The 65,617-nt window shown below is 45.4% G+C and overlaps 2 protein-coding genes across 3 annotated transcripts; one reads left to right on the forward strand and one right to left on the reverse strand.

Moving 5' to 3' along the window:
* Positions 1-7,843: 7,843 nt before the first annotated feature.
* On the forward strand, positions 7,844-25,847 carry sowahb (sosondowah ankyrin repeat domain family member B; the record flags this gene model as incomplete). Its single annotated transcript, XM_080510310.1, has 5 exons — positions 7,844-9,581; positions 16,780-16,986; positions 18,431-18,864; positions 23,974-24,161; positions 24,282-25,847. The coding sequence occupies 5 exons, from the start codon at positions 7,844-7,846 to the stop codon at positions 24,736-24,738; spliced, it is 3,024 nt and encodes a 1,007-aa protein (XP_080366436.1). The 3' UTR covers positions 24,739-25,847.
* An 18,769-nt stretch (positions 25,848-44,616) lies between these two features.
* Positions 44,617-52,676, reverse strand: LOC308140094 (uncharacterized protein). 2 transcript variants are annotated; one of them, XM_080509762.1, is made up of 8 exons: positions 52,556-52,657; positions 51,733-51,879; positions 50,529-50,648; positions 47,858-48,202; positions 47,657-47,770; positions 45,967-46,461; positions 45,361-45,477; positions 44,617-45,296 (listed from the first exon to the last, which is right to left on the reverse strand). In XM_080509762.1, the coding sequence occupies exons 1-8, from the start codon at positions 52,635-52,637 to the stop codon at positions 44,785-44,787; spliced, it is 1,932 nt and encodes a 643-aa protein (XP_080365888.1). In that variant the 5' UTR covers positions 52,638-52,657; the 3' UTR covers positions 44,617-44,784. The 2 variants fall into 2 exon arrangements, with proteins under 2 accessions (XP_080365888.1, XP_080365889.1); XM_080509763.1 differs by lacking the exon at positions 51,733-51,879 and having other exon boundaries at positions 52,556-52,676.
* Positions 52,677-65,617: the final 12,941 nt, after the last annotated feature.

Consider the following 65,617-nt stretch of genomic DNA (forward strand, 5'->3'; position numbering starts at 1 on the left):
CTGGGTCCCTCTGACCCTCCTGCTCCTCTGGGTCTCTCTGACCCTCCTGCTCCTCGGGTCCCTCTGACCCTCCTGCTCCTCTGGGTCCCTCCGACCCTCCTGCTCCTTGGGTCTCTATTACCCTCCTGCTCCTCGGGTCCCTCTGACCCTCCTGCTCCTCTGGGTCCCTCTGACCCTCCTGCTCTTCTGGGTCCCTCTGACGCTCCTGCTCCTCTGGTCTTTCTGACCCTCCTGCTCCTCTAGGTCCCTCTGACCCCCCTGCTCCACGGGTCCCTCTGACCCTCCTGCTACTCGGGTCTCTATGACCCTCCTGCTCCTCTGGGTCCCTCTGACCCTCCTGCTCCTCTGGGTCTCTCTGACCCTCCTGCTCCTCTGGGTCTCTCTGACCCTCCTGCTCCTCGGGTCCCTCTGACCCTCCTGCTCCTCTGGGTCCCTCCGACCCTCCTGCTCCACGGGTCCCTCTGACCCTCCTGCTCCTCTGGTCTCTCTGACCCTCCTGCTCCTCGGGTCCCTCTGACCCTCCTGCTCCTCTGGTCGGTCTGACCCTCCTGCTCCTCTGGGTCCCTCTGACCCTCCTGCTCCTCTGGGTCTCTCTGACCCCCCTGCTCCACGGGTCCCTCTGACCCTCCTGCTCCACGGGTCCCTCTGACCCTCCTGCTCCTCTGGTCTCTCTGACCCTCCTGCTCCTCGGGTCCCTCTGACCCTCCTGCTCCTCTGGTCTGTCTGACCCTCCTGCTCCTCTGGGTCCCTCTGACCCTCCTGCTCCTCTGGGTCTCTCTGACCCCCCTGCTCCACGGGTCCCTCTGACCCTCCTGCTCCTCGGGTCTCTCTGACCCTCCTGCTCCTCTGGTCCCTCTGACCCTCCTGCTCCTCTGGGTCCCTCTGACCCTCCTGCTCCTCTGGGTCCCTCTGACCCTCCTGCTCCTCTGGGTCTCTCTGACCCTCCTGCTCCTCTGGGTCCCTCTGACCCTCCTGCTCCACGGGTCCCTCTGACCCTCCTGCTCCTCTGGGTCTCTCTGACCCTCCTGCTCCTCTGGGTCCCTCTGACCCTCCTGCTCCTCTGGGTCCCTCTGACCCTCCTGCTCCTCGGGTCCCTCTGACCCTCCTGCTCCTCTGGGTCTCTCTGACCCCCCTGCTCCACGGGTCCCTCTGACCCTCCTGCTCCTCGGGTCTCTATGACCCTCCTGCTCCTCTGGGTCCCTCTGACCCTCCTGCTACTCGGGTCCCTCTGACCCTCCTGCTCCTCTGGTCTCTCTGACCCTCCTGCTCCTCTGGGTCCCTCTGACCCTCCTACTCCTCTGGGTCCCTCTGACCCTCCTGCTCCTCTGGTCTCTCTGACCCTCCTGCTCCTCTGGGTCTCTCTGACCCCCCTGCTCCACGGGTCCCTCTGACCCTCCTGCTCCTCGGGTCTCTATGACCCTCCTGCTCCTCTGGGTCCCTCTGACCCTCCTGCTACTCGGGTCCCTCTGACCCTCCTGCTCCTCTGGGTCCCTCTGACCCTCCTGCTCCTCTGGGTCCCTCTGACCCTCCTGCTCCACGGGTCCCTCTGACCCTCCTGCTCCTCTGGTCTCTCTGACCCTCCTGCTCCACGGGTCCCTCTGACCCTCCTGCTCCTCTGGTCTCTCTGACCCTCCTGCTCCTCTGGGTCCCTCTGACCCTCCTGCTCCTCTGGGTCCCTCTGACCCTCCTGCTCCACGGGTCCCTCTGACCCTCCTGCTCCTCTGGTCTCTCTGACCCTCCTGCTCCTCTGGGTCTCTCTGACGACTATTGTGGCGCACTTAAAAATATGTGACCACGTTGTTTTTTGTTTCAGTTAGAGGTGAAAATAACATTTTAATTTGGAAAGAAAATGCAATCCGACCGTCAACAGCAGCTCCCAGGTGTTCATTTGTCTTCCCTTTGTTGCCACTTTTCAGATTGCACATTCACTGTTATGTCAGCCCCAGTTTGGGACCCGTAACAGATTGTGGGGGCTCGTCCGGGATCAGCACACCATACGTCTATGTGTTGCTGCTGATCCAATGATACTGAACGCCAGGACCTCCAGTACTGTGTGTTCCCAGAGCCAGGGGTAATCCAGTATACAGCAAAGAGGTCAGTGACCAGTGAAGAGGGTACACCAGCCTAAAGAGTTGTAAACTCTTTAGGCTGTAAAACGCTGTAAACCCAAGCGTCCGAGACCAGCAAGATGTCGTCCGGCGAGAGAAAACATGACTCTGGAACATCAAGAAGAAGCTACACCAGCTGACCGCTAGTGAGGCCCACCTCATTGTAACTTCTCTTGGAGATGTCGAAGGACTCGACTCCAGTGAATCGAGTCAAGATGATGAAGAAAGCTGTGTTGAGTATCTTACCAACTATCTGACATGCCACGCGGTCCTGGGCCGGGAGGACCAAGGTCTCAGTAAGTCTGGTAAAGACTAGGGACACTTGAGGGCATCATAGATGGGGCCATAGCAAGTCGTGGACAAGGTTTAGTGTCTCCAGAAGTTGAACCAAGTACAAACAAACAAGCAGTTCACCCTGCTCAGCCACAAAGGGGCACCAGTGACACGGACATTGAGACATTGCTCACCTGTTATGATTGCACTCCAGCCCAGCTGAACCAAACTCTGTCCGCTGCAGCCTCCCCAGACCCAGGAAGACTGCATCCAGCACGACCTAGTACCAGTCATCCCCTCAACCAGCAGATTACTCGATCACCAGTTGTACCCGCTACAGGGGGTCCACTCTTTCCAGCTTCTGAACCCACCCAACAGCTTTACTCCCCTCAACACAGTTTTCCTAGCCACACTGGTGAAAGTTTGATAGCCATGAGAGATTTGTCATCGCTCTCCTGCAAATATTTCAAAATACATGGGGGTATGATAAGTGACACAACATCCGAAGTATGTTACAACAGAATCTGTAAGCAGATGGATGAGGCTCTCAGAGAGAATCACACTCAAAATGAAGTGATTAGAGGAGTGTTACGTGCAATAAAGACTGGGAACTTTCGAGATATGATTAACAATAAAAGACGATCTTACAGTTACAGAGCTTAAACGTTTCCTGCAGTCCCACCTAGGTGAAAAGAGGAGGACAGAGCTCTTCCAAGACTTAATGTGTGCCAAACAGCATGAAGGTGAAACACCTCAGCAGTTCTTGTACAGGATGATAGGACTGAAGCAAACTATCCTGTTTTCAATGAAACAGCCAGATTCAGTTGTCAAGTATGACATGTCCACCTGAATGGTGCATTTTTCTCAACACTATTTGTCAGGGAATAGGGGAGAAGTACGACAGCGTTCGCCGAGATTTAAAAACCCTCTGAGGCAACCCTTATGTCATTGATGAGGCGCTGCTACGCCAAGTAATCAAGACTACATGTGAGGGCACCAATGGGTAATATCAGTACCAGCGCACCCATGGAGCTGGTGTCCATTGACTACATGCACTTAGAAAAGAGCAGAGGTGGTTACGAATACATCCTGGTTGCAGTTGACCATTTTACACGCTTCGCTCAGGCATGGCCAACCAGAGATGAGTTGGCGAAAACTGCTGCAGAGAGACTGTATTGTGATTTCATCCCCAGGTTTGGTTACCCCGGCAGGCTACACCACGATCAAAGACGTGAGTTCCAGAACGATGAAACTGAGACTCAAGGCTTAAGATGCAGAGTGGAATTGATTCAGACGTATAGCCAGAGCGCTCCCACACCTGACAGACAAAGACACTATCCTCAAACCATCCTCACACACACACAGGCATGCACAACCCCCCTTTTCCCCCTGACTCAGTTGTATATAAAGTTGTTTCCCTGTAATCTCATCCTCCGAGGCCAGTTGCTGGCGCCGCCAGTAAAAACAACGTTGATTAAGGGGCTCAAATCTAACAACAACGTAACCGGCCTGGGGTGGCAGTGACCTGGCAGATGGTGTAATTAACAGTGAATACGTAGGCCTGATTGTACAAACAGGAGAAAATCTTACACAGTTGGACTACAAACATGGAAACTTCCAACGTAATGACGACATGCCGTGGCGTGACGTGAACACACACAGTGGTGATAACATTCCAGCAGGAACAAGTAGACATGAGTTTAAACTTAAGAGTTTGAACATCAGAATTAGAATTTGATGTGTACATTGAAATTTAAGACCTTTTACAGAGGTCCAGGAATTCAATGGTTTATAAAATCAACAATAGATTAGTGACTTCTAAACTAAAGTAAACTAACGTGGTGACTAAACTAAACTAAACATTTAGATGAAGCTTGGAAACATCCTCCTCCTATTATGTTTTGGAGGCCGACAAAGGTGCCTCCGGAAATGAAGATCCTTTCATGTGTGCACCCCGCATGGTGTGTTGGGCGTGTAAACTCACGTCCTTCAGTGACAAGAGTAAAGAGTGGTGTACTTGAAATGGGTCTTGGATCATCACCTGCAGCTGTCAGGTGGATCAGCTGGGGTCGGACGTTGGAAGAGACCCATTGACAGTGACTCTGCTGTTAGATGCTGGGTGGCCTCGATCTGAGCCAAGGGACGCCGGGATGATGACTTGGGACCAAAGTAGCCATCCATTCCAGAGGACCTCTGGACCGGATGGCAGCGACTCTGACCTCTTGACACGCTCTGCCTGCTTGGTACTCCAAGCAGACAGAGCGTGTCAACACTCCCTACCACCACTGAAGTGTATCTGTGGTTGGCAAGATTACAGCAGAATGTCAAAGGGGGCCCTCTCTTTTGGTTCTGGGGGCCTCTTTGATCTCCTGGATCTCCTCCTCCTGACAAAATGAACTTTGTGTGCGGAGGGGAGGAGCCAAGCCTTGCGGTCACAGACTGGGAGTCCGGTTCCTCGGGGGATCCGGGTCCCTTCTGACCAGGTGGGTTCAGGTCCTGCATCACCTCTTTGATGCAGGTTTTAATCCACTATGGGATGCCTGCGTCCCAGTGGTTTTGAGTCTGACCTCAGCCTCGGTTGTTTGACTGACCGGTCCTTTGGGAGTGGTGAGATCTTGGTCTGCTTGATCGCTTACCTCTTTGCATTGTCCAACCTCGTGGTCAAGGTTGTAGACATCTAATGGGTCTCCCGTACACAACAGGTGCGAGGAAGGGGACTTCTGTGGCCTACAGGTGCCAGGTTCGTGTTTACAGTCACCTGCGAACTCAGGACGCCTGTGTCACGCCTAGTTCTCACCTGAACGGTGGTGCAGCTCCCACACCATCTGCACATGTTTGTGGAGGTCTTTCATGGTGGGGTTTTTGGTCCTGCAGAAAAGGGCGACATCGAACAGTTCACTGTTGTCAAGCTTGTTGACGAAGAGGGACTTAAAAGTCTGGTCTTTGCCAAATCCTGGTGCATTGCGGCCTTGGAAGTAGGTGGCCCTGAGATGCCTATAAACACTCACTGGGAGGCTTCGCCCCCTTTTGAGTGATTGCAAATGCACCAAAGTTTGCAAGGGCAGGATCATTGTACAGCGAATACTCTTAGCCTACCCTAGGTGCATGAATGAGGGCTAAATAAATGGTCTCTGATGGCAGATGGGAGGGACTCTATGTAAACATGGACGCTCCTGGATGTCGTCTTACAGAGAAGCTTCAGCTTCTCTCGGGATGAAGGATGAGGGAGGTCAAGGAGGCAGCGTTCAACCTCTCCGAGGTAGTTCTTTATACGAATCTCCGGGTTGTTTGGGTCGAACTGCTGTATTGCAGGATTACTATTGCAACAACACATCATCAGTAGGGTAAAACTAACCTGTCGCACGATGGTCTAAGCTACTCAAGTTGGTGGGTCTGAAGACCACGTTCCCTTGGGGGACCAGAATGGTCCGAGTCATCGAAGCTGGACCCCCCAGGTTCTATCTGGCGGGGTCCAGCAGGCAGAGAGCACCATCACAATCTGTTGGGTGACAAAAAAAAGACATGATGGGGAAATAAAGATGAACAAAAGGAGGCTTAAAGAGATATATAGGCCTCGGCATATTCTATATTATGAAGGAAGTGGTATCTTGAGGGGTGAGCTCTGAAGAGGAGCTCCTCCAGGGATTCCCTCAGCCACTGGCCTCCCAACATTCTGGCTTAGGGCTCCTCCGCCTCTGTTAAAGGTGGAGGTGCTGGGCCACCACCCGTTTTACATCTGCCTTCTTTCTGTTGGCTGAGTAAAGTCTGCGTTAGTTTAGCCTTAATTATTTGACAGCACATGATATGGGTGAGACATTTATGTGTTTGAAAACAGCATTATGTTGGAATAAAACACCTCACAGTCAAATGGCCACTTGATATTTACTGTACAATGTCACACATGATCGACCTTACGTTAAGAAATGTATTGATTAACAATTAAATTAGCAGCGGTCTTACCCGATTGGACAATGTTTTTATATTTCACTTTCAGCTGCTGCCAAGAGGCTTCTCCCCGCGGAATTGCACCTAAAAGAAATAAATTAATAAGCTACCATCAAGCAGTATTCCCTTGCAATAATGTTGTGATGACAAAGACGTTTGAACTTACGCATTCACTTGAGCAGCAATCTTCTTCCACGCCGCCTCCCTCTCTTTAGCAGCCGCTGCAACGTTGCATTTTTTAAAAAAAAATATGTTCATATTCGCCATATGATGGGATCAATACTTCCTGCTCCACTGGCGTAAAAAACTCCGCCCTCCACGTCTCAGTTGTCATGGTGACTGGTTGAATCGGGGCTCCATTGATGCGGTCTTTTTAGAGTCGTGGTGCACGCGCTTGACTCCAGGTGAAACTACTCTGAGTTCATCAAACTGATCAAAATCCGGCGTCGTGAAACCGAAAACTCCGCGTTTTCTGTCTCAGTGTAACTCAACTCAGAGCTCGGTGTTAAGCCCATGGCTTCTTAAACCTGCTTCGTGAAACGGACCTCTGGAGTCAAGATGAGCACTGACCTTTAACTTTTCTGCTTTGGGGCCATAAACACTGAGCTCAGTTTTTTCAGGGTGGAGTTGTAAAAAGTTCTGACACTTCCACTCACTAATTTCATATATGTATTTACTCAGCCGGTATAAAGGAGGGTGGTCATTCACTGACACTTAGATATAGAGCTGTGCGTCATCTGTGTAATTATGATAAGAGATGTTGTAATGTTCCTGATCTGAGCCCGTGGGAGCATGTAGATGTTAAATAAAAGGGTCCACAGATTAAACAAAATTACCTAAAAAAATCTTTATTTCAAACAAAACAACTGAACCAAGTGAAATTTAAGGGAACTAATGCCAATTATTCCACTTTAACAAACAAAATAGTTCAAAACTGTAATGAAATAAAGCAAGTGATTCAAAAAAACAACAACAAACTAATATACATATATATCTGAAACAAATCATTTAAAAAAAGTAACCAGAAAAAAAACAAGTTTATATATATAACTTATCTAACTCAAACTAATCTGAATTTAATAACAATAACAACCATAATAATGAGAAGAAGAAGAAGAAGAAGAAGAAGAAGAAGAAGAAGAAGAAGAAGAAGAAGAAGAAGAAGAAGAAGAAGAAGAAGAAGAAGAAGAAGAAGAAGAAGAAGAAGAAGAAGAAGAATGAATTAGATAAAGTTAAACTAATTCACCTTAACAAAATGTAACTACAGATAAACAAAACGAAAAAATAAAATAAAAAAAAATCAAACCAAGCAAACAGAACAAACTGAACAAAAGTTACTTTAAGTGTAGATCATTAAAAACGTTAATATAAAAAGTGGTTTCCGGTGAACATCCGGGTACCTGCGGAATGCGCCGGGGTGAAACACCTGCGCTGGGCGGTGCTTGTTTCAGATCACGGAGCGTCCCGACCTTTGAGCCCAGCGGGGCGGGAGCAGAAACCAGACTGACAGCAGCGGGATGGCGACAGTTCTGACCCAGGACGCGGTGCTCCACTTCCTGCAGATCAGCGGCGGCTCGGTGAAGAACTCCGACCTGCTGCTGCACTTCAGGACCTTCATCCGGGACCACGCGGACCGGGACCGGAACCGGGAGCTCTTCAAGAAGTTCGTCAATTCCGTTGCGACAGTCAAACAGACTGACGGCGTCTCCTACGTGATTCTGCGGAAGAAGTTCCGAGGACATGTACCCGGAGCAGGCACCGGAGGAGGTACCGGAGGAGGTACCGGAGGAGGCAGGAGCACCGAGCCCAGCCGGCCTGACGAGCCGGCCGCAGAGAGGCGCTGGGCGGGAAGAGAAGCGGCGGGACCCGCCCCGCTGGGAGAGGCTCCGAGAAAAACAATCTTACCTGCCGCGGGGATCGTGGTGAACAACAACCAGGTGAAAGAATGTGAACAGCAAGGGAGCCGCGTGCCGAGACCTGAAACCAGGCCTGGGCCAGCAACGACACCTGGACCTGGACATGCAGAGAGACCTGGACCTGAAACCACACCTGAACCTCAAACCAGACCTGGACCTGGATCTGAAAGTAGACCTGCACCTGCAGGTAGACCTGCAGGAGGTCCGGTTCCTGAGCTGAAGACATCCGGTCAAGATGAACCTGCTGCTCCACATCAGGGCACTAAGGGGGGGCAGCAGAGAATTGACCCAGTCCCACTGCTTGGCAGCACCCCAGTACCCCCTGCTGAAACAGGCCAGCATGTCCCAGAATCCTCCAAGGGGAAACCTCAGGGACCCCCTCCTCAGAACCTCCATTACTTCAACCACCAGAACACATCACTCCAGAACTACCAGGACTCTTCTCTCCAGAAGCTTCAGGACTCTTCTCTCCAGAAGCTTCAGGACTCTTCTCTCCAGAACTACCAGGACTCTTCTCTCCAGAACTACCAGGACTCTTCTCTCCAGAAGCTTCAGGACTCTTCTCTCCAGAACTACCAGGACTCTTCTCTCCAGAACTACCAGGACTCTTCTCTCCAGAAGCTTCAGGACTCTTCTCTCCAGAACTACCAGGACTCTTCTCTCCAGAACTACCAGGACTCTTCTCTCCAGAAGCTTCAGGACTCTTCTCTCCAGAACTACCAGGACTCTTCTCTCCAGAACTACCAGGACTCTTCTCTCCAGAAGCTTCAGGACTCTTCTCTCCAGAACTATCGGGACTCCTCCCAACACCTTCCCATCATGCAGCGCCGCCTCAGACACCGGCAGAGCTATAAGACTGCTGTTTCTTATGACGACGTTGAGGAAGACATTGAGGAAGATGAGGTTCAGAGAAGGCACATGAACGCTTGTCCCCATGACACGAAGAGGACCTCCTCTCCTGGTCCGCTTCCGGTCCTCTCCTCTTTATTAAGACCGACCCTCCCAATGATCCAGGTCCAGGACGTGGAGGAGCAGATGCTGACCCCCAAAGGGCCAGGCCGTGGCTCCGGGACAGGTTCGGGATGGAGCAGCCAGTGGGCCGGGCCAGCACAGGAACCCAGGTCTCTCCTGGGTGGGTCTACATCCAGACACAGCCTGCCTCTGGAGGCAGCGCTGCATCATGGGTACCAGCCTCCTGCAGAGGTCCAGCCAGAGCTCCAGCACCACAGCACCAGGGACTGGACCTCGCCCGGGTCCCTGGCCCCGCCCTCGCCCGGGTCCTGGTCTTCACGAGCCCCAGGGCGCAGCAGCAGCGTGGAAGATCTAGAGGCCAGAACAGGTCGGGTTCCGCTGCGCTGTGCTCACACACACACACACACACACACACACACCAAGTATGTTTACGTTCTCTTCTGTTAAAACTTTGAGGAAATATTTCCAAATAGTACAACAAATTCAAGATCAAGGTTTGAACGTCATAGTACTCAAGAGGAAAGCTGTTTATTATTATGTTTAATATTAGCACCGTGACAATAACTTAAAAAGGAACATCATACATTCCACGGCACCACTTCAGGTGTTTCATGAAGTTAACAATGAAATCTTTGCAAAAACCAACACAAGTGTACATTATTGGGGGGGGAAAAGTATAAAATGGTAAACTTCTTGGTAAATATTTACAGAATCTTTGCAGTTCCTCTGGAAACCAGATTTTCCCAAGTCCCCAGAGATAATCTCATTCCTGCGTGAGCTGCCTTTAACAAACTATTATTCACATTGAGATTAATCATGCTAATGACGAGTCAGTCATGTTGCATTGGATATTAAAGCTATTCTTTTACAATAATTAGTGCTCTCAATCGATTAAAAAACTAACTAATTGCACAATTTTCTGTAATTAATTGCGATTAATCACATTTTTTTCTCCTGAAGACTGAAGCTTGTAAATTATATTTTTTCAGGAAAAACCACAGAATTAATGTCGAGTCTACACACAGGGACTATATTTAAATTCAAAGACACCCTTTTAGTTTTTGGTGAAACTGTTTCTCCCCGACATCAGCAAAATAATAAAAACATGAATTAATAAACGTCTAAAGTAAGTCTGGGTTTAGTTAGAGTGCAGGTTCACCACTTTGATCATTTGAATCTTTCTACAAAGAAAGTTGTAAACTTATTACATGAACTAAGTGAAAATACACTGCAATACACACACACACACACACACACAGAATACAGGAGAGCCAGGGAAAGAGAGAAAGAGGAGAAATTCATATTTTACTTGCAAGTCTTTCTTCCAGCTTCAGCAGTATGTTGGCTCCTGGTCAGCCAACCTGGCAACCTGCTGTTTCAGTATTACTTAAATTCGGCTTTTCAAAGTAGAGCTATTGACTTTCACTTTATTATTCAGTTGTCAGGGAACATTAAAGTAAAGTGAAACGTTCTACCTTCATATTATTGTACTAGGTATTGTGCTGCTCTGTCGTCACAGTGCATCCAGAGACGCTGCTCATCCTGTTGCCCCGGTGAGGGAGGGGAAAAAACTCAACTACGTTAAATTATTTTAACAAATTAAACATTTCAAATCAATTAACTATATTAACGCACTATTTTTGATAGCACTAGTAATAATATAAGGAAAACTACAGTCTTTTCGTGGGAAGAAGCTGAATGTATTGTAGATGACGCTGGCAAAACTTCACCAGACTATATCTTTGTTCAGACGTCAGGAAACCTGCAGCAGGTGGTCAATGATGGTCAAGTCAAAAAACAAATCCTTCAGGGGAAGGTAGCTAAATAAGTAAAAATCTCTCTACTTCCACAACTTCAGGACTCGGTATGATGCTTTTTTCTTAAATCTTCTTTTCCTTTAAACTTTTTCGAAGAAATCACAAAAGAAAGAATTACCATGAGGGTAAAGCTCATAAAATGTTCATTAAAAAAAAAAAAAAAAGATGGCGATAGAACATAAATGGTGCATTCTATCTTATGCATTCTGGACTACTAAATTCTACATTGTGACTTGTAGATTTTGCTTCTTAACAGGAATAGAGTTCCTTTTTTCCTTGACATTTTTGCTGATATATCCAATATACTTTCTTGCTTTGTAAAAAAGTTTATTATTTTCTTTTAAGGTAATGGCTTCTTTTCATTGGTTATGGTTTTCACTTGTACCTGTACAGGGATAGATCTTAATTTGTTTCCCCACTAGTGGAGGGGACCAGTGAGCCATGGGTTGCACTAGTCCTGCACCCAGTGATATATACACTGCTCAATAAAGGTGTAGGGCTTTCTTACCTCATATGGATCACTATTTATGGTGTGGTTGGCTATCGATAATGATTAATAATGATCAAAGATAGTTATTAATAATGTTGTTGAAATGTAATCTGATCTGTATCAGAACCTCGGAGCTCCACCTGTCTTAACAGGAAATGATAGTCAATTCAGTTATATCAGTCTCATAAGATATACTAAACAGTTAATCAGGAATTTGAATTAATAGTTAAATTAATTACAATTACCAGAATTAACAGTAAAGCTTGAAGGATTTTGGAGTTCTTGACACAGAAGAGGTCGACATTTCATTCACCTTTGTGCTCATTAATAAAACAGCAAGTATGATTCCAAACATTATATTTATTAACAATGAAAACAAATAAAACACAGATTCTAACTACCTATATACAGCTGGGTGTGTGTGTGTGTGTGTGTGTGTGTGTGTGTGTGTGTGTGTGTGTGTGTGTGTGTGTGTGTGTGTGTGTGTGTGTGTGTGTGTGTGTGTGTGTGTGTGTGTGTGTGTGTGTGTGTGTGTGTGTGTGTGTGTGTGTGTGTGTGTGTGTGTGTGTGGAGAGAGAAAGAGAGAGCGATTTGGAAGAAGTGTGTGTGTGTGAGACGTGTGATGGAACTACAAAACAAGATGGCGGATCACAAGAAACTACATTCAAATGGAGGTTATCAGAGAGCAGGAAGTCTGTCCTGGGTCTCCACCATGTGCTGGAGAACAATGGAACATGGAAGCTAGTCTTTAGCGTTGCTTCCTGTGTGTCTCTGCTAAAGGACCATTTCTAGAATGACTTGATGTGAATGAGACTTGTTTTGTAAAACGTCAGGAGTCGTCAGATGGTGTTCGGTTACGGTGTGATGTTGTCTTTGATGTGATATGTGTAGGATTGTGAGTTAACTAGTTAGTAAAGCAAAGATTAGCATGCAGACCCTGTGTCTGTGGCAGAGCTAACGTTGGTTTACAGGTTGATAACTGCTCCTAATATCATTATCTATAGAACTCAATCACTGTAACAGAATCAACACATCTTCATAAAGTTAAACAGTTCTATCATAGCATCAAGTTTAACTAATCTCAGGTAAAGCCCAGTTGTTCCCACTTCCTTGAAGGAGTTCAGTTGTTGTCCTGCTGGAGGGAAGCTGGTGTCTTCTCCTGTAGTTAGCACCTCCTGCTAACTGTGGTTGCTGGTTCTGCAGGCTGAGGAGAAGAAGATGAAGTTGATGCTTCAGGAGTCCTTCTTTACAGCTCCTGGTTGTTCCTTTTTTCCAGACTGAGGAGCTGGTCACTCAGGTCTGTGATGGTTTTCCTGCTTCCATCCATTGTCCACAGCTTATCCGGGGCGCGAAGGCAGCAGTCTTAAGCAGGGATGCCTGGACTTCCCTGGCCCCTGCTCGGACTGCTGCCTCCACGACCCGGCCCCGGATAAGCAGCAGAAAATGGATGGATGGATGGATGGATGAACTCAGCCTGCCTCAAGAGTCCTGCCCTTGGGTCCTGTCCGTTGCCCGTGACAGAACAGACCAACCACTTGTAGGGATTTCTTACCTCATAAGTATCACTATTTATGTTATGGTTGGCTATCGATAATGATTAATAATTATCAAAGATAGTTATTAATAATGTTGTTGAAATGTAATCTGATGTGTATCAGAACCTCGGAGCTCCACCTGTCTTAACAGGAAATGATAGTCAATCAGTTATATCAGTCTCATAAGATATACTAAACACTTAATCAGGAATTTGAATTAATAGTTAAATTAATTACAATTACCAGAATTAACAGTAAAGGTTGAAGGATTTTGGAGTTCTTGACACAGAAGAGTTGACATTTCATTCACCTTTGTGCTCATTAACAAAACAGCAAGTATGATTCCAAACATTATATTTATTAACAATGAAAACAAATAAACACAGATTCTAACTACCGATATACAGCTTGCTGTGTGTAGGTGTGTGTGTGGAGAGAGAAAGAGAGAGAGGTGGAGGGAGTGTGTGTGTGAGACGTGTGATGGAACTACAAAACAAGATGGCGGATCACAAGAAACTACATTCAAATGGAGGTTATCAGAGAGCAGGAAGTCTGTCCTGGGTCTCCACCATGTGCTGATAGCAATGGAACAATAGAAGCTAGCCGTAGCATCTGCTTCTGTGTGTCTCTGCTAAAGGAAGGAGGAGCTGGTCGCTCAGGTCTGTGATGGTTTTCCTGCTGGTTGAGGAAAACACAAAGAAGTTCTGTGAGGCGTCGTTTCCCTGGTCCGTCCTGGAGAAACTGGTTGGTTTTCCTGGTTGATGGAAGATCAGACTCTGGGTGCTGGTCTCTGGATCAGGGGAAGGTCTGACCCTCGTGGTCGGGTCAGCAGAGGAGTTGAGGAGTGAAGGCCCCTGGTTGCAGGCCTCTGGTGTTAGCTGGATGCTAACGCTGGGTGAGTTGAGCTGCTGGGAAGCAGCTCTTCCTTGATGTTCACCGGAGAAGGCTCGCTGCCAGAGAGAGCGTGAGACTGGCCCTGCAGCCTTTTGTTGCAAGGGTGTGGATTCGAAGATGTCGAATCCTGAGAGCTTCAACCAATCAATGACTGGCTGAATGATGGGGGAAGAGTCTTGTGAGCAGAAAGTGGGGGGATAAAGGTCCTGCAAAAGGTCCCCCCCCCCCCCCCACTGGGTGTTAGAGACAATCACATTCCTGGGTCAGAATTCATATGTCATGACTGTGTATCAGGACATGAAAATTGTCTTTCCCCAGAAATGAACAAACTTTCTGTGGTCCTTAGGATCCCAACAAAGGGAACACTAAAATAACACATCCTAGTCCTGAATGAATGAAATATTCCTATTAAATACTTTGTTCTTTATATAGTTGATTGTGCTGATAACAAAATCACACAAAAACTATCACTGGAAATCAAATATATTGACCCATGGAGGTCTGGATTTGGAGTTACACTCAAAATTAAAGTGGAAAAACACTACAGGCTGATCCAACTTTGATGTAATGTCCTTAAAACAAGTGAAAATGAGGCTCAGTAGTGTGTGTGACCTCCACGTGCCTGTATGACCTCCCGACAACGCCTGGGCATGTTCCTGATGAGGTGGCAGATGGTCTCCTGAGGGATCTCCTCCCAGACCTGGACTAAAGCATCTGCCAACTCCTGGACAGTCTGTGGTGCAACTGGTGGATGGAGCGAATCATGATGTCCCAGATGTGCTCAGTTGGATTCAGGTCTGGGGAACGGGCGGGCCAGTCCTTAGCATCAATGCCTTCAAACAAAGGTTTCTGTACCAAATATTGAGTTCTGTTTGTCTGATGTATCAAATACTTATGTCATGCAATACAATGGAAATTAACTGTTTAAAAATCATCCACTGATTTTCTGCATTTTTGTTTTAGATTCTGTCCCTCAGAGTTGAAGAGTACCTTTGATAGAAATTACAGACCTCTACATGCTTTGTAAGTGGGAAAACGTTAAAAATCAGCAGTGTATCAAATACTTGTTCTCCCCACTTTAAGTGACTGGTGGTCAGGTGGCAGAATCAATTTAGTAGCAGAATCTCCATTATCCCTTTCGAACTGAGCATAGAACTCAACATAGAACTAGAGCTTGTTCAGAAAGCAAGCGTCTGTAACAGTAGGACTACAGTTTTTGTTTTATAGTCACTGATGGCTTGTATGCCCTGCCACATAAGCCGAGGGTCAGAGTTGCTAAGATGCTCCTCGACTTTTGTACTGTAACAACGCTTAGCAGTGTTGAAGCCCCTCCTCAGGTTCGCCCGAGATGTACTGTAGGCCTCTGCACCCCCTGACGCAAAGGCACTGTGACACGTCTTTAGTAGTAAACGCACCTCCGTTCATCCAGGGCTTCTGGTTTGGGTACGTGGTGATTTGCTTTACAGATGACATTATTTATGGTGCTGTTAATATAGTTCAATACAGCAGCAGTGTATGTGTCCAGGTCAGTGTTGGTACCTCCAGAGCCAGGAGAGGCAAACACACTCCAGTCAGTATGATGGAATATGTCCTGAAGTGTAGAATCTGCACCTTCTGGCCACACTTTGATGGTCTTAGTTGAAGGCCTCACACGGTTTATAAGGGGAGTGTATCTGGGGGTGAGAGAGTGATTAATGAGTGAGTAAATGTTCTGAGGCAGTTTAATTTTTATACTGCCTGTTTCTACCTGTTTCAATGGCTACAATATAAATATGCCTTTCAACAGTTTCAACATACTGTATGTTGTGATTTGTTGATCCACTGCTTCATCGTAGTGATACTGGGTACAATGACCAAATGTTTCAGTTGTTTTATCGAGTACTATGTCATAACAACCCCAAAATGTGTGTGCATTTGTAGAAGGTTGGAAATAATAGCAATACATTAAAACTGTAGGATAAAATAAAAAAACAGACATAACTTTAAATTTATTTTCAGTCATTTCATCATTCACTTGCCATTGCACATTCAAGTCGCGAGGTGGCGCAATGTCCTTGTGGTAGGAGAGGACTTGCATGTAAGCAAGCAAGAGGACTGGCTATGCAGTTTAACTAATTCATTAATAAGAGAATTTAGAGTTAAAAAAAAAAAAATACTTTCCCTAGTAACTAGTTACTTTGAAAGTAATGAGTAACTTAAAGTAACTGTTACTTTTGAAAGTAGTAACTGTGACTAAGTTACTAATTTAAAATAACTTGCCCAACACTGCTCGTTACTTGGCGTAATACTAAACCGGAAATCAGTTGCAAGTTGTTTACTCGAGCCAATAACTCACTATAATTTGGTGAAAAAAGATTAATATAAGCAAAATGTAGATGATGACAAGTAGTGATGGACATTATCCACACATTTTATACACTTTGAACAACACAGTCTTTTCTGAAAATTGACCGTCCAAATGACGGCTGGACGACTCGCTGCCTCAAACTATGTTTTAGATGAGATGATGACTTGTCTTGTGTCACCAGGATAATAGAGGATCTGAAAGGTTTGTGTGATCTCCATGTGTCGGTGTTCATATGTCCCATGAGGACCTGGAAGGGGAAACTGACGTTTGAATTTTCCTCGTTTCTTCATGAGATGTGATCCGCACCTCGGTCACAAAACTCTTTGTATTTCATATCATTGAACAGGGGTAAACTTTTCTCGCACAATTGGAAAGGGGAAGTAAAGACCAAACAATCTGGATGAGCTACGAAACATTTAAAAGTTCTCGATTTGCTGTTCATTAAAACTTAATGTGAACCAGTCGTTTTCTCATTTATCCAGGTGGAGTCCAGGAGCCTCTCCTGCAGCCGAGGCACGAGCCTGCAACGCAGCTTGCCAGCGGTCACACCACAGTGCCGTGGCATCGTTCGACCGGCGGTCTGTACGACCATTCTCCAGGCTGCTCGTCTCCGATGTATTGTTCCTCAGACCAGCTCCACCTGGATCAGGACTTCAGAGCCGGAGTGATGCCGTGGCACCTTTCCACAGGTCAGGATGCACATTTTGCTCTTTTACTGAAGACTTTCCGACACATCTGACTCCAGTTTAGTCCGTGACGGCAGACGGACGAGGAAAATATGGCCAAACATGGAGCTCGCCGCTACAGTTAGCAACACATTGGCGAGTCGCAGGCGGGGAACAATTGGCAATCAGTAACACAATGCAGACATTTCCACCTGGAGCGGCACAGCTTCCTGTAGATGATGTGTGGTTTTTTTCACAGAAGCTACGTCAACTTGTGCAGAGATGTAATGAGATCAGAAGATCTGACAGGAATCCAGTCTGGATTTCACTCAATGACGCTAACATCATTCCCTCGCCGCTGTGCTAAAGTCCGGAGCACAAGAGACTAAAAACCAGAAAACAACAAACTGCTCTGTTTCTGAAACACTGCTGGTGGAAACTTCAGTCTTATAATGGAAGAACTAAATAAAAAAAGCCAAGTCATGGCCAGCATTTTAAATTGGAGAGCAAGAGAAAGCACATTATTTGGGAGAATACATTTCAAAACAAAAGAACGTTGACATTATTTCCTCATTCGTTTGTGTAATGGCTATTTGTCCTTGAGTCCCAAACTTTTCAAATGGCCACTGAGGCTGCGTCTCGGGTTGGCTTTTATTCACTGAAACAGATCATCAAAAACTCATTGTTCATACCAGCAAAGTTACTTTCCTTTTGAAGCAAGTATACAGATGCAATTTCTTGTCTGTCACTCCTGGACGTGTCGTCCCGTCTGTCTGTCTTCGAGTGTGGTAAAAACCCTAAGCCCTCGCATCCACCCACCTTGACCCACTTATGTAAATTTCACCTCTTGTGAGTGAATAATAAAGAAGGTAAATAATGTCAGAATTTAACTAAAATAATCAACAAGAAAATAATCAGTAAATGCAGAATAAAACAAATTAACTTTGGCAAAAGAAAGAAATTGGGCTGTAACTAAAATTGAGCCTAAACTAAACAAATCCCAAATGGCTCCAACAGTTTGTTTTCATGGCAGACCAGAATGTTGTGAATAGTAACTTTTTCCAGGCTTGTTTCTGAATCCGTGCCGAGTCTCCATGTTGCCCAGAAGTACTGAAGACCCCCTGCTGATCTTGCTCAGTGTTTCAGTCAGATGCAATATGTGATCACAGTATAATTTCCACCATGTGTCTGTGACTTTGTTGTTTTCAGTCATTTCTCATAGATGTTTGTGCTTCTGGTGTTCAGTCAGTGGTCACCAGGTATAAAATGATTTGCTTTGTCAACAGAGTAGTATTCTTAAGATTACTTAACTCACAATTTTTGTGATTTAATCACAATTCTTCCATGTTGTTATCTTGAATTTGCCGAACATGGAAAGTTCAAAATAACAATATATTGTGCAGCTCTAAACGTATTCTGGGTTGACTTGTGATGACCTGTGTTGTGGTTTATTTGCACCATCTCTCAGGTGATCTGTACGATGACCACGACGAGGCGGAGTCGAGCGAGAGCTCCACCTCGTCTCCTCCGATGCGGCCGGCGGTCGCAAAGCGTCTCAGCAGCAGACTGAGGAACCGGATGTGCCGCAGCCTGGGAGCCGATCTGGACCAGTTCATCCAGGACGAGGCCAGAGGAGGAGGAGGAGGAGAGGAAGGTGGAGGACGAAGAGGGGGCGCTGAAAGTCGTGGAGGGGGGAGCGAAGCCGCCCGGCTGATCCGCCTCCACCGGATCTCCTCGTCTCTCAGTCTCCGATGCCTGTCGTCGTCCTCGCTGTCATCCTGCTCCACGCCGCCTCGCTGCCACAGCCTGGCTGACCTGACGGAGACTGTAGGGAGGAGGAGCCTCCCTGCCACCAGCCCGAGCTCCGCCCCCAACATTGAGCAGGAGAGCCATGGGAGACAGGTGAGTGTCCACCCAGTCTAGACCTTTGTACTGTCATACAGACCTGTGTGGTTCAGTGAGGGGGGAGACCTTCTGATTGGGAGTCTTGGGTTTTTGGCGGCGTAGAGCGGTTGTCTTTCTATCACAAAATTGCCGGTTTTATTCCCATCTCCACCTGCCAAAGTGACCTTGGGCAAAACGCTGAACAGGGGTTGATCTTAACGCCAGTTCCAGACCAGTACCTATTTCTACGGACTAGTACACATTTCCCATGGCCAGTCCATGGGACTTGTGCAAAACTAGAAATTTCCGATCCAACTTGCGGAGATTTCAGATCATGAAGCCTCGTCTGCTTTACTGTTACCTGCAGGCTGCTCTGCTAGGGAAGTAGCATTGCAGCTAACCAACTTTTCATCACACGTCCGCTGTTTTAATGTATTTTACGCTCAAAACACCGCAAAGCAACACATCAACGTGGATGTTTGCAAAGCCGTTGTCCAGCGATGCGGACGCTCTGCCGCCAGACGTCACCGTCGGCTCGCTGAGGACAACGTGGCTGATTGCAGCATCAAAACACCAGCTCTTCCGCCCTGTACCAGCCGATTCACACCTCCGTGAAGCTGCTTCCTACTCCACGCTAAACTCGCTGAAAATACTCCCAATCATTTGTGTTGTGATAGAACTGGAAACATTCTGTTGGTGCTGCATTGATAAAGAATTTCTCCAGGAATTAATAGTGATTCTGAAGTTTTAAAGCTAGAAGTGGTTTATTATGAGATGATTACATCACGCAGACCCTCACATTGTCCAAATGGAACAAAATAGTTTGTATTGTTTCCTTTTCTCATCTTATACTAACCTCAAGTTGTCATTTGGTAGAATACATGCATACATTCGTACATTTCATACTTTCCTATGGAGAGGAGTTTATTACTGCGTCATATAAAATCAACAATAATGATAATAATATTAACGCAAACAGAGCTCTGGTATCAGAATAGTATCAGTATCAGCAGAGATCCACATTTGGGTATCAGGGTGGAATGGGAAGTGAAAAAGCGTGGATCGGTGAACAAGTTCCCGAAGCCGTCCCTCGATCACACACCTGAAATAAGAACATTTCAATGTTCACGAGTTGTGCTTCAATACTTATTTTCAAAATATTTTGGTGACAACAAACTGGATACACATTTTGTCAGTTTGTTTTTTACATTACTGAACTCTGTCATGCATCATTTAGTGTCTTTTTATTGGTGCCGTCTGGTCACTGAATAATATCATTTAATGTTTGATGCTACAATAAATGTTTAGTCTAAAACCAGTCAATAATTCTCTAGTATTCTCTATTACATATACAAATTAAAACTGGAGAACTTCAAGCTGTTGCTGCACGATGTGCAGAAGCCATTGCCGAAGCAAAACTAAGCACAATGTTACCCCCAGCAGCAGGCAGGTGATGAGGGAGACGGGGGGGGGGGGGGGGGGGGGGGGACTACATTCTAAGGGAAGACAACAGCATTTAAAAGAAAATCATTAATTGTTATTTCTCTGTTCCTAATTTTAATATAACATGAAACTGTTTTTGTTTAACAATGTATATTTCACTGGGTGCAGGACTAGTGCAACCCATGACTCACTGCTCCGCTCCACTAGTGGGGGACAAATTAAGATCTACCCCTGTACAGGTACAAGTGAAAACCATCACCAGTGGGCAGTGTTGAGATATATTGCCCTTTATTTATTAGAATGTTTTTCAATATTTAGCCTGTTGAGAGCCTTAATATGTTCAATCTCTTAAAGATTGCATTACTGATAACAGGTAATCTGAAGTGTTTTTCACTTGTTCTTTACAAGGTCTTTGGGTTTTTTTTCCTCTTGGAAAAAGTAAAACCATCCTTTTGTCTAATTAAATAGATTTTATTGTTCCTTTTTTCAAAATTATCTCACCTGTGGTACTCATCATAACTAAATTGTAAAATTTACTGCCAATCCATGTGATCAGTATCGGTGATCGGCAGCAGAAAACCTGATTGGAGTATCCCTAATATGGATAAAAAGTGACTAATACAATAAATATGGTGCGGTTGTAGGTCGTATGTAGTAGTATGGTAGATGTGGCAGCTCCAATCTGAATACTATCAAATGTATTTCAGACCAAGCACAAACTTAAAATATGTATTATTTTTCCTTCAGATTGAAGAGTATAGACAGATATGCCTCCCCTGAAAGTTTCATTGAGATATCTTGATAATTAAAGAAACTCCAAGTGTTTTTAAGTAAAAGGTTATGTTGGTGGAATTCATATATTTCCCAAGCTTATAAATTTCCATTGAATTTCGGGCAAGTGGTCAAAATCCTTAATGTCAAGTCCTGATTGTAGTGACGGTGCCTTGCACTCCATTATCGTGTGTGAAAGTGATGAACAATGTAAAACACTTTGGGGCTGCTCACGCAGCTGAAAGGTGCTATGTAAGTGAAGTCCATGTACCATTTTAATCTAAATGATGTCCATAAAGGCAACTGATTGGTCCAATATGTTGATGACAGTCCAGGGAAACCAAATTGGAATCAGGATCCGTTTTTGTTTCTTTAATACATTTTCTAGTCAAATCTAAAGCTGGTGACCTGAGATGGAGCTTAAAGAGACGACAGAGGATCAGGAGTTTAAGTGGTGTATGTGTAGTGGTGTTCACCATGCTGCATCTAAAGTACACGAGTGGAACCCTGGTCCCCGAGGGCTGCAGCCCTGCACGTTCTCCATGTCTCCCTGCTTCCACACAGCTGATTGCAATGAGCAGCTTGTTATCTCGCTTTGTGCCGAACATGGTGATGAACCATCAGGGCATTCAGGGAGGGAGAACATGGTGATGAACCATCAGGACATTCAGGGAGGGAGAACATGGTGATGAACCATCAGGACATTCAGGGAGGGAGAACATGGTGATGAACCATCAGGGCATTCAGGGAGGGAGAACATGGTGATGAACCATCAGGGCATTCAGGGAGGGAGAACATGGTGATGAACCATCAGGACATTCAGGGAGGGAGAACATGGTGATGAACCATCAGGACATTCAGGGAGGGAGAACATGGTGATGAACCATCAGGACATTCAGGGAGGGAGAACATGGTGATGAACCATCAGGACATTCAGGGAGGGAGAACATGGTGATGAACCATCAGGACATTCAGGGAGGGAGAACATGGTGATGAACCATCAGGACATTCAGGGAGGGAGAACATGGTGATGAACCATCAGGACATTCAGGGAGGGAGAACATGGTGATGAACCATCAGGACATTCAGGGAGGGAGAACATGGTGATGAACCATCAGGACATTCAGGGAGGGAGAACATGGTGATGAACCATCAGGACATTCAGGGAGGGAGAACATGGTGATGAACCATCAGGACATTCAGGGAGGGAGAACATGGTGATGAACCATCAGGACATTCAGGGAGGGAGAACATGGTGATGAACCATCAGGACATTCAGGGAGGGAGAACATGGTGATGAACCATCAGGACATTCAGGGAGGGAGAACATGGTGATGAACCATCAGGACATTCAGGGAGGGAGAACATGGTGATGAACCATCAGGACATTCAGGGAGGGAGAACATGGTGATGAACCATCACGACATTCAGGGAGGGAGAACATGGTGATGAACCATCACGACATTCAGGGAGGGAGAACATGGTGATGAACCATCAGGGCATTCAGGGAGGGAGAACATGGTGATGAACCATCAGGGCATTCAGGGAGGGAGAACATGGTGATGAACCATCAGGACATTCAGGGAGGGAGAACATGGTGATGAACCATCAGGACATTCAGGGAGGGAGAACATGGTGATGAACCATCAGGACATTCAGGGAGGGAGAACATGGTGATGAACCATCAGGACATTCAGGGAGGGAGAACATGGTGATGAACCATCACGACATTCAGGGAGGGAGAACATGGTGATGAACCATCAGGGCATTCAGGGAGGGAGAACATGGTGATGAACCATCAGGGCATTCAGGGAGGGAGAACATGGTGATGAAGCACCAGGACATTCAGGGAGGGAGACATGGAGAACATGCAGAGCTTCGGCCCTCAAGGAACTGAGTTTGACACTCCTGATCTACATGGTTGTAAAAGTAGTAGCAGCTGCATCAGGAACATCTAAACTGAGGCAGGCTTTCCTCCTGAAGAAACAAGTGTTTGCAGAGTTTCTGATCCCTTCATCAGAGAAATGCTTCCCAACTACAAGACTCGTTCGTGGCTTCAGTATGTCAAGAAGTTCAAACTGCCACTAGCAGCTCCATGACACCCAAAAATCAGCTCATCAAACTGAGATTTCTCATGCTACTCCTGTCTGAAGCTCTTTGACAACACACTTTGAAAAGCACTAGATATTCATCCATCCACGACAACTTCTCATGTGGTGTATAAGTGCGTACGAGGCATGCCATTTCGTTCCTTCTTTTGTTCTCTTTAAACTTTAATTCCCAGTGTGTTGTGACGTAACAACGGCTTCACATTCTTTGTGACACCTTCATAAGAATTTCTGTTCTCTTTCATGAAATAAGACAACCAAGTCTTATAAGTAAAACAAATGTTAAAACCCCCATCCCTCAAAGGTAGAACAAAACAAAAATTAGATGAATGCTTTTTGTTCCCACTCATGCTGACTGGTTGCATATTTCTCTGAAATATCTGCAGAACACATTTACACTAAAACTGCTTTTTTCTCTTTATTATTTTTACTTAACTGGCCTTTTGTTGCCCCTTCACAACCTTTTACAGATTTGGTGCTGCCATCAGCACCAAACCAAATGTATGAATCTAATATGTCGTCATTATCGAACTGTCAATCAAATATTCAGAATATTCAAGTCACTGCAGTTTTTTATTTGCACTGTATTTCCTCATTGCTCTACCTTTTAGTGTAAGTGATATATAAGTTAAAGTCCTGTGATAATGTTGGTATGTTCCATTATAGGTTTTGAGAAGTGCTGACCTCAGGAACAAAGTCTCCATGTATCAGAAGGTACATGTGTCTGTGAGTGTGTGGAGGTTGAAGAAACCACATTCCCTGCTAACGCTTCTTACTGAAGCTGATTTCTTCTTGGTCTGGTCAGTCTCTGGTTCCTCTGGAGCCTTTGGAACATGCCTGGCTGGTGAAGGGGGCGGCGGGTGCCTGGCCAGACATCTACTCCCTGTTCAGAGAGGAGCCGTCTCTCCTCAACAGGCAGGATTTCATCTCCGGCTTCACCGTGCTACACTGGATCGCCAAACACGGAGACCACCGAGTCCTCAACACGCTGTGGTAAGGAGCCGCTTCACAACACGACGTCTGAGCACCTCCACACCATCACACCAGGTTCGTCCACTGACGATCTCATCAAAACGAGATCTTGAAGCTGGCGTTCTCCCTCTTTGTTTTCAGGTACGGTGTCGACAAGGCCGGAATGACATTCGACATCAACGCAAGGTCAACAAGCGGCCAGACGCCGCTCCACATCGCCGCCATCCACGGCAACAAAAACATGATGCGGCTACTGGTCACCAAGTTCCAGGCCAACGTGAGACTGCGGGACACGTCGGGGAAGAAGGCATGGCAGTACCTGAGCCGCAGCGCTCCACTTGAGATGTTGCAGCTGCTGGGAGCGCCAGCAAGGGCCGCTGTGACTGGAGCCGGAGCCACCAATGCTGACTCCACCTGGGACCAGCAGCAGTTCCGCCGCCGCCGCCGCCGCCACCACCTGTCCATGGCCTCCTTGGCAGAGAGGCCACTGAAACTGGCCGGGGCCACCAAGGTGAAGAGGTCGTCCTCCATCGCAGCGTTCCTCAAACACAAATCACTACATCGGTTTTACGGACATCACTCAGACTCCCCTCTTTGAGAGGCCGAGAGTTAGACGGATTCAAGGGACCCTGGACCCTCCAGGTGCTTGAGTCACTGGTGTTCCACTGCGGTGCCTCAACACATCTCCTGGAGGATTTACTGATAACAGGGTTATTTGACACCATGAACCCATTGATGTCTCTTCAGGTCTGCTCATGGGCTTTGGAACTGGTCTTTAACAGCAGGGGTTCTCAACCTGCAGTCTGGGCCCTCGGTGAGCTGCACAACAACTCCCAGGTCTGGATCCCAGTTCAGGGGGAGGCCACAGTAGTTCTGGCCCAGTTCGAGAGAGGTCTGGATTACAAGTCACTCAATACTGAGTTTTCAAAGTAAATATCTAACATTGACTAACTCTCAACCACACCTAGTATTTAGCTAATTACCCTGCTTGCTTATATAATTACACAGCTGCAGAGTTTTATTTTTATCGTCCTAAATTTTGGGAATAAAAATGTTCTATTGAGGAGATCCTAAATAATAACCTGATATAATAATAAATAAACCACTGTCACCTTAACATGCTAAAATAACCCCACTTTCCTTCAATCTTGACTAAACCACAAATTTCCATAAGTGTAATAACTTTACGCTGTTAAGGGTTCTCATTTGACGTGCTTGTTGCTCAAGGTCACTTTTCCAGGAAAATGTATTAATGCGTTTGTCGTCTTTGTGTTCTTCTGTCCGGGTCTTCTCTGCTGGCTCGGCAAAAGAGTTAAGTGTGTCAGAACACAGCAGGGTTTCAACAATTGCTATTTGTCATTAAGGAGTTTTCCACCAGACCACAGCAGTTATTTTGATCCCTTTGTTCATGTTTGGAAGCCGACGCCAGCCCCAGGGATAACGTCTTTAAGCTTTGACACGAAAGGCCAAAGACAGACTAAACAGCTGCAAATCAGAACTTGGAAATAGAGCTAAAGTCTTGTCATGTTTTCACCATTAATTTCAGTTGCAATATTGAAAAAAGGTTATTTTAGAAACTACAAGAACCTCCTGAACCAGATGTGTGGAAAAAGTGCTGAACAATGGGGAAAAAATGAACTGAAGAGAAAAGATGAGGTTTCAGACCTCGGGTCTGGATTTAATGTCCAAGAAAACCTGAATACTTTGTCAAATTGTAGTGTGTGTGTGTGTGTGTGTGTGTGTGTGTGTGTGTGTGTGTGTGTGTGTGTGTGTGTGTGTGTGTGTGTGCGCGCGCCAAGGAAAACTGGGGAAAGATGGACTGGATTCTTTATGCTCCATCACTGCAGCTGTTACAGTAACATTCACTTATTAAATCATAAAAACATACAAATCAGTTTCCCATTTGATTCCATGTTGCATGCTGAAATCTCAAACCTGCTCAGTCTTTCAAGAACTTGTTTAAAGAGATGCTGGTTATTTTCAAGTGCCAACATTTTGAGCATGAGTGAATATTTGTTCCTGATTCTGGGTCTTTACTGTCCAACGCTTCTCAAACTTTCAGTCTCATTATTCCAAAGTGAGCTGAAAACAAAAACTGCTGAAGAAAGATTGAATTTGAGGGAGTGTGAATGTCTACAGCTGGAGTTGGATGTCAGTGTGCAGGAATGGAAAGAGACCCGAGATGCAAGGCGTCTCTGACCAGAGACCTGAGCCCTCAAACTGGCCAATATCCAATTAGTTGGAGTTCATGATTGAACGTGAGCTCCACTTCCCACGAAGTGGAGCTCAAGAATCAAGTTTATTTTCCATCAATTTGATTTTAAAAGCTCAGCAATGAAAGTAAGAGGACAACATACACAAACATTCACCTTGAAGATTTCTTGGTCAGTGAGTATAAATACTGTGGGGCAAAAAAGTATTTAGTCAGCCACCAATTGTGCAAGTTCTCCCACTTAAAAAGATGAGGGAGGCCTGTAAGTTTCATCATAGGGATACCTCAACTATGAGAAAAAAAAATCCAGAAAATCACATTGTCTGATTTTTAAAGAATTTATTTGCAAATGATGGTGGAAAATAAGTATTTGGTCAATAACAAAAGTTCATCTCAATACTTTGTTGTAGACCCTTTGTTGGCAATGACAGAGCTCAAATGTTTTCTGTAAGTCTTCACCAGGTTTTCACACACTGTTGCTGGTATTTTGGCCCGTTCCTCCATGCAGATCTCCTCTAGAGCCGTGATGTTTTGGGGCTGTCGCTGGGCAACACGGACTTTCAACTCCCTCCAAAGATGTTCTATGGGGTTGAGACCTGGAGACTGGCTAGGCCACTCCAGGACCTTGAAATGCTTCTTACGAAGCCACTCCTTGGTTGTGTTTGAGATCATTGTCATGCTGAAAGACCCAGCCACGTTTCATCTTCAAGGCCCTTGCTGATGGAAGGATGTCTTCCTTCAAAATCTCACCATACATGGCCCCATTCATTCTTTGGTGAACTTTTACTGATGTGTGAAAATGTTTTCAAAGAAATGACATTTACTGTATGCAATGTTTTACATGCAGAAAATGGTTAAATTGTTTGATTTTTTTTTTAACGTCCATTGAATACTCTAATCTGCGCAGTGCTTGTTATGGAAAAAACTAATTTTAAGCTCCCCTTGCAACAGTGTTTCTAGCGCCACCATCAATGACCTAGTTATGTTTGTTAAAATTTGTTTTGACAAGCACTGGTCACGTGACCAACAAAGCTTCCCTTGATTGGATGTTGGGTGAATGAGACGGGTATCGATTGCATCATCCTGTGGCGCAGATATTCTGGCTGTTTCGCAGCTGAATTAGTTTTTGCGGCTGAATTTTTTTTGCAGTTGAATTTTTTTGCAGCTGAATTTTTACACACATTGAATTTTTACACACTGAATATTTTTAGATGTTGACAAAAAAATCAGAAGCAAAAAAAGGTACGTACGACAGCTTTTAAAATTCAAAGTCTTATTTCGATGGTAAAAAAAATCAGAGTTAGAAATTCAGAATCTGATAGCACAGTTTTGCTTCCATAACTGAGGTTGTGGAACGGCAAAGCGCACCCAGGACCAACTCTGTCTCTGGTCCTGCAGCAGAAAGTACGGTAAAAATGTAGGCAGGGACGACTCGGAGACGCTCCAGCTCCAGAACATGTAAGCAGCCGTTCAAGTTGTTCTCTTGTGATTGAGGTTAAACTTTCTCATTGTGAACAGCAACATCCAGCTCCTGTTGAAGCTCCTGTTCCCAAAAGGAGCATCACTGTCTTTTTTTTTTTTTTTCACAAATATGTTTATTGAAATTTTTCAGTTTAAGAACAAAACATATGAAACACACACACACAAATACAACAAAATTAAATAAAATCCCTTCCCCCACCCTAAAACCCACCCTTCACTCAATTACAACAAAATAATTTTCTACAAATCAAAGTCTTTTACAAGGTGTAGAAAGTACAACCAAATGTCTTTAAAGTCCTCCAGTCTGCCTTCGGCAATATATCAGTTTCTCCAAGGCCAAGTTACTGGACATCATTTTAATCCAGTTTCACTCCAGGTCTTTCTGTGTTCTTCCATTTCAAAGCAATAACATATTTTGTCTGCACCAAACAAAAATTGACAAGTTTCTTGTTTTTTGTATTACATTTAAAGCTCTTTGGAAAAATGTGCAATATACAGAGTTTACCATCAAAGGGCATTTTACATTCAGTTAAATCAGAAATGAGCACAGATTTGCTTCCAAAAGATTTGTAGTTCCTCACACTGCCACATACAATGATCAAGTTTCCCCTTTTCTTTACCACATTTGACACAATCATCAGGTGTATTAGGGTTGAAATGATGTGATGTAGGTTCTAAACAAGCACTTGTACTGCGCTAGTCGGAATCTTGTGTTGATAGTTTGTTTTTGTGTGAATAGACAAGAGTTATTCCATTCCTCAACTGAAATGTCTGTTTCCATATCGGATCTCCAGGCTTGTAAATATGAAAGACTACTTTCTTTTGAGGCTGTACTTAAAATATTATCAAATTTGGAAAGTAAGCCCCGACTGATGATGGCTAACAGCCATATTCTCTATAGTGGACAGGGGGCTGCACAGTTGACTTCAATAAATTAGTAACAAAACTTCTGACCTGAAGATACTTAAGAAAATGTTTCTTAGGCAAGTCGTATTTGTTTGTCAACTGTTCAAAAGACATTAAAACTCCATCATTGTACAAATCCCCTATTTTACACACACCTTTATTCATCCACATTTTAAAGCCCATATCCACACGTGCAGGTTTAAATGCAACATTGCCCCAAATGGGTGACAGTTGAAAGCCTAGACTCCTCCTTCAAAGCAGCATGTGCCTGGTGTCATATCCAAACAGTGTTTCTGACAATTGGGTTTTTTGTATTTTTTAGCAGTTGTTTAGTTTCAGCTGAGTAAATATAGGATTTTAATGGCAATTCTATTGTGTTGTTTTCAATTTGTATCCAAGAAGGAATATCCTCACGTGAAAAATACAAAGTAGCGGCACATAATTGAGCTGCCCAGTAGTACAGCTTCATGTTGGGCACTCCAAGCCCCCCTCTGTCGAAACGTCAATGAGAAAGGCGTAACCTGGGCCGTTTATTATTCCATATGAATTTGGGAAATTTTTTATTTAATGATGAAAACAAAGATGCAGGAACATGTCGGGGAATAGATTGAAAAAGATATAGAAACTTTGGAAGAATCGACATTTTTAGAATATTAATGCGACCTATCATGGAGATTGGCATCGTGTCCCATCTTTCTAGTGATTCTAAAACCTTTTGGACAAGAGGGTCATAATTGATAGAGACTATTTTCTTTATGTCCGGGTTAACCTGGATTCCCAAATAGGTAAAACCTTCGTAGGTGCAATTAAATTGTGTTTGGATAGGGGGGTTGTTTTTGTTCAGAAATAAAAGGGAGCTTTTCTTCTGGTTGACTTTGTATCCAGAAAAACAACCAAAAGTCTGCAAAATATTTCCCACTGCATGAACTGACTTCTCCAAGTCAGTTAGAAATAAAACAATATCATCCGCAAAAAGGGATAATCGATGTTCAGTTTGTCCTATTTTTATCCCAGACAGCTTGGGGGAGTTGCGTATAGCCATAGCAAGCGGTTCAATAGCAAAAAGAAACAACAGCCCTGCAGAGTGGATCTACAAAGTTGTATAGGTGTAGACAACTGACTATTTGTTACAATTTTAGTAATCGGTTCTGTGTATAATAATCGGACCCATTTCAAATATTGTTCTCCCAGACCAAATCTTTTAAGGATCTCAAAAAGGTATCTCCATTCTATTCTGTCAAACGCCTTTTCAGCGTCTAATGACAAAAAGGCGTGGTCAGTGGCAGATTGTTTTTCGCACAATATATTCAAAAGTCGACGAACATTATGAAAGGCTTGGCGGCCCAGAATAAAGCCATTTTGATCATTAGAAATTAATTTTGGAGTGTGTGATTCAACCCTACGAGCCAAGGCCTTGCACAATATTTGAGTGTCACAGGACAGTAGTGATATGGGGCGATATGAACCCATTTCTGTTGGAGTTTTACCTGGTTTCAGAATGACAGACATGGAGGCCATTCTCAAAGATGGTGGTAGGAGACCTCTTTCATAGGACTCATTAAACATTTCAAGCAGGTGAGGCAATAATTTGTCAGAGAATCTCTTGTAAATGTCAATCGGGAGTCCGTCAGGGCCTGGGGCCTTGCCACGGTTCATATGACGAAGTGCCTCTTTAAGTTCTTCTACACTCAGCTTTGCATCAAGGTTGTTTTTTGTCTCTTCAGGTAGGATTGGAAATTGTAGCTGGTCTAGAAACTGATTCTGTGCATTTTAATTTTCAGGATATTCAGATTTATACAAATGTTCATAATATTTGGCAAAAGCATTGTTTACATGTGTTGGATCTACAACATTTTCTCCATCGTCGAGTGTAATTGAGTTAATGGCTCTATCTGATTGTATTTTTTTGAGCCTCCAGGCCAGGAGCTTCCCTACCTTCTCACCCTGATCGTACTAGGACTGTTTCAGCCATAATAAGTTTGTAGCTATTGTGTTAGCGCTGAGTTCATTATATTCAGACTTTAATAATAGAAGTTTCTTATATTTTTCAGTGTCATCCTGATGGTATAAGTGGTCCTGCAATTCTTTTATTTGTTTTTCAAGGTCCTTTAGTTTACTCAAATGTATTTTAGATTTACTTCTCGTATAGCTTATTATTTCCCCCCTTATATAGGCCTTAAATGTCTCCCATTTTATCAAAGCACTGGTTTGGTTTGTGTTGAAAGAGAAATAATCTGTTATTCTTCCTTCTAGAAATTCTTCAAACTCAGCAGATTTCAACTATTTCGCTTGGAATGGAAAGGGGAGTGGATGGGAGCAAACATTGGGCATTAGTAGGGATAAGATAACTGGGGCATGATCAGAGAGTAAAATAGTTTCGTACCAACATTTGTTTTGTAGGTGCTGGAGAAACATGAGAACTCTGCTTTATCAGGGTGAAGATGTCTCCAAACCTCCACCAAATTAAGGTCTGTTAAACCTGGGATCTCTGATATGGCCTCAGAATGTCTGGCGAGCGGGTTGAGCAGTGAGTAAAATCAGGGAGGAGTCAGCTTTGCAGGTGGTCCACATCTTTCTTTCTTTTATTTTCACAAGTGCCCAAAACAACAACTTACAACGTGCTAAACATGCATTGGAGGATTGAGGAGTGTGTCTTCTCCAGCAGCAGAACAGTGAATGATGTACAAAGGCGCCTTAAATACACTTCCCTGAACTGGGTGAAACCATTAAAACTCCATAGGTACTAAAAGTTAACATTAGTGTCTAAAAACCAAGTTAAAATCCTCCAAACCAAAACCCTAACTATAACTTAATGAAACAAAACTCCTATTAACCAATACCTCTAAAACCAAACACCTAAATAGTAAATTAAGTTGTAAACCCTACTAAAACTATGTGCAACCCCCCCACTTGCTCCTCCTCTTGGTTCAGCCCGGAACCTTCTTCAACATGTCCGTCCCAGGGGGAATCTTTTACTGGGACACCAGCCTGAACACAAGACAAGGTAAGTGGAAACTCCTCACACAACACATCTTCAAACATTCACAGCACACATCCACAAGTAAAAGAACAAGATAGTCTTAAATACACATGTTGCACATTGCTCTATTCATTGTTGTGTTTCTCCACAGGTGGCCGGACCTATCCACAACAGACCATTCAATAAATAAGTTAAAACAACAATTGTGTGCAAATTCATTTATATATGTGCAAATATCTTTATCTTAAAGTGCCGTGTGCTTCTTAAAGTGCTGATGAACATTTTAAAGTGCTGATAAAGTGCTGTGAGTGCATCAAAATAAAGGAACGACCTTCCTGTTCGTTACAGGTCTCATGAATTTCCCAATAGTTTTTCTTGCTTGTTGGTGGGAGGGGTCAGAGGTATTTGATCTGTCCATTGTAGGATTAATCACACAGTTAAAATCACCTCCAATGATGTACTGGCCACTATAAGTTGACATAGTTAGAAATAAATGTTGGTAGAAAGCAGGATCATCCCCATTAGGGGCATATAAACAAACCAGATTGACTAAAGTTGAAATGATAGTACCACTAAGTATAATAAACTTCCCAGAAGGATCCAAGTATTTATCTCTTAATTGAAACGGAATTGACTTCTGGATCAGTATAATGACACGTCTAGAATGAGAGGAGACATCACTGTCTTTTAATGACATTGTTAAAAGGCCGCAGTGTTGTGTAGCACCAACGTTTCAATAAACCCAGTTAACAAATCAACCAGTGAGTGCAAAGCGGTGCATGTAAACAACAACGGAGGGGTTACGGTGATGAAATAATGAAATATTGCGGGCAAGTATAGAGGAGCGATTGTCACTACCAATCAGCAAACGCCGTCGCTCCTCCTCACAGACCCGTTACACAGTGCTCGGTACCTTCCTACCATTGTGAAGCAGAATTCACCAAGCGTTGGACTGTTCACCCACTAATAGGGAACGTGAGCTGGATTAGACCGTCGTGAGAAAGGTTAGTTTTACCCTACTGATGATGTGTTGTTGCAATAGTAATGCAGGTTTTCCTCTACCGTACTGGGTACGGTAGAGGAAAACCGTACCCAGTGGTAACGGGTTCTTTCCGTACCATCCACAATTTTTAAGTCAGACTGTACGAAAACCCATCCTTCCCTGCAACACTCCGCGACACAAAGTGTGGTGGAACTGCACCTTATGTTGTGAATAAACTTTGGCCTGAGGCCGTCAGTGGTTGTGGTCAGCTTTATAGACAAGTCATATTTTGAAGTCAACCCTTTAACACACAGGCAGCCAGTGGAGAGGGTGGAGCACAGAGGTAATATGCTCCAACCTGTATGTTGGTGTAATGTGCTCCACCCTCAGTGTGTTGGAGTAATGTGCCCCACCCTCAGCGTGTTGGTGTAATGTGTTCCACCCTCAGCGTGTTGGTGTAATGTGTTCTACCCTCAGCGTGTTGGTGTAATGTGTTCTACCCTCAGCGTGTTGGTGTAATGTGCTCCACCCTCAGCGTGTTGGTGTAATGTGTTCCACCCTCAGCGTGTTGGTGTAATGTGTTCCACCCTCAGCGTGTTGGTGTAATGTGCTCCACCCTCAGCGTGTTGGTGTAATGTGTTCTACCCTCAGCGTGTTGGTGTAATGTGCTCCACCCTCAGCGTGTTGGTGTAATGTGTTCCACCCTCAGCGTGTTGGTGTAGTGTGTTCTACCCTCAGCGTGTTGGTGTAATGTGTTCCACCCTCAGCGTGTTGGTGTAATGTGTTCCACCCTCAGCGTGTTGGTGTAATGTGCTCCACCCTCAGCGTGTTGGTGTAATGTGTTCTACCCTCAGCGTGTTGGTGTAATGTGCTCCACCCTCAGCGTGTTGGTGTAATGTGTTCCACCCTCAGCGTGTTGGTGTAATGTGCTCCACCCTCAGCGTGTTGGTGTAATGTGTTCTACCCTCAGCGTGTTGGTGTAATGTCCTCCACCCTCAGCGTGTTGGTGTAATGTGTTCTACCCTCAGCGTGTTGGTGTAATGTGTTCCACCCTCAGCGTGTTGGTGTAATGTGCTCCACCCTCAGCGTGTTGGTGTAATGTGTTCTACCCTCAGCGTGTTGGTGTAATGTGTTCCACCCTCAGCGTGTTGGTGTAATGTGCTCCACCCTCAGCGTGTTGGTGTAATGTGTTCTACCCTCAGCGTGTTGGTGTAATGTGTTCTACCCTCAGCGTGTTGGTGTAATGTGCTCCACCCTCAGCGTGTTGGTGTAATGTGTTCCACCCTCAGCGTGTTGGTGTAATGTGCTCCACCCTCAGCGTGTTGGTGTAATGTGTTCTACCCTCAGCGTGTTGGTGTAATGTGCTCCACCCTCAGCGTGTTGGTGTAATGTGTTCCACCCTCAGCGTGTTGGTGTAATGTGCTCCACCCTCAGCGTGTTGGTGTAATGTGTTCTACCCTCAGCGTGTTGGTGTAATGTGTTCTACTCTCAGCGTGTTGGTGTAATGTGTTCTACTCTCAGCGTGTTGGTGTAATGTGTTCTACCCTCAGTGTGTTGGTGTAATGTGTTCTACCCTCAGCGTGTTGGTGTAATGTGTTCTACCCTCAGCGTGTTGGTGTAATGTGTTCCACCCTCAGCGTGTTGGTGTAATGTGCTCCACCCTCAGCGTGTTGGTGTAATGTGTTCTACCCTCAGCGTGTTGGTGTAATGTGTTCCACCCTCAGCGTGTTGGTGTAATGTGCTCCACCCTCAGCGTGTTGGTGTAATGTGTTCTACCCTCAGCGTGTTGGTGTAATGTGTTCTACCCTCAGCGTGTTGGTGTAATGTGCTCCACCCTCAGCGTGTTGGTGTAATGTGCTCCACCCTCAGCGTGTTGGTGTAATGTGCTCCACCCTCAGCGTGTTGGTGAAGTGTGTTCTACCCTCAGCGTGTTGGTGTAATGTGTTCCACCCTCAGCGTGTTGGTGTAATGTGCTCCACCCTCAGCGTGTTGGTGTAATGTGCCCCACCCTCAGCGTGTTGGTGTAATGTGCTCCACCCTCAGCGTGTTGGTGTAATGTGCTCCACCCTCAGCGTGTTGGTGTAATGTGCTCCACCCTCAGCGTGTTGGTGTAGTGTGTTCTACTCTCAGCGTGTTGGTGTAATGTGTTCTACCCTCAGCGTGTTGGTGTAATGTGCCCCACCCTCAGCGTGTTGGTGTAATGTGCTCCACCCTCAGCGTGTTGGTGTAATGTGTTCTACCATCAGCGTGTTGGTGTAATGTGCTCCACCCTCAGCGTGTTGGTGTAATGTGTTCTACCCTCAGCGTGTTGGTGTAATGTGTTCTACCCTCAGCGTGTTGGTGTAATGTGTTCTACCCTCAGCGTGTTGGTGTAATGTGTTCCACCCTCAGTGTGTTGGTGTAATGTGCCCCACCCTCAGCGTGTTGGTGTAATGTGTTCTACCCTCAGCGTGTTGGTGTAATGTGCTCCACCCTCAGCGTGTTGGTGTAATGTGTTCTACCCTCAGCGTGTTGGTGTAATGTGTTCTACCCTCAGCGTGTTGGTGTAATGTGCTCCACCCTCAGCGTGTTGGTGTAATGTGTTCTACTCTCAGCGTGTTGGTGTAATGTGTTCTACCCTCAGTGTGTTGGTGTAATGTGCTCCACCCTCAGCGTGTTGGTGTAATGTGCTCCACCCTCAGCGTGTTGGTGTAATGTGCTCCACCCTCAGCGTGTTGGTGTAATGTGTTCTACCCTCAGCGTGTTGGTGTAATGTGTTCTACCCTCAGCGTGTTGGTGTAATGTGTTCCACCCTCAGTGTGTTGGTGTAATGTGCTCCACCCTCAGCGTGTTGGTGTAATGTGTTCTACTCTCAGCGTGTTGGTGTAATGTGTTCTACTCTCAGCGTGTTGGTGTAATGTGTTCTACCCTCAGTGTGTTGGTGTAATGTGTTCTACCCTCAGTGTGTTGGTGTAATGTGCTCCACCCTCAGCGTGTTGGTGTAATGTGTTCTACCCTCAGCGTGTTGGTGTAATGTGCTCCACCCTCAGCGTGTTGGTGTAATGTGTTCTACCCTCAGTGTGTTGGTGTAATGTGCTCCACCCTCAGCGTGTTGGTGTAATGTGCTCCACCCTCAGCGTGTTGGTGTAATGTGTTCTACCCTCAGCGTGTTGGTGTAATGTGTTCTACCCTCAGCGTGTTGGTGTAATGTGCTCCACCCTCAGCGTGTTGGTGTAATGTGTTCTACTCTCAGCGTGTTGGTGTAATGTGTTCTACTCTCAGCGTGTTGGTGTAATGTGTTCTACCCTCAGTGTGTTGGTGTAATGTGTTCTACCCTCAGTGTGTTGGTGTAATGTGCTCCACCCTCAGCGTGTTGGTGTAATGTGTTCTACCCTCAGTGTGTTGGTGTAATGTGCTCCACCCTCAGCGTGTTGGTGTAATGTGCTCCACCCTCAGCGTGTTGGTGTAATGTGTTCTACCCTCAGCGTGTTGGTGTAATGTGTTCTACCCTCAGCGTGTTGGTGTAATGTGCTCCACCCTCAGCGTGTTGGTGTAATGTGTTCTACTCTCAGCGTGTTGGTGTAATGTGTTCTACTCTCAGCGTGTTGGTGTAATGTGTTCTACCCTCAGTGTGTTGGTGTAATGTGCTCCACCCTCAGCGTGTTGGTGTAATGTGCTCCACCCTCAGCGTGTTGGTGTAATGTGTTCTACCCTCAGCGTGTTGGTGTAATGTGTTCTACCCTCAGCGTGTTGGTGTAATGTGCTCCACCCTCAGCGTGTTGGTGTAATGTGTTCTACTCTCAGCGTGTTGGTGTAATGTGTTCTACTCTCAGCGTGTTGGTGTAATGTGTTCTACCCTCAGTGTGTTGGTGTAATGTGTTCTACCCTCAGTGTGTTGGTGTAATGTGCTCCACCCTCAGTGTGTTGGTGTAATGTGTTCTACCCTCAGTGTGTTGGTGTAATGTGCTCCACCCTCAGCGTGTTGGTGTAATGTGTTCTACCCTCAGCGTGTTGGTGTAATGTGCTCCACCCTCAGCGTGTTGGTGTAATGTGTTCTACTCTCAGCGTGTTGGTGTAATGTGTTCTACCCTCAGCGTGTTGGTGTAATGTGTTCTACCCTCAGCGTGTTGGTGTAATGTGCTCCACCCTCAGCGTGTTGGTGTAATGTGTTCTACTCTCAGCGTGTTGGTGTAATGTGTTCTACTCTCAGCGTGTTGGTGTAATGTGTTCTACCCTCAGTGTGTTGGTGTAATGTGTTCTACTCTCAGTGTGTTGGTGTAATGTGCTCCACCCTCAGCGTGTTGGTGTAATGTGTTCTACCCTCAGCGTGTTGGTGTAATGTGTTCTACCCTCAGCGTGTTGGTGTAATGTGCTCCACCCTCAGCGTGTTGGTGTAATGTGTTCTACTCTCAGCGTGTTGGTGTAATGTGTTCTACCCTCAGTGTGTTGGTGTAATGTGCTCCACCCTCAGCGTGTTGGTGTAATGTGTTCTACCCTCAGTGTGTTGGTGTAATGTGCTCCACCCTCAGCGTGTTGGTGTAATGTGTTCTACCCTCAGCGTGTTGGTGTAATGTGCTCCACCCTCAGCGTGTTGGTGTAATGTGTTCTACTCTCAGCGTGTTGGTGTAATGTGTTCTACCCTCAGTGTGTTGGTGTAATGTGCTCCACCCTCAGCGTGTTGGTGTAATGTGTTCTACCCTCAGTGTGTTGGTGTAATGTGCTCCACCCTCAGCGTGTTGGTGTAATGTGTTCTACCCTCAGCGTGTTGGTGTAATGTGCTCCACCCTCAGCGTGTTGGTGTAATGTGTTCTACCCTCAGCGTGTTGGTGTAATGTGCTCCACCCTCAGCGTGTTGGTGTAATGTGTTCTACTCTCAGCGTGTTGGTGTAATGTGTTCTACCCTCAGCGTGTTGGTGTAATGTGTTCTACCCTCAGCGTGTTGGTGTAATGTGCTCCACCCTCAGCGTGTTGGTGTAATGTGTTCTACTCTCAGCGTGTTGGTGTAATGTGTTCTACTCTCAGCGTGTTGGTGTAATGTGTTCTACCCTCAGTGTGTTGGTGTAATGTGTTCTACCCTCAGCGTGTTGGTGTAATGTGTTCTACCCTCAGTGTGTTGGTGTAATGTGTTCTACCCTCAGCGTGTTGGTGTAATGTGTTCTACCCTCAGTGTGTTGGTGTAATGTGTTCTACCCTCAGCGTGTTGGTGTAATGTGTTCTACTCTCAGCGTGTTGGTGTAATGTGTTCTACTCTCAGCGTGTTGGTGTAATGTGTTCTACCCTCAGTGTGTTGGTGTAATGTGTTCTACCCTCAGCGTGTTGGTGTAATGTGTTCTACCCTCAGCGTGTTGGTGTAATGTGCTCCACCCTCAGCGTGTTGGTGTAATGTGTTCTACTCTCAGCGTGTTGGTGTAATGTGTTCTACTCTCAGCGTGTTGGTGTAATGTGTTCTACCCTCAGTGTGTTGGTGTAATGTGTTCTACCCTCAGTGTGTTGGTGTAATGTGCTCCACCCTCAGCGTGTTGGTGTAATGTGTTCTACCCTCAGCGTGTTGGTGTAATGTGCTCCACCCTCAGCGTGTTGGTGTAATGTGTTCTACTCTCAGCGTGTTGGTGTAATGTGTTCTACCCTCAGTGTGTTGGTGTAATGTGCTCCACCCTCAGCGTGTTGGTGTAATGTGTTCTACCCTCAGTGTGTTGGTGTAATGTGCTCCACCATCAGCGTGTTGGTGTAATGTGTTCTACCCTCAGCGTGTTGGTGTAATGTGCTCCACCCTCAGCGTGTTGGTGTAATGTGTTCTACCCTCAGTGTGTTGGTGTAATGTGCTCCACCCTCAGTGTGTTGGTGTAATGTGCTCCACCCTCAGCGTGTTGGTGTAATGTGCTCCACCATATAATTTTTCCCCTCCGCCTCTAAAGGACAGACTTCATAGGATTGGTTCCCTTGTTATTGCGACACCTAGTTTTAAGATGGAAGTCTCCTCCCACTCCCTCTCTTTGTGGATCAGGGACATGCTTTACTTTGTTAAGATGGGGAAGATGCTCCATGCCAGCATGTTAAAGGGTTCTTTTGTCAAGTTAAAGAAAAGGTGGAGGCCTTTCTTCCAACACGTTGATGGATGGAGGTTTGCTGCTCTTCCTGACTGTGTTTATGTTTGTGCATGAAGAGTGGTTTTATTTTTTCTGTGTTCATGTTATATTTGCCCTGACGACCAGGAGGGGGGTGGACTTGGGTTTTCTTTACCTTTTCATCTTTCTCCTGTTTTTTTTCTTTTTTTTGCGGGTGTTTTTTTTTGTTTCTTTGTTTTTGTTTTGGCATAAGTTTTTTGACACAATATTAATTTGAAATTACATTATTTGTAAGTTGTTTGTAAAAATTCAAGAAACAAACTTGAGCAAAAAATAAAACACTGCTGCATTTAAAGCTTTACGTGGTCAAACACCTTGTATCATGCCAACTTCCTCCACCCTGACGCACCAAATAGAGCTCTTCGGTCTGAATAAACAAAAATACTTCCCGTTCACAAACCAGATTCAAAACCTGTTGTGACTGTTCTTGTCAAGCCCAAGCCTCGACAAGTTAGTGTGTCGACCAACATCACCCACACCCTGCCAAGAACTAGTAGAGGTCAGGTTGGGATTATATGTACTTTGTTCAGTTTGAAGATCATGAAGTGAGGAAACAGTTCAGTTATCTGAATCCCTAAATGTGAGTCAACAACTCAAACTGGTTGTTGTTTCTTCAAACAATTCCTTAAGCCTGTTTGCTTTGTGGCTTTGTGTTTGTCCTGCCAAAAGAATGATGCACTCAGACGCTGGCCCTCCTTCCATTGGGGAAAACAACCGTTAGGACAGCGTGTTCAGGTCCACACGCCACGTCCAAATCAACGGGCGCCACTTCACCACCACATCTGACATCAGAACCCTGAAAACAGTCAAAAACTACACTTCAATCAATGGAATATTTAAAACATAGTTAAAATGTATAAAGCTGTTTAAATAAAAAGGTTTTTTTTTAAGCGTACAATTAAAATGGCTAAAACTGTTTAAAAAACATATCATCATCATCATCATCAGTAGGGTCAAACTAACGTGTCTCACGACGGTCTAACCAGCTCACGTTCCTTATTAGTGAACAATCCAACGCTTGGTGAATTCTGCTTCACAATGACAGGAAGAGAAAGCTACAATTGCTGAAATTATTTATTTATTTATTTATTTTACAAAATCTCTTTTAAAATGTAAAACTTCTCAAATGTGTAAAATGGCTGTAAAAGATACACCTTGCGATCTTCATTTGATGGTTAAAATGTTTTGAGGCTTCAGAGAAATGTAGGTAAAAACTGATAGAATTGTGTCTTTTGGTCATGACAGTTTCAGACCACCAGAATGAAACAACTTGTTCTTTACTTTGTGGCTGTTTGAGGGGTAAAGACTCGACTGAAGACTCCGATTTGGTGGAACATTTTTAAGGAAACATAAGTGTGGACGTGATGATTTGTTGGAACAGGCCTGGAGCTTCATCACTGAAAGAACCGGTCAAACCAGCTGAGTGGCACATTTCACTCCCACAAAGACACAAGTATTCACTTACCTCATTGTAAAGACATCAAAGCAGCTGTGTGGAGATATTAATCCTCGGTGGCAATACATTCATAAGGAGTGTAAAAATGTAAAATTATGAAAACATTATCATCAATGGTCATTTTAATTGCAATGCACCAATCAACACTCAATCAAATGACAGATGTGACAGAAATGCCTACAGATGTGACAGACACATATTTCATGTGCTACAGAATGGCCACTCTATTCTGCCCTGCACTCTCCCCACATGCAGACCTGTCGTACACTCTCCTGCCCCATGGAAGCTACTATTTATTTATTATCTTTAGTTTAACAACTGAATTGAGCCCCTTGGGGCAATTATGCCCCATTGGTAGCAGCGCTCAGGGGGGGCTGGTGGGGCCCGAGGGTCTCTGAGCAACTTTGAGGCGAGAGAATTAAGTTACAGTTGAGTTTATCCAGTTCTCTGCATTCTCAGGTCTCTCTGGGCCGACGGCGTGGCTCTCTCTGGGCCGACGGCGTGGCTCTCTCTGGGCCGACGGCGTGGCTCTCTCTGGGCCGACGGCGTGGCTCTCTCTGGGCGGACGGCGTGGCTCTCTCTGGGCCGAGGGCGTGGCTCTCTCTGGGCCGAGGGCGTGGCTCTTTCTGGGTCGAGGGCGTGGCTCTCGCTGGGCCGACGGCGTGGCTCTCTCTGGGTCGAGGGCGTGGCTCTCTCTGGGTCGAGGGCGTGGCTCTCTCTGGGCCGAGGGCGTGGCTCTCTCTGGGCCGAGGGCGTGGCTCTCTCTGGGCCGACGGCGTGGCTCTCTCTGGGCCGAGGGCGTGGCTCTCTCTGGGCCGAGGGCGTGGCTCTTTCTGGGTCGAGGGCGTGGCTCTCGCTGGGCTGACGGCGTGGCTCTCTCTGGGTCGAGGGCGTGGCTCTCGCTGGGCCGACGGCGTGGCTCTCTCTGGGCCGACGGCGTGGCTCTCTCTGGGCCGACGGCGTGGCTCTCTCTGGGCCGACGGCGTGGCTCTCTCTGGGCCGAGGGCGTGGCTCTCGCTGGGCTGACGGCGTGGCTCTCTCTGGGCCGAGGGCGTGGCTCTCTCTGGGCCGAGGGCGTGGCTCTTTCTGGGTCGAGGGCGTGGCTCTCGCTGGGCTGACGGCGTGGCTCTCTCTGGGTCGAGGGCGTGGCTCTCGCTGGGCCGACGGCGTGGCTCTCTCTGGGCCGAGGGCGTGGCTCTCTCTGGGCCGAGGGCGTGGCTCTCTCTGGGCCGAGGGCGTGGCTCTCTCTGGGCCGACGGCGTGGCTCTCTCTGGGCCGAGGGCGTGGCTCTCTCTGGGCCGAGGGCGTGGCTCTTTCTGGGTCGAGGGCGTGGCTCTCGCTGGGCTGACGGCGTGGCTCTCTCTGGGTCGAGGGCGTGGCTCTCGCTGGGCCGACGGCGTGGCTCTCTCTGGGCCGACGGCGTGGCTCTCTCTGGGCCGACGGCGTGGCTCTCTCTGGGCCGAGGGCGTGGCTCTCGCTGGGTCGAGGGCGTGGCTCTCGCTGGGCTGACGGCGTGGCTCTCTCTGGGCCGAGGGCGTGGCTCTCTCTGGGCCGAGGGCGTGGCTCTTTCTGGGTCGAGGGCGTGGCTCTCGCTGGGCTGACGGCGTGGCTCTCTCTGGGTCGAGGGCGTGGCTCTCGCTGGGCCGACGGCGTGGCTCTCTCTGGGCCGAGGGCGTGGCTCTCTCTGGGCCGACGGCGTGGCTCTCTCTGGGCCGAGGGCGTGGCTCTCTCTGGGCCGAGGGCGTGGCTCTCTCTGGGCCGACGGCGTGGCTCTCTCTGGGCCGACGGCGTGGCTCTCTCTGGGCCGAGGGCGTGGCTCTTTCTGGGTCGAGGGCGTGGCTCTCGCTGGGCTGACGGCGTGGCTCTCTCTGGGTCGAGGGCGTGGCTCTCGCTGGGCCGACGGCGTGGCTCTCTCTGGGCCGACGGCGTGGCTCTCTCTGGGCCGACGGCGTGGCTCTCTCTGGGCCGACGGCGTGGCTCTCTCTGGGCCGAGGGCGTGGCTCTCGCTGGGCTGACGGCGTGGCTCTCTCTGGGCCGAGGGCGTGGCTCTCTCTGGGCCGAGGGCGTGGCTCTTTCTGGGTCGAGGGCGTGGCTCTCGCTGGGCTGACGGCGTGGCTCTCTCTGGGTCGAGGGCGTGGCTCTCGCTGGGCCGACGGCGTGGCTCTCTCTGGGCCGAGGGCGTGGCTCTCTCTGGGCCGAGGGCGTGGCTCTCTCTGGGCCGAGGGCGTGGCTCTCTCTGGGCCGACGGCGTGGCTCTCTCTGGGCCGAGGGCGTGGCTCTCTCTGGGCCGAGGGCGTGGCTCTTTCTGGGTCGAGGGCGTGGCTCTCGCTGGGCTGACGGCGTGGCTCTCTCTGGGTCGAGGGCGTGGCTCTCGCTGGGCCGACGGCGTGGCTCTCTCTGGGCCGACGGCGTGGCTCTCTCTGGGCCGACGGCGTGGCTCTCTCTGGGCCGAGGGCGTGGCTCTCGCTGGGTCGAGGGCGTGGCTCTCGCTGGGCTGACGGCGTGGCTCTCTCTGGGCCGAGGGCGTGGCTCTCTCTGGGCCGAGGGCGTGGCTCTTTCTGGGTCGAGGGCGTGGCTCTCGCTGGGCTGACGGCGTGGCTCTCTCTGGGTCGAGGGCGTGGCTCTCGCTGGGCCGACGGCGTGGCTCTCTCTGGGCCGAGGGCGTGGCTCTCTCTGGGCCGACGGCGTGGCTCTCTCTGGGCCGAGGGCGTGGCTCTCTCTGGGCCGAGGGCGTGGCTCTCTCTGGGCCGACGGCGTGGCTCTCTCTGGGCCGACGGCGTGGCTCTCTCTGGGCCGAGGGCGTGGCTCTTTCTGGGTCGAGGGCGTGGCTCTCGCTGGGCTGACGGCGTGGCTCTTTCTGGGTCGAGGGCGTGGCTCTCGCTGGGCCGACGGCGTGGCTCTCGCTGGGCCGACGGCGTGGCTCTCTCTGGGCCGACGGCGGGGCTCTCTCTGGGCCGAGGGCGTGGCTCTCGCTGGGTCGAGGGCGTGGCTCTCGCTGGGCCGAGGGCGTGGCTCTCTCTGGGCCGACGGCGTGGCTCCCTCTGGGCCGAGGGCGTGGCTCTCGCTGGGCCGACGGCGTGGCTCTCTCTGGGCCGACGGCGTGGCGGTTCTGGAGCATTCCCAAGTCTGTGAAGCAGTGTCCAGGCCCGATGACCTCGGGTCCCGGGGTGTCACTGCAGGCCTCCTCACAACAGGTGACCCAGTGGCCATCCACTACTTCATCCATCTGGACTATCCAGGGTTGCACGACACTCATCAGTGAACATGACGGCTTGAGTTGTGTGTCCTGGGCTCACTGCAGCTGTTTCTGCAAGGAGATCCTACACCTTGATGTTCACGGGACTCCAGAGGCACCAGCAGCTTCAAAGAGTTGTTTACAGCATTTTAGCAGCTGCTTTCCTTAATCTAAGAGTATTTGTCTGGTAGAAACCTTCATTGTACTTCTTTCTCCATGAACCTGTGCTTTTTAAATACAAATATTTTAGGTTTTCATACATTGTCCAAGGGATTCAACTATTTCACGCTTTTTGGCAGCAGAGCTCCTTTTCCTTTCCCAGATTGCTAGACAATGGTGATCGGCTCAATAATGTGGAACATCCTTTGGTAGTTTTTCCTGGCAAACTCATTTCCATGGGTGTCAGACTGATTTCAGTGATCCAAAGAGACACAATACCTTCTTTGAGTTTAATTGAAAATCAAATTGAATCCTTAAGACACACACAATTTGCACAAGAATTTGGAATGCAGTGTAAGAGGAAGTTGAAGGAATTCTATTTTCACATACCATGGTCCCAAACTTTGCGTTATCATCTTTGAGATTGGCCGGGATATGAAGCACAACAATGGTATGGCAGCCAAACTCGAAACCCAACAGAAATCCCACTATTATGCATTAACTGTGATGACACGGATCAGAAATTTGACGCTTTTGGTGATGTCATATTGTTTGCCCACATTTCCATCGCACTCTGACATGGACAAAACCTCGGCATGCACCAGGCTCCAACATGCATGGCTGTGTGAAGACTTGTTCAGAGCTGTTTGCAGCTTCAATTTCATTTGGAACATTGTGTGTTCTCACACATGGGAGTACTTTACAGTTGGAAGGCATATCATCACTTCTTATATATATATATATATAGGTGTGGCTGCCCCATTTTCACATGTCTCCGTCTGAAATACAGGAGGTACTGACATCAGTTTGGACCACAGACATCGGAGAAGATCACAACTCAATAAATGATCAAAGAACCACCAAGTCAAAAAAAACAAAATGCAAAAATCTTTTATATTTAATCAATTAATCAAAACTCTTCACTTCGTGTTTTCAGCCACAAATATGGCAAAGCTGATCGCCACGCAGATTTTGGAGGTTTAAACAGGACTTTCTGTCTTGTTGTTTCCATGAGTGGAGATGTAGAAGAAGAAAGTGAGGACGGTTCAGGTGGTCCAGTGAAGATGAGCTGTGGCCTGACAGTCTGGAGGTCTGTGAGAAGAAGGACTGTAGGTTCCCTCACCGACACTAATCCTCCTCGGCCAAGCTGTGGATGGCCTCAACGATCCTTTTCTTCAGTCTCCTCACCTTGTTGGGTGGAGTTTCGTTCAGACATTCCTCCACATACTTGAGGAACCCCGCGTGTGGAGACACCGGTTGGTTTTGACAGAACGTCCTCAGGAGGTCCAGCATCTCGGCGCCAGCTGGGGCCGCCTCTCGGCTCGCTTTCCTGCGACCCGTCACGTGGCTGGAAGATGTGGAGGGGGAGGGGGATACGGAGGGGGAGGAGTGCCGGGAGTCTGAGGGGGGAGACTGGTGGAGCTGCAGGGCGGAGGCCTGGCGGTCCAGCCGTAGGAGGCCGGACTCCTTGGTCTGCTCGTCCTCGTCACACGAGTCACAGAGGAACATCAGCTGCTGGTAGTGTTTCCACTTGGGCAGGTAGAAGTCCTCGGAGCCGCAGGTTCTGTTGGTCCTCACCACCTTGTGCTCACGCTGGAAGATCGTTCGTAGGTTCCTGAACTTTGTCTTGATGTCGTCCACTGAAGAACAAAAAGGAATTTGGCAACGTGTGCGGAGAAGTATGTGAAGAAGTGAGCGAGTTACCTGTGAAAGTCACGGGTTCATTATCGGACAGGAGGCGGCTCAGTGTCTCCAGCAGGCTTAGTCTCAGCTGACGGTTCCTGTAGCTCTCTGACCGGTGGTCCCACAGGCCGCTGTGCTCTAGAACCAGCATCAAACCTCAAGTCAAACATTCGCAGATTGACTCGACTCAAGTCATTCTGCTGGTGAACTCTTCGAAATCATATCCCACAAACTCGTCTCAACAATAGATTTATATTCAAACCTTTCTCTCCAATCTGAGATATGCTGAAATCTTACATGCTGGTGGACAAACCCACTCCATGAGTATTTCTCTACAAATATCATTTTGCAGTCAAATTGAGGCAAACGCCCTGAGCTGTTGTCCCTTTGTTGCTGTGGCTCATCATGATGTTCAAAACTAACTGAGAATAATCCCTTCTAACTTCACCGTGTCTGTTTTTGATTATGTTGAGTCGTTCATTGTGTGTGTGTGTGTGTGTGTGTGTAAAAATATTACATTTCTTGGAAACATGTTTTGCGTCACTCCTTTCACTATAAATGTGATTCAAATCAAATTGCCAAGAGGAAGATAAGATGTGGCTCATATGACTGGTCAGTGTTTCCCACCTGAGAAAAAGGTGATGAGCTGCTGGACTTTGGCTTCACTCCACAGGCAGCGGGAGTCTGAGCTCGGCCTGTCGGCCTGAACCACGCAGGAAGCAGAGAAGATGACAGGCGAGTTGTTGGTTTCCGGCAGGAAGCTGGACGGAGACGGAGGGAGACTGTTGGCGACGGTTTTCAGATGATCTGGCGACCCGGAGAGGAAGATCTGGAATCCGCCACTGGGTTTGAGGTCCGTCTGGCAGGAGCTGTGGATGATGGAAGAGTTGGAGCTGGAGGAAGTCTGGACTCCCTGGTCGGCGGCCTTGTCTTGGTACGGCATCAGGCCGTGCAGCTCGTTGGCGTCGTCCTCTTCACATGACTCGGAGAGGAAGAGCAGCTGTTGGAAATGTTTCCACTTGGACATGTAGGGTTTGTCGGAGGCCCTGCTGGCCCGGACCGCCTTGTATTCCCGGTTAAAAACTGTCCGAAGGTTCTTGAACTTGCACTTCACATCTTCAACTGCAGATAGAAAACAAAGGACTCACTTCACATCAGGCAGATTTCAAAGGAGCGTTAGAACAGCAGAACTGTAGTCTTCTACTCATTTTTAATAATTCAGTCAGTAACTTGTACAACACTGCTGAAGATCACTACTGTAATCGGAACATCACAGTCTGACATGGATACCTTTCACATTTGAACCGATACCCCATAAAAATGTAAACCCAGCTCCACGTCCTCCTATTCTTTTACTTTCCCCTCTGGAAATATTGTGCGTCTCCATGGAAGACAACTAAGATTCAAACACATGAGAAACTGTCATCTGCATCGCAGTTTGAAAAGTGGAACCACTTGAGCACTTTCTCTCCACTATGCTTGCGCCACTGACGCTGTTAGGCTTGTGTGTGTGCAATGCTACGTGCTATGTCCAGCTCAGGACTCGTCCACTCCCTCACAGCCACAAAGATATGTTTAGGTACTGTTTGATTGTACGAAAATTGGTACTTGGTAGTGCCGGCAGATTTTGGTTGATTCCTATGAAGCTGCAGTTCCACCACGTTGTTTGTACCGGGATGGAACAGGACGGGTTTGGGTTGGGTTGGGTTTTTGTGCGGACAAAAGTTGTACATGGTACAGATAAAACCGTTTCCATCACCCCTGTGTTGAGGTCCCTAGCACTGAGGAACAGGTCTCACAAGGAGGAGGACAATGCAGCCGTCTGCTGATTGGTCAGTGACGATCATCACTCTGAACTTGCTTGGAATATGTAACTATTTAATAAAATAAAACCTCCCGTTGTTGTTTACAAACACTGCTTTATGCTCACTGGTTGTTTTGTTAACTGGGTTTATTGAAACATCTTTTAAGGAGGTTCAGATGCTCCTCTCACAGGAGAGGAGTAAAGTGCCGGTGTCTGGTCTCTTCTGCATTTTTGTGTTTTTTTGCTCGACACATACCTGCGTCACTCACAAAGACCAATGTGACTGTGTACCAACTTCAACACCTACTGAGCAACTGTACGTTTTTGAGAAGAATCAACCATTTATCAGTGTTTTCTGTTAACAGTTAACAAGTTCCAAAAAGCAACATCTGTGGGCTTTTTAAGTACATTTGAACTGCAATGAATCCAAATGACTATTATTTTAAGGTACTCATTTCTTTCCTCTCTTTGACCGTCACTGCGTGTTCCCATGGTGTGCAGTGTGATATTTACCCGAGAAGCTCACGTTGTGGTCAGACAACTGGCTCCTCAGAGTCTCCAACAGTCTCAGCCTCAGCTGACGGTTGTTGTGGTTTTCAGATTTCTTGTTCCACAGACAGTCGTGCTCTGTGTACAACAGCATATCGGGAGCAGCCACAGTTACAAAACACTTCAGAACTCGGCACGAGTGACATTGTGAGGTTTTATTTTTACCGGAGTAGAAAGACATGAGAGCACACTCCCGCTCCTCCGTCCAGTAACATTTGACCATGGTGGGGAGGCAGGAGGGCGAGGTGTTGGCGGCAGAAGAAGAAGAGTTGTGGAGGAAGGAGAGGAGCGGCTGGCTGACCTCCCGTGAGCCGCTGGGCGGAGACAAAGAAAGCTGGTCGGGGCTGTCCTCCGGGTCCCAGCAGCACTGCAGGAACAGCAGCTGCTGGTAGTACTTCCACTGGGGAACAAACTCTTCATCGGCGTTCACCTCCTTGCTGGCTTTAACCATTTTGAACTGTCGCTGGAAGGTGGTTCGCAGGTTCTTGAATTTGCTCTTGATGTCCTCCACTAGATGAAACAGTGAGACAGAGCCAGAGCTGCGTTTCAACCACAGTTTCAACCACAGTAACACAGTTGCTTGTTTTTGCAGGAAGAAAACTAAAAACAAAGGCAGGCATTTTCAAAAAATGGACTCTGAATCTACCAAAGGAACAAGCTCTGGGGAATTTTCAGCCTTGTGTTGTGCAGCAGTCACACAAGAAGATGAATCAATGATGGAGACAAACAGAATTATTTCCTTTTCAATTTTCTTGTTCTCTTAGCACCAATTTTAGTTTGATCTATTATTTCTTTTGTAATTTAGTTGAGTTAAACGTGAACACTGACACTTCTACGCTCATGTGGATCACATTAATTTAGTGCAATGTCCAGAACTGCCCACCGGGTGGCGCTAACATCATCAGGAATGTGTCATAAGGCACAGAGATTGTGGTTTCCTAAGTGCTGTGAGCTCTGGCATTAGTGAGTTAATGATTGCTGCTAGAAATGAACAACACGCTGGTCTTCAAAAACACCCTGAGAGATATATTGGGGCAGTTGGACATTTGGGGACTGTGTGAAGTTACGACCTCGCAACGGTGGCCACCACATTTGTTTGGGGGAAAACAAAAACTCTCAGCTCTCTGTGAAAAACTAAATATTCTTAGTTTTATCAGTGTGTCAAAGAGTTGTTGTATTTATGGGTGTTCAGCAAATCCCATTAATGCAAGACCAGGGCCTGATTGTTCAAAACTTGGTTATCCTTTAACCAGCCGTTAGCTTTAACAGCACGTCATCTTTTTGTTCAAAACCCAGTTAACTTTAACTGGGTGTTATCTTGACGTTAAAGTTAACGCACTTCTGGGCTTCAGCTAACTATTAGCAACAGTTGTTAACTCACCATGGCGTTCACTGGCAGCGCTGCAGTCATGATGCCAGCTCAGCAAAATAAGGATAGGATGTATTGTAGACTGAACTTTGATATAAGTTAATGCTGTAATGAAGAGTAGCGTCTCTATGGAGCCCTGGAGTGGCCATAGGAAAAAGTAATAGTTAATTGATTTGAAACGTTTAATTCCTTAAAATAATTTAACATAATTAACATAGTTTTGTTTACTTCCAGGTAAAATATGAATTAATACTCTTTCTCTCTTTCCCTGGCTCTCCTGTATTCTGTGTGTTAGGATGATGTAAGCAGCCGGTGCGGCTGCTGTAGCAGCATCTCTCTTGTAATAAGTTTACACAAATATTCAAACTCTCATGATAACTTATTTTCTCATTCTAATGTGTTATTATTATTTTTCTCTACGTCCACTCCGGGGCGATGTACAGTCCACTTTCTATATCGTTCTCTCAGGTCTAAATTAAGAAAAGATGAGACAACATGATGCCTCGTCTATCATCCAGCTCAGTTTTCATGTTTAAAATCCTGGTAGCAGCTTGGTTTATGTTTGATGGTAGATTTATAGACGAGATCAAAACACTGCGCTGCCGTACACCACAATGTTTAAGACAAAACATGGAAGCACGGAGACTTTAAAGTGGGCGCAGCCTTGGGCGGGGTGTTGTTAACCTCACCGTTAACTTTGACGGTGACATTAACTAACGGGATGACTAACCACTGCGTTAAACAACGCATATTTAACAGTTGGTTAGCCAATGGCGGGTTAAGGATTAAACCGTCAGTTAGGGCTTAACCAGTGGTTAAAATAACCCAGTTTTGAACAACCCATAGTTCCAAAGAAGCCGGAACATCGGAAACGTGGCTGTGAAAAAAAAGGAGTCTGGCTGTGCGGGTCTTCTCGGTCTTGCCACACTTATGTGTGGTCGCAGCACTTTAAACTTTAAACTAAGCCACGACATGAAGTTTGCCATGTGCAGAGTGTACGATGACAACACACGCTGACTCGCAGCCAAAGTGTTGCGATATGTGATCATTAAGTAATAAGTGATGATGACATGTAGGCATTATTCAGAACTCAATCATTTGAGCAAGCAAAGTAACTGAAGACGCAGCTTTACGTGACATTAAACATGGGATGTGACTGTGATCAATAAACGTAACCCGACGGCACCGTGAGTCGTCATCCCACCAGCAGCTTGTTGACTTTGTCCAAACATGTTTCCATACAGGCACACAGGCTTCATCCGTTTTGGGAAATAACGTTGAACATGAATGTTATAAGCTAATAAAGTTGTAGGCTTTAATTTGCTATCAGTGCTTTCCCACTACACATGAACATGGCCTCAGTCTTTTTAAATAGCATTGTTGGCTGGGTGTTGCCATGAGATTATAGCAGCTTCTCCTCTGATGACAGCGACTCAAGCAGAAGTTGAAGAGTTCTTTCAGTCTCACCAGTGAAAGGAACCGGTGGTGGATGAGCCGACAGCAGGATTCTCAGGTGCTCCAGTATTTTCCATCGGAGCTGCCGGTTCTTGTAGCTCTCCGACTTGTGGTTCCACAGACAGCTGTGTTCTAGGACAGAACCAGAAGCTTCGCATAGGGTCAATATGCAAAAAGGCTTACAAGGTTTTATCCAGAATTAAAAGCATAAAGTCTTCATAAATATTGTTTGAAGTCAGTGTGGGATCAATAATGAACATGTTTCTGAAAATATATTTAGAAGATTATGTAGCAAAGTGAGGAACACAGAGCCTTCACAAGCAGATGTTGTACATATGATAATGCTAATTCTACCTTGTAATCTAAACAGTAAAATAGGACATTATTTTGATGCCGTAAATCCAGAAAGTGGCATTTAAGATGAACTAAGCTTTGATACTGCCGAGTTCTAAAAGAGCTGAATGGAGGATTTTATCTATAATTTTGCTGTTGACCTTCCCTCACAAGCTCCTTCTACTGGTATGAGAAGGAAAACCATAAATAATGAAAACATGTAACATCACAAAGGGAGTGCAAAACACATTAGACATGAAATCTATCAACAAATAACATACATACTATCTCAGTACCAGCATGCTGGTTCGTGCACTTATTTAAGAAACACTTCAGACATATTTCGGTAGGAGCTGTGTGTGTCTGGCAAACATGATGGAGAACAAATCCTGGGATCAGGATTAAACTGTTTCTTTTATAGACACTCCATAATGATGCAGCCAAGGTAAGATACTGGAGTGATGATAAATGAAATGTTTTCTCAGGTGGTACCTCCTGTAAAAAGCATGAGGACCAGCAATGGTCATGTAGACATGTAGACATGTACTTTACACACTTTTAGTTGATGTAAATGTATATATGTCATTGTTATTCAAATAGCTGCTATAATTCTCATTGTGGTGTCTGGTAGAACTTCTTCATCAACCTGTCCAGAAGCATTCTGGATCCTTTTTTTTTTTTCTTAACTATTTTTAATTGAAGAATGGGACAGTCATGGCCAAACAATAGACACAGTATTGAGGACGAACATATGAGCCACACAGAACCATCCATGGTCAAGGTGGGCGGTACAAGTAAAATCAGTTTATCTCCAATAACCTCACCGTGGTCTGAGAGGACTCCTGCCCTGCATGTTTCAGACGTCTCCGACACCTCAACACACCTGAATCGAGTGCTTCTGTCTTCCAGCTCCCAGAAAGCCCAATGCTGAGTCCTGAAACATGCAGGACCAGGGTCCTCCTGGGCCACGATGGAGACCGTTGCTGTCGCAGCAAAGACAATGATGCTTTGTGGTGTTCCGGATCATACACTGGTCAGCAACAATAAAAGACACAAAAACTTGCAAAACCGCAATCCATGATAATACCATCTATGAAGACATAGAGAAACATGTTGGGATCAAAGAGTACAGTCATAATGATCTAAGGTCATGTGCTTTATGTTAATACAAAAACTGCTGTCAGATGAAGAAAACGTAGAAATCCACATGAATTTAAATGAATAATCACCATTTAAACATCAAATAATCCCTGGAGTCTTCTACAAGGGTTTCTGACCATTCCAGCTAGTTATAGATTATAAATCACATTAATAGCACTGGCTGTGAGATCATTTAAAAGATATATTTCGATAGCTTTAACACCAGAATCTTTATCCTTGATTTGTTTTGGGAGAATCTCTCATTAATGTTACAATTCCAGTGAACTTTGTTTCATTTATTTCATTTAAACTCCACCTGCAAACTAATTAATTCACCAGGAGAGAAAACAGAGGTTGTACTGTGGTTTTTGTATAATATTTTATATAAAGCTAAAGCAGATTGACATCAGTTGCACGTCCCCATTGCTCCAATCGCTCGTTGCTCGTAGTCATCGTCCAGCAACGGTTGCCTATATTCGTTGCTCCGTCCGACGACGCTTAAACGGAAACTTTTTAAAGAGTTTGATCTGAGGACATTTATGTGACGTTGTCGGTGGGAGACTCACCGGAGAAGAAGGCGATGAGGGCCCTCTCTTTGTCCTCTGTCCAGTGTCGCTCTGCAGCGAAGATCAACGGAGGAGACTCCATGGCGGTTGCTGTTTGCTTCTTCTTCCACTCCGCTGGGAGGACATGTGACCGGAGAGACGGGCGCTGATTGGGCGAATGGCGGTGGACTGGACCAGGACCCCTTGCCTGTTGTAACACACATTGCTCGGTAGAGGACGCTATTGTGCAGCGTGTGCGGGGTGTGTGTGTGTGTGTGTGTGTGTGTGTGTGTGTGTGTGTGTGTGTGTGTGTGTGTGTGTGTGTGTGTGTGTGTGTGTGTGTGTGTGTGTGTGTGTGTGTGTGTGTGTGTGTGTGTGTGTGTGTGTGTACATATAAACAGCACATCATCAGTAGGGTCAAACTAACCTGTCCCACTCTGGTCTAACCAGCTCATGTTCCCTATTAGTGGGTGAACAATCCAACGCTGGTGAATTCTGCTTCACAATGGTAGGAAGAGCGACATCGAAGGATCAAAAAGCGACGTCGCTATGAACGCTTGGCCGCCACGAGCCAGTTCTCCCTGTGGTCACTTTTCTGACACCTCCTGCTTAAAACCCAAAAAGTCAGAAGGATCGTGAGGCCCCGCTTTCACGGTCTGTATTCATACTGAAAATCAAGATCAGGCGAGCTTTTGCCCTTCTGCTCTATATATATAGACATATATACATAGACATTTAGTTTGCCTTCAAGCCCTTCACTGCAGGCATAAGAAAAAGAACTAAATCACAGACTGATGTTGATTATAGTTTGTCCATGAACTTATTAAATAATTCCAAATGGTCTGTCCTCTTCTTCTCATCGCTTCTCCCCGGCTGCAGCGCTTCCAGACTCGCTTCCACATTAAAGCATTTAACCAATCATATTTACGGCTGCTTCAACCAATCAGATTTTGATATGGACGACACTGGGCCTTCTCAAAAAACTCAAATATAGCTGAGTTTACTTGATAGCGGTTTTGTCAACCGACAATGACTAAAGGAGAAGATAAAGACATTTGGTTGCAGATTTATTGTCAAAACAATTTTCAAGACGAACTTTTCCAAGAGATCATTTTACGCACCGCAGCACTCCAAGCGCACGTCCAGTGCAGTTCACTCACGCTCACTACAAACTCCATGGCAGGATTCAGGATTATATTATTTACCATTTTATTATTTTCAAGACCAGGAAAACCTGATGTTTGTCTCGCTCCTTCATGTCCACTGGAGAAAATGTGTTTTCACCTTCATGTCCACTGGAGAAAATGTGTTTTCACCATCATGTCCACTGGAGAAAATGTGTTTTCACCTTCATGTCCACTGGAGAAAATGTGTTTTCACCTTCATGTCCACTGGAGAAAATGTGTTTTCACCATCATGTCCACTGGAGAAAATGTGTTTTCACCTTCATGTCCACTGGAGAAAATGTGTTTTCACCTTCATGTCCACTGGAGAAAATGTGTTTCCACCTTCATGTCCACTGGAGAAAATGTGTTTTCACCTTCATGTCCAGTGGAGAAAATGTCCACTGGAGAAAATGTGTTTTCACCTTCATGTCCACTGGAGAAAATGTGTTTCCACCTTCATGTCCACTGGAGAAAATGTGTTTTCACCATCATGTCCACTGGAGAAAATGTGTTTTCACCTTCATGTCCACTGGAGAAAATGTGTTTCCACCTTCATGTCCACTGGAGAAAATGTGTTTTCATCTTCATGTCCACTGGAGAAAATGTGTTTTCACCTTCATGTCCACTGGAGAAAATGTGTTTTCACCATCATGTCCACTGGAGAAAATGTGTTTTCACCTTCATGTCCACTAGAGAAAATGTGTTTTCACCATCATGTCCACTGGAGAAAATGTGTTTTCACCTTCATGTCCACCGGAGAAAATGTGTTTTCACCTTCATGTCCACTGGAGAAAATGTGTTTTCACCATCAGGTCCACTGGAGAAAATGTGTTTTCACCTTCATGTCCACTGGAGAAAATGTGTTTCCACCTTCATGTCCACTGGAGAAAATGTGTTTTCACCTTCATGTCCAGTGGAGAAAATGTCCACTGGAGAAAATGTGTTTTCACCTTCATGTCCACTGGAGAAAATGTGTTTCCACCTTCATGTCCACTGGAGAAAATGTGTTTTCACCATCATGTCCACTGGAGAAAATGTGTTTTCACCTTCATGTCCACTGGAGAAAATGTGTTTCCACCTTCATGTCCACTGGAGAAAATGTGTTTTCACCTTCATGTCCACTGGAGAAAATGTGTTTTCACCTTCATGTCCACTGGAGAAAATGTGTTTTCACCATCATGTCCACTGGAGAAAATGTGTTTTCACCTTCATGTCCACTAGAGAAAATGTGTTTTCACCATCATGTCCACTGGAGAAAATGTGTTTTCACCTTCATGTCCACTGGAGAAAATGTGTTTTCACCTTCATGTCCACTGGAGAAAATGTGTTTTCACCATCAGGTCCACTGGAGAAAATGTGTTTTCACCTTCATGTCCACTGGAGAAAATGTGTTTTCACCTTCATGTCCACTGGAGAAAATGTGTTTCCACCTTCATGTCCACTGGAGAAAATGTGTTTTCACCATCATGTCCACTGGAGAAAATGTGTTTTCACCTTCATGTCCACTGGAGAAAATGTGTTTCCACCTTCATGTCCACTGGAGAAAATGTGTTTTCACCTTCATGTCCACTGGAGAAAATGTGTTTTCACCTTCATGTCCACTGGAGAAAATGTGTTTTCACCATCATGTCCACTGGAGAAAATGTGTTTTCACCTTCATGTCCACTAGAGAAAATGTGTTTTCACCTTCATGTCCACTGGAGAAAATGTGTTTCCACCTTCATGTCCACTGGAGAAAATGTGTTTTCACCTTCATGTCCACTGGAGAAAATGTGTTTCCACCTTCATGTCCACTGGAGAAAATGTGTTTTCACCTTCATGTCCACTGGAGAAAATGTGTTTTCACCTTCATGTCCACTGGAGAAAATGTGTTTTCACCATCATGTCCACTGGAGAAAATGTGTTTTCACCTTCATGTCCACTGGAGAAAATGTGTTTTCAACATCATGTCCACTGGAGAAAATGTGTTTTCACCTTCATGTCCACTGGAGAAAATGTGTTTTCACCTTCATGTCCACTGGAGAAAATGTGTTTTCACCATCAGGTCCACTGGAGAAAATGTGTTTTCACCTTCATGTCCACTGGAGAAAATGTGTTTCCACCTTCATGTCCACTGGAGAAAATGTGTTTTCACCTTCATGTCCAGTGGAGAAAATGTCCACTGGAGAAAATGTGTTTTCACCTTCATGTCCACTGGAGAAAATGTGTTTCCACCTTCATGTCCACTGGAGAAAATGTGTTTTCACCATCATGTCCACTGGAGAAAATGTGTTTTCACCTTCATGTCCACTGGAGAAAATGTGTTTCCACCTTCATGTCCACTGGAGAAAATGTGTTTTCACCTTCATGTCCACTGGAGAAAATGTGTTTTCACCTTCATGTCCACTGGAGAAAATGTGTTTTCACCATCATGTCCACTGGAGAAAATGTGTTTTCACCTTCATGTCCACTAGAGAAAATGTGTTTTCACCATCATGTCCACTGGAGAAAATGTGTTTTCACCTTCATGTCCACTGGAGAAAATGTGTTTTCACCTTCATGTCCACTGGAGAAAATGTGTTTTCACCATCAGGTCCACTGGAGAAAATGTGTTTTCACCTTCATGTCCACTGGAGAAAATGTGTTTTCACCTTCATGTCCACTGGAGAAAATGTGTTTCCACCTTCATGTCCACTGGAGAAAATGTGTTTTCACCTTCATGTCCAGTGGAGAAAATGTCCACTGGAGAAAATGTGTTTTCACCTTCATGTCCACTGGAGAAAATGTGTTTCCACCTTCATGTCCACTGGAGAAAATGTGTTTTCACCATCATGTCCACTGGAGAAAATGTGTTTCCACCTTCATGTCCACTGGAGAAAATGTGTTTCCACCTTCATGTCCACTGGAGAAAATGTGTTTTCACCTTCATGTCCACTGGAGAAAATGTGTTTTCACCTTCATGTCCACTGGAGAAAATGTGTTTTCACCTTCATGTCCACTGGAGAAAATGTGTTTTCACCATCATGTCCACTGGAGAAAATGTGTTTCCACCTTCATGTCCACTGGAGAAAATGTGTTTTCACCTTCATGTCCACTGGAGAAAATGTGTTTTCACCTTCATGTCCACTGGAGAAAATGTGTTTTCACCATCATGTCCACTGGAGAAAATGTGTTTTCACCTTCATGTCCACTGGAGAAAATGTGTTTTCACCATCATGTCCACTGGAGAAAATGTGTTTTCACCTTCATGTCCACTGGAGAAAATGTGTTTTCACCTTCATGTCCACTGGAGAAAATGTGTTTTCACCATCATGTCCACTGGAGAAAATGTGTTTTCACCATCATGTCCACTGGAGAAAATGTGTTTTCACCTTCATGTCCACTGGAGAAAATGTGTTTTCACCTTCATGTCCACTGGAGAAAATGTGTTTTCACCTTCATGTCCAGTGGAGAAAATGTCCACTGGAGAAAATGTGTTTTCACCTTCATGTCCACTGGAGAAAATGTGTTTTCACCTTCATGTCCAGTGGAGAAAATGTCCACTGGAGAAAATGTGTTTTCACCTTCATGTCCACTGGAGAAAATGTGTTTCCACCTTCATGTCCACTGGAGAAAATGTGTTTTCACCATCATGTCCACTGGAGAAAATGTGTTTCCACCTTCATGTCCACTGGAGAAAATGTGTTTTCACCATCATGTCCACTGGAGAAAATGTGTTTCCACCTTCATGTCCACTGGAGAAAATGTGTTTTCACCTTCATGTCCACTGGAGAAAATGTGTTTTCACCTTCATGTCCACTGGAGAAAATGTGTTTTCACCATCATGTCCACTGGAGAAAATGTGTTTTCACCTTCATGTCCACTGGAGAAAATGTGTTTTCACCATCATGTCCACTGGAGAAAATGTGTTTCCACCTTCATGTCCACTGGAGAAAATGTGTTTTCACCTTCATGTCCACTGGAGAAAATGTGTTTTCACCTTCATGTCCACTGGAGAAAATGTGTTTTCACCATCATGTCCACTGGAGAAAATGTGTTTCCACCTTCATGTCCACTGGAGAAAATGTGTTTTCACCTTCATGTCCACTGGAGAAAATGTGTTTTCACCTTCATGTCCACTGGAGAAAATGTGTTTTCACCATCATGTCCACTGGAGAAAATGTGTTTTCACCTTCATGTCCACTGGAGAAAATGTGTTTTCACCATCATGTCCACTGGAGAAAATGTGTTTTCACCTTCATGTCCACTGGAGAAAATGTGTTTTCACCATCGTGTCCACTGGAGAAAATGTGTTTTCACCATCATGTCCACGGGAGAAAATGTGTTTTCACCTTCATGTCCACTGGAGAAAATGTGTTTTCACCTTCATGTCCACTGGAGAAAATGTGTTTTCACCTTCATGTCCACTGGAGAAAATGTGTTTTCACCTTCATGTCCACTGGAGAAAATGTGTTTTCACCATCATGTCCACTGGAGAAAATGTGTTTTCACCATCATGTCCACTGGAGAAAATGTGTTTTCACCTTCATGTCCACTGGAGAAAATGTGTTTTCACCTTCATGTCCAGTGGAGAAAATGTCCACTGGAGAAAATGTGTTTTCACCTTCATGTCCACTGGAGAAAATGTGTTTTCACCTTCATGTCCAGTGGAGAAAATGTCCACTGGAGAAAATGTGTTTTCACCTTCATGTCCACTGGAGAAAATGTGTTTCCACCTTCATGTCCACTGGAGAAAATGTGTTTTCACCATCATGTCCACTGGAGAAAATGTGTTTCCACCTTCATGTCCACTGGAGAAAATGTGTTTTCACCATCATGTCCACTGGAGAAAATGTGTTTCCACCTTCATGTCCACTGGAGAAAATGTGTTTTCACCTTCATGTCCACTGGAGAAAATGTGTTTTCACCTTCATGTCCACTGGAGAAAATGTGTTTTCACCATCATGTCCACTGGAGAAAATGTGTTTTCACCTTCATGTCCACTGGAGAAAATGTGTTTTCACCATCATGTCCACTGGAGAAAATGTGTTTCCACCTTCATGTCCACTGGAGAAAATGTGTTTTCACCTTCATGTCCACTGGAGAAAATGTGTTTTCACCTTCATGTCCACTGGAGAAAATGTGTTTTCACCATCATGTCCACTGGAGAAAATGTGTTTCCACCTTCATGTCCACTGGAGAAAATGTGTTTTCACCTTCATGTCCACTGGAGAAAATGTGTTTTCACCTTCATGTCCACTGGAGAAAATGTGTTTTCACCATCATGTCCACTGGAGAAAATGTGTTTTCACCTTCATGTCCACTGGAGAAAATGTGTTTTCACCATCATGTCCACTGGAGAAAATGTGTTTTCACCTTCATGTCCACTGGAGAAAATGTGTTTTCACCATCGTGTCCACTGGAGAAAATGTGTTTTCACCATCATGTCCACGGGAGAAAATGTGTTTTCACCTTCATGTCCACTGGAGAAAATGTGTTTTCACCTTCATGTCCACTGGAGAAAATGTGTTTTCACCTTCATGTCCACTGGAGAAAATGTGTTTTCACCTTCATGTCCACTGGAGAAAATGTGTTTTCACCTTCATGTCCAGTGGAGAAAATGTCCACTGGAGAAAATGTGTTTTCACCTTCATGTCCACTGGAGAAAATGTGTTTCCACCTTCATGTCCACTGGAGAAAATGTGTTTTCACCTTCATGTCCACTGGAGAAAATGTGTTTCCACCTTCATGTCCACTGGAGAAAATGTGTTTTCACCTTCATGTCCACTGGAGAAAATGTGTTTTCACCTTCATGTCCACTGGAGAAAATGTGTTTTCACCTTCATGTCCACTGGAGAAAATGTGTTTTCACCATCATGTCCACTGGAGAAAATGTGTTTTCACCTTCATGTCCACTGGAGAAAATGTGTTTTCACCATCATGTCCACTGGAGAAAATGTGTTTTCACCTTCATGTCCACTGGAGAAAATGTGTTTTCACCTTCATGTCCACTGGAGAAAATGTGTTTTCACCTTCATGTCCACTGGAGAAAATGTGTTTTCACCTTCATGTCCACTGGAGAAAATGTGTTTTCACCATCATGTCCACTGGAGAAAATGTGTTTTCACCTTCATGTCCACTGGAGAAAATGTGTTTTCACCATCATGTCCACTGGAGAAAATGTGTTTTCACATTCATGTCCACTGGAGAAAATGTGTTTTCACCATCATGTCCACTGGAGAAAATGTGTTTTCACCTTCATGTCCACTGGAGAAAATGTGTTTTCACCATCATGTCCACTGGAGAAAATGTGTTTTCACCTTCATGTCCACTGGAGAAAATGTGTTTTCACCTTCATGTCCACTGGAGAAAATGTGTTTTCACCTTCATGTCCACTGGAGAAAATGTGTTTTCAGGTGCAAGTATGGTTCCACACTATTTGTCTTACTGAAAGAAGAAGCACAGCGGCGAATGTGGCTGGACTTTTTTTCTTTTCCACAAAGAATGTGTTTGTTTGCGAGCGACACTTCACCAAAGAAGCTTCCAGAACTACGGTACTTTGAAACTGGTGTAAAGTTCTGACACATCTGCTTCTTGATTTTATTTCTGCACTTACACAGCAGGTACAAAGGACAGTGGGCATTCATTGAAACTGATATATAGAGCTGCGTGTCTTCTGCTAATAGATGTTGTGGTGCTCTATGCTCGAGAGTGAGTCTGTCCTATCATTTCCCTCCCTCCCACCTCTGACCCCCACTGCAAGAGCAGAAAGTCTCCGCCTCTGAGTCTGGTTCTTCAGGTTTCTGTCTATTGGAAAGGGGATTTGTTCCTTTACACAGTTAATTATGCTTGCTCATGTGGGTTTGTTGGGTTTTCTCTGTAGACGTGTCTTGAAATGACTGTTGTATTTTGTGTAATATAAATAAAGTTGAATTGAATTGATCTGAGACAGAAGCAACATGTAGATGTTAAATAAAATGTTTGTAGCACTGCATTATGTAATAATGGCACAATATGTGATAATGTAATGAAATTATGTAATGAGTGAAATGAAACCAGCTTGTTAGTATCACTGAGTGCATTTAATTATTCAACCTGCATTTTACAATATGTAACAAGTTATTACAGAATGTGGAAAAGCTTGACAAAATGCACACAAGAATTGTATTACAAAATGCAGTGTTATAATGAGTTGAAAATGTATTAGATTATTACATACTGCACCATTATTACATAATGCGGTTCTGAAAGGTCCCAGGATGTAGCCTTGAGGAACCCAAATGATTTTCATACACTCGGGTTCATAACTACTTATCGACACAAAGCAGACCCTGTGAGAGTGAAAGCAAGTTAATGCAGTGCCAGGAATTCCACACCGTTTTACCTGCCTGTCCAACAGAATGTTGGTCACCTGTGGCGAAAGCAACACTCAGATTCAGTGACACTGAAACATTAGATGTGTCACTGCTCACATACATTCCTGTGGAAAAATTAGGACACCCCATTAAATATTCAGTTCTTTATCAAGAAATGTTCACACTAATCTTGCTTTTATTCATCTCTGGGGAAAAAAAGTGATTTAATTGCAGGCAAACAACAAATTTTAACCTTGTTTAACTCATTAAACAAACAATATAAACAAACAAAAAATGTAGACTAACCTGGAAAAAGTTAGTCTACAGGTAGTGAGCTGCCACTACTGTGGCTGAAATAAGTCAGGCCCCGTTAATGAATCTATGAACATATCCTGGTCCGGAGCACGCTCCACATTTAGCGTCAGTCACCACGGTGATTTCTCCCGGTGAGTAGCAAGTCAGCGTCGTAGTGCAGAAAACCCAGGATTAATCCTTGAAGTTATCCAAATGATAAGGGTAAATCCAGCATGGTAGAACAGGCCATGTTATGGCTGCTTGGTGTACAATTATGTGAAAAAAGCACTCATCAGGCAGATGTCAAGTGAGGTCAACTGTTTTAATTTCCAGCAACCAACAGTTGGTTGGTATACTTCCTGACGAGACATTTAACAACATATTTACAGCGAACCTTCATTTCATCTCATTTCTTCACATGTAGACATTCAGTCCCTCCACATCATTTACATGATTCAGTTTCACCAGGTGCCATAAAAAAAAACATGTTTACAAGCATATCATCATCAATCTGAGGATATCTGTCAAACTGTGTCACACTTCAATCAATCAGATAAGATCACCCCAAAAAAATCCAACGATGAAAGGTAATAAAAAATAGCTGTATTAGATGTTTGTTAGCATGTTTAGAATCCACGTTCCAGATATAATCAATATATGTACAAACAAACAAACCCCAAACAGCTGGAAACGTAACCAAAAGGTGGACTTGTAGGGTTTCGACATCATGTTGAAGAGCCAGACGCTAGTGTGCCTTTCCCCATACACAGCTAGGAATATTAGTAAAAAGAGTCTGCTAATGAAGACTATGGGTCTGATACCTGATATGTCTGTGTCACTGAGATTAAGTGAAGTCCTCTTGAATCACAAGCAAGCCAACCCCACACTTCATGGACATTATATACAAGCCATAATATCGTTCACCTTTACATGTTAAGGTCATTAAGCAAGTAAGTATGTCCACTCTGTGTCAGCTAATGTTCAACATCTTCTCTAAAGCTACAGGAATCTCCGTCTGGTGCTTCAAGTATGAGTCGATTCACAGAACAGCTGTCAGGGGAAAAAATCATATCAGCAAGAGTTTGGATAAGAAAAGCTACACTTGCAATTAACTATGACAGGACCCACATCGGGACCCCAACCAGGACCCCCAACCAGGGCCCCCAACCAGGGCCCCCAACCAGGACCCCCAACCAGGGCCCCCAACCAGGGCCCCCAACCAGGACCCCCAACCAGGACCCCCAACCAGGGCCCCCAATCAGGGCCCCCATGGGGAACCCAGCCCGGATCCCCACTGGGAACCTGTCTCCCACTGCAACATAAAAAGTCAAGTCCACCCTTAGCAATTCAAAGCTGGAAACAGAACTTTATTTAACCCACAGTGTCTACAAAACGTTGTGCACCTTTAAACATGTCTGAATTGGTCAGAAATTATAATCTGATATGCATCTAAGTCACAAATATACAAACAATGAAACCGAGACCTCCACTTCCCATACCGCAGGATCACTACGGAATTCATGTTTGCTCCATCACACAGAGCACCAAGCTATGATGCTCCCACCACCGTACTTCAGCATGGTGATGTGTGACAGGCGAACGACGGAAAGTCGTCGTATCTGGTCTGGGAAACACAACAGGTCTGTTTTTGGATCAATTCTCTTCAGATTGATTGCATCACCGAATCTTTCACGCCTGATCAGCGGCACTAATACAGATATTGGTGTCTTTTAAGAGTTATATTTACGAATCAAGTCATTTAAAATCCCTTTCTAGTTACACTCATGTCAGGTGAGTGTATTGTAAATCACCAATACAATAGTATTGGTGATTTCACCTGGTTTCACAACAGAAAGGAGGTCGTGGTATCAATGAGGCTTCATGTTTGATCATTACGAACTGCAATAAGCTCCTCTTCTTTCCAAGCAGCACTGTTTAACACGGTTTAACATTCCAAGTGCATAACATAATCTGAAGAGCTTTGGTGTTATGAGCTAAAACACACTTGTGACTTCAATGTCCATTAGGTCACGTTTCATGACCATTTCAAGCAGAAACGTTTTTCCTGCCACTGTAAGAATCTGAGGATTTCCCTCCGTCAGCAGCACTTTTTAATAAAGTGACATATATAAAATATAGCAAAACGGAATGAAGGAAGATAAGTCAATTCAAGTTGATAGTGATTAAAAAAAAAAAAAGAAGCTGATTTGAGGTAGTGTGAATGGGACTTGAATCTGATGAGGTGGTTGAGTTGAGATTCTATTTCTTTTTGGTGTAATTAAAAGTCCTGTCGCTGCATAAGTTGGGTTCTTTTATGTTACAACCAATTTACGAATTTATAGAGAAATTAAAGATCTTTAAAAGTATATTAGTATGAGAGTATATATATATATATATATATATATACACAGGACTGTCTCAGAAAATTAGAATATTGTGATAAAGTTCTTTATTTTCTGTAATGCAATTAAAAAAACTAAAATGTCATACATTCTGGATTCATTACACATCAACTGAAATATTGCAAGCCTTTTATTATTTTAATATTTCTGATTATGGCATACAGCTTAAGAAAACTCAAAAATCCTATCAAAATATTAGAATATTTCCTCAGACCAAGTAAAAAAAAAAGATTTATAACAGCAAAACAAAATCAAACATTTGAAAATGTCAATTAATGCACTCAGTACTTGGTTGGGAATCCTTTTGCACGGAGTACTGCATCAATGGCATGGAAGCAATCAGCCTGTGGCCTTGCTGAGGTGTGATGATGCCCAGGATGCTTCAATAGCGGCCTTTAGCTCATTTGCATTATTGGGTCTGGTGTCTTTCAGCTTCTTCTTCACAATACCCCACACATTCTCTCTGGGGTTCAGGTCAGGGGAGTTGGCAGGCCAATGGAGGACAGTAATGCCATGGTCAGTACACCAGGCACTGTGGGCAGGTGCCAGATCATGCTGAAAATGAAATCATCATCTCCATAGAGCTTTTCAACAGATGGAAGCATGTAGTGCTCTAAAATCTCTTGGTACACAGCTGCATTGACTCTGGACTTGATGAAACCCAGTGGACCAACACCAGCACTGACATGGCTCCCAAACATTGCTGACTGTGGGAACGTCACACTGGATTTCAAGCTCCTCTCCAGCCTTCCTCCAGACTCCAGCGCCTTGACTTCCACATGAAATACAAAACTTGCTTTGGTCTGAAAGCAGGACTCTGCACCACTCTGCAACTGTCCAGTGCTTCTTTTCCATAGCCCAAGTCAGACGCTTCTTCCGTTGTCCTGCGTTCAGGAGTGACATGACCATGGGAATATGGCTATTGGAGCCCATTTCCCGGACACGTCTGTGAACAGTGGCTTTTGATACCTGGACTCCAGCTTCAGTCCACTGTCTCTGAAGCTCCCCCAAATTCTGGAAGCGGCTCTGCTTCACAATGCTGTTAAGGCTGCGGTCCTCTCTCTTGGCTTCCTGCCACATTTCCTCCTTCCAACACACTTTTTGTGAATGTGCTTTGAAACTGCACTCTGTGAACAGCCTGCTGTTTTAGAAATGTCTTTTTGTGTCTGACCCTCCTGATGGAGGGTGTCACTGATGGTTCTCTGGACAGCAGTCAGGTCAGCAGTCTTCCCCATACTTGTGATTTAGTTTACTGAACCAAGCTGAGTGTTTTTAAAGGCTCAGGGAAACCCTTGCAGGTGTTTCCAGTTAATTAGACGATTCAAGTGATTAGTTAACTGGCCTGCTACTATACTTTTTCATGATATTCTAATATTTTGAGATAGGATATTTGAGTTTTCTTAAGCTCCTGCCATGATCAGAAATATTAAAATGATAAAAGGCTTGCAATATTTCAGTTGATGTGTAATGAATTCAGAATGTATGACATTTTTGTTTTTTTAATTGGATTACAGAAAATAAAGAACTTTATCACAATATTCTAATTTTCTGAGACAGTCCTGTATACATATATATATATATATATATATATGATACATGTTACTGAAAAATACTGCCTTGTCTCCGATCAAGGTGGATTGCAGGTTGTTGAGTCATCTTTTAACTTTACAAGCAGGAAAAATACTTAAGTATATTAAGAAAGAATACAAATTATTAAACTGAAATTGAAAAGGTAACTAAAAAACCTGGAAATCAAATAACGTTAGTTTGGCTGTCATGACAATGCTGCACATGTGATTTCTTTTGTACATGAATCAAATGAAACATCGAAATACAGCCTTCAAAGGTAAAATCACCTTTCTCTATTTATCACAAAAACAATCAACGATTTCAAGCGAGAAGATGATG

This window comes from Blennius ocellaris (genome assembly GCF_963422515.1).
Source record: "Blennius ocellaris genome assembly, chromosome: 15".
NCBI classification, from domain to species: Eukaryota; Metazoa; Chordata; class Actinopteri; order Blenniiformes; family Blenniidae; genus Blennius; species Blennius ocellaris.

What these genes read in the sequence shown, in the direction of transcription:
- LOC308140094 (XM_080509762.1), bottom strand. Translation starts at nt 52,637, where the DNA reads ATGGAGTCTCCTCCGTTGATCTTCGCTGCAGAGCGACACTGGACAGAG. An exon ending in CCTCATCGCCTTCTTCTCCG is followed by an intron (nt 51,880 to 52,555) that starts GTGAGTCTCCCA and finishes GTTGCTGACCAG; the next exon opens with TGTATGATCCGGAACACCAC. An exon ending in CCACAACGTGAGCTTCTCGG is followed by an intron (nt 46,462 to 47,656) that starts GTAAATATCACA and finishes TTCTATCTGCAG; the next exon opens with TTGAAGATGTGAAGTGCAAG.